Source organism: Telmatherina bonti (assembly GCF_933228915.1).
Source record: "Telmatherina bonti genome assembly, chromosome: 2".
Taxonomy (NCBI): Eukaryota; Metazoa; Chordata; class Actinopteri; order Atheriniformes; family Telmatherinidae; genus Telmatherina; species Telmatherina bonti.
This window is the reverse complement of record NC_136620.1, coordinates 10,796,297-10,867,215: the sequence shown is the minus strand read 5'-3', so window position 1 is coordinate 10,867,215 and position 70,919 is coordinate 10,796,297. Positions and strand designations below refer to the sequence as shown.

The window sequence follows — 70,919 nt, the reverse complement described above, 5'->3', positions numbered from 1 at the left end:
TGAGGCGGGCCAAAGCCTTCGTGAAGCGGCTGCTGCAGGTCAGCACCAAGCAGAGCGCCAGCTTCGTCTGTGGAGCTCTTTTCCTCGTGTCCGAGGTCATGAAGGCCAAACCAGGTCTCAAGACGCTGCTGCAGGAAGGAGGGGTGAGATTACGTCACTGGAGCATTATTTCTGCCATTGTTGCCAACTTGATATTACAATTATGATGCATTAATATCAAGATAAGGCAGGTTTATTTGTAGAGCACATTTAATGTACAAGACCATTCAAGGTGTTTTACATAAAAACATTAAAGGATTACAGCGAGGTGCAGAGAGTACTGACAACAAACAGAAACTGTTAAAAGATAGACATAAAATAAACAAACAGGGAAACAGCAGGGGTGTTTGAATAACTCTGTTACAGTACTTTTATCTAATAAAAAAGTTTTTAATACAGTTGAGTTTCAGCAGACCTGCAGTTTTCTGGGGGTTTGTTCCATATGTGAGGAGCATAAAAACCAAATGCTGACTCGGGGAACAGAAAGTAGACCTGTTCTTGATGACCTAAGAGATCTAATTGGTTCATAACAAACCAGAAGATCCTCAACGTAGTTTGGTCCGAAACCATTCAGTGCTTTATAAACTAACAGCCAGATTTGGAAGTCAGTTCTCTGACAGACAGGAAGCCAGTGTAAAGATCTGAGGACTGGCCTTTTGTGATCCACTTTCTTGGTCTCAGTGAATCCATCACTACACCGAGATTTCTGGTTCTTTCATTAGTTTTTAACGTAGCCGTCTGAAGCTGGTTGCTGACGTTTAGTCTTTTTGTTTTGGCTCAGAAGACTATTATTCCAGTTTTGTCTTCATTTAACTGAAGGAAGTTCTGGCACATCCGGTCTTTAATTCGATCGATGCATCTAAACAGGTTGGATCAGACTACAGTCTCCTGGTGAGATGGTTATGAAGATTTGTGTGTCATCTGTGTAACTATGGTAACATATTTAGTTGATTTTCGTAACTTGCTGTCGAACAGCAGCGGCCCCAGAATGGAGCTTGGGGCACGCCTCAGAATTGTAGTTACCTATAGACACAAAGTAGACCCTGACCTTTAGATAAGACACTGACCACTTGACTGCAGTGCCATCGAGTCCTACCCAGTCTCTCAGCCGGTCTAGTAAGACGTTATGGTTGTCTCTGTTGAATGCAGCACTGAGATCCGGTCGTATCAGGACTGAAGTGTTGCTGCTATCTGTGCTTAAGCAGATTGTCATTTTATAATTCCACTGTTTGTTATTTATCCTTTTCTTTTTAGCACATTATTTATTGTAAGTCCTTTTATATGTTGCTTGTGGTGATTGCTCTTGTTTGGGTGGCAGGGGCTCCAACACTGCAGCTTTACGGCTGTGGCGTGGATCCAGCCCTGCCTGCCTGCTTGGTGGTTGCGGTGGCGACGGTTCCTATGAATATGGAGGACTTGCTCCTGGTGTGGATGGATCCCTAAGATATTGTTTCCTCACATCAGTATCAAGTCAGATGTTTGTTAGGTAATTTTATAATCTGTCTTGTTTATTTGTTAGACCTACATTCAGTTAGACAGTAGTTAGGGAGTCATGTTATTAGGCGGGGGTTGCTGTCTTTCCTTGTGTGTGAAAGAACATGACTGTTTTCTTTTGTTTTTTTTATATGCTATGTTATCAATTTTTAATCTTCATATCTTGGTTTTTATCTTGTGAAGCTCTTTGTGTTGCCTCCAGCATAAAAAGTGCGTCATAAATAAAGTTTGATTTGATAAGACCTTAACTAGAGCAGTCTTGGTGCTGCCTGGTAGACATCAACATGGTTATTGTCAGAATGTTCTGCAACTGTAGAAAGACAACTTTTTCCATAATCTTACTGAGGAACAGGAGGCTGCTCATGAGGGACCAGTCTGTCCTTCTTTTTCAGCAGTGGCTTGATGAAGGCTGTTTTTAGGGCCTGAGGGATGACACCTGAAAGCAGAGACATGTTTACAGTCTGTAAAATGCTCTTAGGTTATACATCCTGAAAGATTCTTGAAAAGCCCTGTAGGCAGGGCATCAAGACAGCAAGTAGTGGTTTTCAGATGGCATTCAGTACAGCTGGTGTCAGTGTGCTAAGAGCATAATCTGTCCTGTTTCTGTTATCAGCAGGCTGAAGCTGATGACGAATGAACACAAGATTTGATACGTTTATTGAGTATTTTGGATGTATCTTGTTTCTGAGTATTTACAACCCTTTTATTGTTACATATTAAAACAGCAATAAAGGAAAGTACTCGCATATTGAGCCCCAAATTATCCTGGGAAGAGCCATGAGTACGGACATAGTTGTAGCCTGGACCCAGCTCATACCAGTTTGATGCTGTGTTGTTCAGGTTGTGGAGGGAGAGGGGGGTGGACGATGGGGCTGTGACAGTTGTGTCAGAGTACACTGAGGAATTGGTGGAGGGAGGCCAAATGGGATGTTTCTGTGGGATGCAGCTGCTTTTTGGGGGTAGGAAGGATTGAGAGGATGATTTGGAGGGAGTGTAATGAGTTAGGGTGGGGGGGCACCTAACTGGAAGCTTTTGGCGTTTCCAGTATCACATGGTCTTCAGACTGAGGTGGTGGTGTTTCAATATTTCAGCTTGTTTTAGTCTGATCCTTTTGTTTTGGTCTATCTTGTTTGTTGTCCTTGTCCAGGGGAACAGAATGTTCATACAGAAAATAAAACAGGTTTGAGGCGAGCAGGCTCATTCAATGCCTACGGTCCCAGAAGAAGGCCGACTTTTTGGACACCCCTGAATTGTCTTAAGCCTGTTCCATACTCCACGAGAACGAGAACTTTTTTTCTTGTTCTCAAGGCTCCGAGAAGAAAATGACGTCATTTTGTTCTTGCGGACGTGTTTGAGGACAGTTCTTGACACTCCGGGCTGGCAGAACTTTTTTCTTGCGGGGCTGCGAGAAGTATCGTGTGATTGGTCGGACATTGGAGGTGGGCGTCAACACAGAGAAAGCAAGAAGCGGAGTTGCTGCTTCCGTGTGTTTGCTGTTGCCGGCAAAATTGTTTTGATAAAACAGCTTATTGAGGTGGTGAGAAAGTACGAACATTTTTACATGTGGCATTAAAACACTCGGACCCAGCCGCGTGCACAACCCGCCCTGCCGCGGACGAAGCTGCTTGTTAAATATGAAACTAGAAACTCGGAGAGTGGAAACCTCCGCCAAGCACAATGTTTAAGAATCCTTTTAAAACATTCCTGGATCCAAACGGTGATCCTGATCACCACCAGAATTTAATCAGTTCTTCATTTTTACATTTGCAACAACTCTTGAATATTTATAAAATCCCTCCGTAACCTTTTAAGTTATCTTAAGCAAAAAGACGCCGGGGGAAAAAACCTCCTCGGCAGAGGTAACAACCGGGTTCATCGCGCATAAAAGCAGACATCTGCCCCCCGCAGTGATTCCTCCCCGCTGCAGACGTGCTTCTCGTGTAGTATGTATGAACCTGACGAACAAGACGTTTTTTCTTGTTCTTGCAGCCTCAAGAACAAGAACTCAGTTCTTGCGTCTCATGGAGTATGTAACAGGCTTTAGTGTTGTCCGCTGCAACTCAGACAACACTAAAACGCAAAATGTAACAAACTGTTGTGTAAATTTGTTTTCGTTGCTTGCGTGAGCTGCTTTAATCTGCTGACAGGGTTCAGATATTATCTAGATTGGTTAATCATGGTGTTGAATACTGCGACCGATTGTGAAATCAAGTGATCATGACTTTCCTGCTGTTTTACTTTTCCAGAAGGGTTTGCCTTTTTGAGATCCATAGTTGATCTTCCATCTACCATCCAGACATATATTTGGACAGAAACTAAACATGTTTTTATCCAAAATAAATCTGCTTACAGTTTCAGAGCCTTAGTGTAAGATTAAGTAAGGAAGTAAGGCCTGGGGATAAGTGTTGATGAGTGGGGAGGAAGAGTTTGCTGCTTAAATGGAGGGGAAAATGTTTGCTGGTGGAAAGAGGCATTACACGGGCAAAGACTCTGACTATTATTACTAATTTTGTCTGAAATAGTCACGAGTTTTGCACACGTTTCAAACTGTTGTCTGGAAAGTGTAACAAAAGTTAATTCTGCTTTAAACTGATGAAAAATTACCATGTAAACACTCGCTAATGCAAATTACTATTTGTAATTAAACTTAAACATTGTCAGCGTTACTTTGGCATGTAGCGCCCCCCCCGCCCCCGCTTTGATGCAAGGCAACGTCTCGCGTACATAAAGTGCAGTATTCACTTGAGCGCTAGAGACACTAATAACAAGAGCATGAAGACAAGATGAACACAATGCTGGAGAGTTTTGTTGGCAACTACCAGCGTTTTTACTTCTGTTCCTGTTGCACAGGGACAATCACTCGTACCTGGTTAGCAACAGATTTGTGGACTGTTGTTGACTTTAATGCCACAGAAGTACGACGGTGGATTGACCTTTTCACTAGTTTAGTCTTAGTGCTGATATACTGCCCCCTGGCTGTAACCTCCAGTATTGAATTTTTTGGCGACAGTTTACTTGTTTGCAGCAAGTGAATAAATCAAATCAAACTTTATTTCGATAGCACTTTTCATGTTTAAAAACAATACAAAGTGCTATACATAATAAACCCATTTACATTAAAATAGATAAAACACCCACACACACACACCCATAGTCCCCTTTCACCCACCCACAACCACCCTCACCCATGCCCTATTAGCCCTATAACTGTTAAAAGAAGATGAATGGCCAGATACGTTTGTACCAGATGTGCACCAGGTAAGGAAATGATATTCTCAGGGTGCATCTACACAAAGGGCTACCCCAACCACGACCACTCTGGCCATCACCGTGGGGGCCACCCGGGTCCGGGCAGACAGGACCCACAACACACAAACACAGCTGAACGCTGCCCCCTACAGAAGCATACGGAGCAAGTACTTTAAAACCTTTAAAAGGGCTCTATCACCAAACACTGATCTGAGTGGGTCATCCACTTGATCAGGGAGTGTAAACCCACCCGCCTGGCTAGTCACTTGGTTGCTCAGGCAACGATTGGAGCGGACCCACAGACTACAAAAACCAAAATGCACTGTAGGTTTTTTTGGTTTACCAATGTGTTTACCTGCTGTGTTCTCCCAGGTTGGGGAGGAGGAGGCGTTCAAAGACCTTGCTGAGGAGAATGAGGATGATGATGATGAAGAGCGTTTTGTGGATGCAGATAAAGTAGAGCAAGGAGTGCGTGCAGAGGAGGCCAAACCAACAGCATCATGGGTACATCATGAGAACCTGGAAGGTGTGGAGCTGCTCTGTTTGTCTTGTTTATTCCAGCTCAGCTACATGACTGAGGGAAAACAAAATGTTTTCATTTGGTAGATTTTAATATTTTAAACGGATTATTACACTTTTCTAAGATTTTTTTTTTTTCCCTGTTTATTACAGGAGGGAAGAGCTTGGAGACATACGACCCGCTGCACAGAAACCCGCTGTACTGCGGCGCTGATAACACAACTTTATGGGAGCTGCAGAAGGTGAAAAACCAAAAACAAACAACTAATAATAAAACATAAGTGTGTCTGCATCGATAAAGCTTTTTTATTTACATGTGATCTGGATTAGACAGTGTGGGCTGCTTATTAAGGTATAGAGTTGGTAACATTTTTCTTACAGAAAATCCAGATGCAGATAGAAGTTAGGTACTTTCTGAAGCCAGAATGAGGGAAAACCCAACGTGCTTCGTTAAACAAAAACAAATAAAATGCTAGAGTTAATTTAAAGAATGCAAATAGAAATTTGTTCTCTGAAACATTTTGGACTCATTTTCACTCGTGAGAAATGCTTTTCTCTGCAGCTTTCTCTGCACTATCATCCCTCTGTGTCACTCTTTGCAAAAACCATCCTGCAGGTAAAGTCCTCCACACACTCCGCCGGCTCTGTTCACATCGTGTCTCATTCGATTCCGTGGCAGATTACCAGCCTCTTAACTTTATGGTTTTGTCTCCACAGGGAGAGTCCATCCAGTACTCTGGTGACCCTCTGCAGGACTTCACCCTCATCAGGTTCTTGGATCGCTTCGTCTTCAGAAATCCCAAACAGCTGAAGGAAAAACGTAAGAAAGTACCACGGAGCATGTCTTTGTACTGGTTTTCAGTGTGAATACACAGCCCCTTCAAAATAAGAGTCACACTTTCTAATGTCTGGTTGGACCGCCTTTAGCTTTCATTACAGCTGCTTTGGTTTCAGTCAGCGTCTGCAGTGTCACAGCTCTTACATCCGTCCAGAGATGCATTCCTTTTTTCCCAAAGATCTTGTATTGATGCTGCTTATTGGAAATAATTTGACCCTTCTTATACAGGTTAACATCTTTTCTACAACATGATTTTTCTTTGGGCATGGTTAGAAGTTAGGATTAAATAACTTGTCAGCTGAAAATCTACAGTTATTTTCCTGCCGATTTGAAGAGGACTAAAGTCCTCTACAAGGAAAAATGTGCAGCACTGTGAGGCCGAACCTTTTAGTTTAAAAACTCTTTTAGGAAACCCAGAACTTGGTGAGTGTTAAAGGAAAAAATGAACTTTTAAAGCAGATTAAAAACATGATTGCTTCTTACATTCCAACATCATTAAGGCTGAGGTAGGTAATGTTGCTCATACATTTTCTTTTACTCCGGGTGAAGTGGTTCCTCATCCTGATAGTAGTCTATATATTATGTTATCATGAACAATAAGAAATATAGTTAGACCCCTCAGTTTACTGTAAATCTGTAAAAACTGACCAATCCAAATGTTCGGACCGAAAAGAAATGGTTCATTTCTAATATTTTGTAAGCTGCTTCGCCCTGCTCTCCTCCTCCCCCTCCAGCAGTGCATACCTGATAGCCACACCCTGCATATAAACAGCGTGTTAGGATGAAAATACAAAGTAGTGAAGAAGAAAGTCGGAAGGCAAACATGAGAAAATGCAGGAAGGATTTCCCGACCCGGCTCGGTTTATTTGCCTCCTCCTGCTAAACAGCCGAGAGAAAAAAATCGTTGGTGGAAAAAACTGCAAACTAGAAAAACCTCCTCCAAGGCCTTTAAAAAGTTCCTGGATCCAAAAGGTGATCCGGATCACCACCAAAATAAAATCAGTTTTTCCTTTTCACATTTCCAACAATTCCTGAAAATTTAATTGAAATCTGTCCATAACTTTTAGAGTTATCTTGAACACAAACAGGTGAACAGTTGTAAAAACATAACCTCCATGGCGGAGGCAAGAAAAAAGCCTCGGATCACGCAAGGAGCAAAACCAGAGGGGGAGGAGCCTCTTGGGCGCCACTTTCACATCTCCCCAACATTACCTACCCCAGCTTGAAGTTGTTTCAGCATTAAACTTTTTTCTTTTAATCAGAACACACAGACTCTGCAGCTATGAGACCAAGACAGAGGTTACCTGCCAACTCTTTACCAGGTGAGCTTTGGTTTAAAAAGAAAAAATCATGGTCCTGCTTTTCACTCGGTCATGAAACGAGACTTTTAACTGCATGTCGCTGTGTTCTGTCAGTGAACTGCGTGGAGTTTCTGTCCAAAGAGGAAAGTCAGATTCCAGTGGATGAAATCTTCTTCCACCGGTGAGTCAGAAACTGTAGTTCACACCTCACATGGTTCAGTTTCACATCTGCTGAGTTTCTTCTCAACACCGCTTTGCAGCTTTTTCAAGAAACGGCAGGAGGAGAAACAAAGTCGTCGGCCACGAGGAGACGGCGATGATGAGAGCGTGGAGGAAGTGGACGATGAAGAGTTTGAGAAAATTCTTGGTGAGTTCAGAAATATCAAAGCCAGACTGATAATTTAGCTTATTTTTTATCCAATACTTAATAAACTGTCCTGTAAACGTCACTAAAGCATAATTCATGGCTTAAATTAAAGATGGTAGCAGCGCTATTAAAATAATCATGTATGTACTGATGTTATTGTCTTCATGTTAAAAGAGAATTAGAGCTGCGAAGGCATACAGCATGAAGAAAGATGCTGTTAGATCCTGTCATTATGAAACAATGGCATTACAAATGTCATTTCATGTGTTTGTGTTGATCACGTCTGCATCGGGGGAGTTAGAGGGATAAAAACTGAAATTCTACTGCGGAGGGTAAGAATAGTAACTTAAGACAGACTACAGAGCTGTTGCCGTTTTCCTGTCACACACCCCCCTATCGATGGCTAATTCAGCATCCATCCTGCATCTTCCTACCTGACCTGTTGGCTCTCCACAGCCAGCACAAGATGATCTTACAATGGCTCTTGTTTTGTCTCTTTCTCTTTTAATCTTGTGCTTTTTTTTTTGCTGAATCAGCTTTGTGTGTTCAAAACAGCCAGTTCCTTATTGTAGGAGACATAGATGAGGAGGTGGTGCACGGTACATTAGTGTGTGTGTGGGGTGTGTGGCAGAGGTAGTTTGTGTGTGATTGGGCGTGTGCATGCATAGAGGTGTATAAAGGCGCATACTTACCTGGGAAGCAGATGAGAGTAAGGGTGGGGTAGTCGCCATAATTTTGTTGAACGATATCCACACATTCATTCATCATTTCTGTCAGTTTATCTCCCTGGTTAAAACAATCCATTTATCCATCTTGGTTGTTAGGACTGTGACAATATGCTTTTGTCCCGATTCGATTCTGATTTTTTTTTCTGGTGCCGATTCTATTTAAATTGCGATTCTCATAATTCTCCGATATTGGTGATTTTTGTAGATTAAAAACAAAAAGTGTGTGTGTGTGTGTGTGTGTGTGTGTGTGTAAAAAATTTTATTTTTTATTTTATTTTATTTTATTTTATTTTTTTTTTTTTTGCTTGTCATTTTTCATTTCTATTAGGGAAAAAAAACAACACAGTAGCCAGATCATCATTCTGCTGCTATATTGCTCAGGAAGACAAGTAAAAAAAAAAAAAAATCAATAAAAACAATTTTTTACAGTGCATTCATTTTATTTGTATTAAAAAAAAAAGATTTTAAAATTGTGAAGGAAAAAAATCCCGATTTCTGATTTTTTTAATTTTTTTTTATTCGATTTTCCCACCCATATTGGTTGTGCTGTTATAGCATGGGGAAATGGAATAAATGTATGTAAAACGCATCCCTGGATCTCAGCGTATCTTTCAGAGAACTTCCTCGCGCGTCACAATTAAGCTAACCTGAGGACCCGACCCAAACTCTCAGCGGCAAAGGTGGTTTAGAAGCCGCAATACTTATTATACCGTGAAGTGAGACGTCACGTAGCGTCCCGGATGTGTTTACTGTTGGTTTCTCAGCCCTGAGACGCTGCTGCCCAGGATGTAGGGCTCAGGACAGCCCTGTGTTGATGAAAGTAGCTTCTGATTTGTCTTTTTCAGAGACTTTCACCGCATCAGACTAGATCCTGCTGAAAAACTACAAAACTTAGTCTTGACTGAATTATAGTACAGAACTGTCATTCATTCATTGTCCAAACGGCTTAGTCCAATTCAGGGTGATAGAGAAGCACCCTGGACAGCTCACCGGTCCTTCACAGGGTCCCATAGAGACAAACAACCATTCACACTCTCACACACTCCTAGGCAGGGCCGGATTAAAAGTGGACAGGTCCCTGGGCCCAGACTGTCCCACAGGACCCCCTTCCCCAGAGCAACTTAGAAATGTTGTTTCAGTGTATCATTCACAATTTTCAAACATCTCTCAGTGCCCATAGAAACACACTAGACACTGTGGTGTTTCTATCTGGCTTTTGTAGAATTTTGTTTCATGTCCAAACTGCGGGTGTTTGGCCTATGTGGGCCCCACTAGTCTCCAAATGGGCCCCAAGTGGGCGTGGGCCCCTGGGTGGGAGGAAGCCGGAGAACCTGGAGAGAAGCCACACACACGGGGAGAACATGCAGACGCCACACAGAAAGACACCGTTTGAGCTGTTCTATCATGTTTATTCTATGGCTGACCGCGTTTGAGAAGTTGTAAACAAAAATAGAGGGGCTCCTCACCCATGTCTGCAGGGGGTAGATGGACATGCTTCCTACACTGCAGGACGTGGGACTGTTGCACATGTGTAAGATGATGATGCTGAAACGAGTTGTTGTGCAGCTCTAAAGGCCAACCTCCACACAAAAGGAAAAATGAGGATAAATTTTCTGAATGAATGCTGACTTTAGTCTAATTTTATGGTTACCAGATTCCTGTGAAGGAGACTCTTACTACACCAGCTTGGGCGTTGATGATCTGGACTTTGCAGGGTGAGTAAAGGATTGTTTATGATCACGTTAAATTGTCGACGTGGTCAGACGCCACTGTCCACTTCCTCCCTATGGGGGCTTAACTTAGTGCGTCCACTAGAGGGCAGTGCAGCGTTTACAGTACATCCAGCAGCTGCTCTGCTGACCTTCTGTCGTTTTGACCAGCCGAGGTAAAATCAGAGATGTTTGCAGACATTCACACAACGTCAAAGCTTTTCTGTCTTCTGCGCCTGATGGTTTCCGGTACTGCTCCGTTTGGCGTGTTTTTGTAGACAGAAAGCGTCTGTTAACGTATGCATGTATAGAGATCAGCCTCAAGCCTGTTTTTCTTACCTTTTACAGCCTGGTTGCTCGCTTTCTTTTTTATCATCAACTTGCCTGCAGTTTCACAAGCTTCTTTGCCTGTACACAACACTGAGTTCATCACAGCGAACGCAGATTATTCCCTTATCAAATTAAATACAGAAATTTTTCCACTTCTCTAAAAGGATTTGATTGAAATAATTTCCTCTGAGGCATAAGAGATGCAGATCCTTCCACCTGTCAGCAGGTTTAGTTGTTTCTTTTAATTCTTTCTCAGATTCAACGTCTGAATGAGCTTTTCTATGATGACCAGGTGAAAACTTTTATGTAGCTGTCATATAGACATCAGTTTGCCACAAAGTCTTCTGATAATGTTAAAGGAACAGCTAAAATAACTGATTTCATGTCTGTTATCAGCATTTCATCCTGCTATTTTTTAATCCGCTGCAAGTCGTTTATGTGACAAGCTGGTGTCAGAACGTGTCTGGGCCAACTTTGTGTTGGCTTGGTCCAACAGAACAATTAAAATAAAATAAATTCAGTTTAACGTAAACCAGGCAACCAGGCCACACTGAACACAATGACCAGCTGTCAAGTTCTGGATATTAAAATACGGGAAATTTTCTGGCAGCTGCCCAGAGGATCGTGGTTGAAGTAGGAGAGGCGTTGTTCCCGACACCTCTGACAGTTCTTTCTGTGTGGGGAAAGGAGGTTATAGCTGCTGTTTATTCTTCGCAGTGGCGGTGGGGTTTCTCTCCTCGTGTCGGTGTGTTTTCTCCCTATATGAAAATAAAAATACAGGACGACATCGGGAAACGGGTAAAATGCGGTGGTTTAGATATCCTTTATTTCAGACAAAATAACACAATTTAATCAACATGTTAAAAAAGTAGCAGTTATTATAGTCTGAAAAGGAGCAGGATGAAGTGATGCTTTTGTATTCTTGCAACTATAATCTTCCTTGTAGTTAAAATAATCCCTTAAATAATCAGTTTTCTTTTCTTTTTTTTTTAATGGAAAAGAAATAACTAAATGCAAAAAATGATAGACATTTACACATACATACTCGTGTGTGTGTGTGTGTGTGTGTGTGTGTGTGTGTGTGTGTGTGTGTGTGTGTGTACACACACACACATGTACATGGATGCACTCAGTTGCATCCCTGTTGCGTTTCAGCATTTGTCATCCAGCTCCAAATGTTGCAAAGAAAAGATCCCAGTTTTCACATCCAGCCTGCAGGTTCTTCTTCCTGCCTCGACACGTAGATACGCAGACGAACAGACAGTTCTTCTCCTGTGTTATTTTGTGTTCAAGGGGCTTAGCTATCCGTCGCCTGACACAGAAAACGGCGGTGCTGCTGGAAATGAGGGACAGAAAGACGACAAAGCAGAAGCTGCCTGATTTAAAAAAAAAAAAAATAAATAAAAAAATAAAAATCACCTGAAGAAGCAGAAGTTGAGAGCACTTTCTGGTTTTATTCTTCTTCTGGTGTTTTTGGACGGTTGTAAACAACTTTCTAGCGCTTCATTACCGCTACCAGCCGCTGTGAAAAAGTGAACTTTGAAATCTGCACAGCTAGCGGGTACGAGTAGAGGCAGCGTAAAATACTCATGGAAGTATAAAGGTGGTGACGTATGATGGCGTTTGAAACAAATTTATGTAGATAAGGGAGCATCAACGGGCCTTAAGAAGTTGCTTAAGTTTGCCTGAATCTCCTCCTCTTCATCGTTTTTTTTTATCTTTCATGCTTATCAGCAATGTGACGAGTAAAAAAGGTAAGAAAGCGGAGGGAGACTCTGACTCGGATGACTCGGATATGGACGACCTGGATGATGAGGTGTCTCTGGGTAGTATGGAGGAGGAAGACTTCGGAGATGAACTGGAAGAAGATGGAGGGACCTTCATGGATCCTGACAAAGGTGGAGAAGACGATGATGAAGGTAGGGACTGTCAGGAGAAACAGATGAATATTCACAGCTGGAGTCTGTCCTTGGTGCTGCTTTCAGATCATTTATAATTCTTTAAAATGCTGATTATTCTGTGTGTGTGTGTGTTGAGGGGCTGTTGGACGCGATGTGGAGGTCATTTTAAGTTATATGATTTATCTTCCTGTTTCTCTTTCAGTTCCAGAGCTGGAGGAGGAGGATGATGCTGCATTTGACGGTTAGCAAACATCTAAAACTCTTCACTGCAGTTTTAAAGTTACACTGGGGGTGTAGCTGTGTTTTTGTTTTTTTGTTTTTTTTTATAGTTTACCTGAAAGTCCTCAAAGTTTCCAGTGTGATGTGTAATTTACAGATATTCAGTTCAGGTTTTTTGCCTTTTGCAGTATTAAAGCAAACTGAGAAGCTGTAATAAGTAGATCAGTCGGAAGTGAACCGAACCTTTTTGTGTTCTTGTCAAGCTGTAAGAAACATTTTCACCTTTTCAGATTCAGATGATGATGGAATGGACATGCCTGACATAACTCCTCAGACCAAGAAGACGAAGAAGAGGAAAGCCATGGAGGAGCTGGATTTTTCTGGATCGCTAGGTTAGTTGTTTTCTTCTTCTTTGCTGCAGCTTTTTGGGAAATCGGGACGCAGCAGCTTCGTTAACTAGTGTCAAGGCAACAGTACTGAACTTTGAATGAAACAAAATTAAAAATACTTTATTAATCCCAAAGGGAAATTTATTATTATTAATAATAATAATAATCATCATCATCCTTTGGTGGATTTTCTAACGATGGCTACTTCATCCTGTTTGTGCCTGCGTGATGATCAGAGGCTTGCGTGTGATGCGCTCTAAAGCCAAACACGTGGCGCCTTCGGCTGGGAAACAAGTTGTGAAGTCCAGTTTTTTCAGCCTCTAGAATCTCCATGGTAACAAGCGCTCCAGGAACGTACATACTGTCGAGTACAGTGGGAAAGTGAGCGTTTTAGAGCCTGGAAGTTATGTAGTGTTGCTTTAATGCTGATGATTTTTTATAAGGTTCTAAAAAGGGGAAGATGAAGAAGAAGGGAAGGAAACCTGCATCTATGTTCGCCGCAGCAGAAGAGGTGAGTTTAAAGTTTGCATTTCTGCGTTCCAGCGTTTATCTGTGGTTTGGGAGCAACTCCGAACACCAGGGGGCGCTCCAGGCAAAGGCTTGAATTTAGCATAAATAAGTCCTTTTTTATTTTATTTTCTTTTGCTGAGGATGTGTAAATACTTTACCAGTTTCAACTGTGGAATTGGTTAAGATCTCAGACTTTTTACCAGTTTTAGACACCAGTTTAACCAGTAAATGACGAAATAATGCTTTGTGGAAGCACTGGGGAGCAGAAGTGTTTAAACATTCTGGAGAATATTAAACCTGCAAACAAAACATCGAGGAAATCTTTAAAGTTGTGTGAAGACTTAGTATGAGTTTTGTTTTTTCAGTTTGGCTCTCTGTTGGACGAGAACGCCGACTCCAAGCTTGACAGCATCGGGCTGAACGCCATGTCCAACACAGACAAAGCAGGTAAGAGAATAAACTTTGACTTATATTGCTGGTGGACGAAGCCTGAAGGAGACTTAACAGTTTGTCTCCGAACATCTTTTTAGTTTTGCTTCTCAACGTTAAAATAAACATGTACATGTGAGAAATTTAGGGAGAAGGTCTTTTAGTTACTAAAATAGCCAATAATTCTATTTTAATACATTCATAATTAACATTAATGTTGTCTTCAGGAAAGACAGATATTCCCATCTAACTGCTGATTTTATACATCCACATGATTGGACACACAGCGCCTGGAAAAATGAGGTTGCACGTTAAAACAACTCAGGAGGTACAGAAAGTGGAGTGTGTGAAGAAATAAAGAATTTCATCAGACTTTAGCTCTTTGGGAGCTATGATTATGCAAACCTCCAAAATATTTGAAAAATAAAAAAACTGCATTGAAACTTGGAGTAAATAAAAAAGGCAACAAGGTTTTTCTTGTGTTTGCTGGATACCAGCCTGATTTAATGACTTCTCCACACAGAGAAAACCACAACGGTCAGTCAGACTGCTACTTGCGTGTGTTCCAACCAAACCTGAACAGATGTAAAGGTTACGGGAACTTTGTTTGATCAAGCAGAGTTTAAGGCTCCCTTCTGGTTAGAAATTTCATATTTTACAGATGTAAAATAACTAGAGAATTATATTGTAGCCAGACAGCTTCCAGGTTGTATCAATAAATATCTAAACTGATCGTGTTTCTAGTCAAAGGAAAAGTTGGATAGTTTTTGGAGTTGTGTAGTTTGACCGCTCTACATCAACATTTAACACAGAGGCAGAAACGTTCAGTGCTGGTCTGATCATTATTTCTGGGGATAATTTGTGAAAAGGGGAAATAATTTAGTTTTGTTTTTTCCTGATTCAGCCAGACGTTTCGCTGAGTAGAAAAGCTCTTCCTCGATCTGAAGGAATTCCAGTCGGTTTGGAGTTATGATGCTCATTTAAACAAAGCTACACTTTAACTGGGCATCCAAACTACTTATCAGTAGGGTTGTGCAATAAGAACGATAATTGTTTAGTTTATGTGCACATCATTGTCAAACATATCAATCATGTGCCATTCTCTGAGAACAGCTCCTGTTGGTACATTTTTCTCCAGTGATATTGACTTTGCACAACCCCACTTATCAGTATTTTTGTGAAGATCTTGTATTCCAGCAATAAAAACTTTCACCGTAAGAACAAAAAGGCTTTATCAAACTGCCTGAAAGAGAAGAAGCCTACTTTCCATCATCTCATTGGCTGCCAGCATGGTCGTAGCGGAGAGCTCCGTACTGCCAGTGCTTCGGGCTCGTCTTTCAGAAACAGAATATTTAGTTCTGGGGGGTACAGATAGGGCGGGCCCATTTGGCCGGGTGCGTGTGTTGGGGCATCTTCGGGGGGGGATGCACTCTGAGCTTGTATTTGTAGTACATTTTGACACACACACCCCAGCCCAATTTTCCATATCTGAAAACCGCAGAAGACGTCTTTTGACATCTTTTCTTTGGCAGTGGACGATGAGTTAATGATCCATTTCCCACATGGTTTAAAGCCACTGATCTCCGCTTCCCTTTCTGTCTCCTGAAGCCGTGAAGCAGCTCAAGTGGGAGGCTCAGCGAGACGACTGGATCCACGGGCGCGACGCCAAAACCATGCGCAGGAAGAAGACCATGTTCAACAAGAAGTTTGGCCGCGGCAGGACATTCGGGAAGAAGAAGTAGAAGCTGCTGCTGAGTGTGTCCAACTTTAGACGGACACACTCAGTCCTGTTTTGCCGACCAGGCTTTGTTGTCTCCCTCTCGGATACCGTAGATCCCTGCCCACTCATTGGACTGGTAGTAAACTGGGAAGACAAAGCAGAACATGGTTCTCAGATGTATAATGACATATAAAATATTGATGGCATTGTTTTCATGGTGCCATGTTGGGATTGACCAACTACAATATCCAATAAATTTATATGATCAGCATCTTTGTTATGAAACTTACAAATAAAATTCCAGTTATTATTTTCTGATTTATTACTTTTTATTTTCCTTACAAATATTTGTGGTTTGTCTGACTTAAACATTTAAATATATATTTTCAGGTAACAGGATTGGTTGGTTCACTGACCTCCAATGCTATGGAATCAGATTTGTTTCAGTCACAAATCATTTTTGTGTCACTCAAAAACTCACCGGCCAATCAGAATGCACCCCTGAAAGAGCCCGCCCATGAAAGGTTTGTGTCAGAAATTAAACCAAACAATTGTGAATCAAAACCAAAGACTGTGAAGCGCAACCAAAATAGCAAAAAAAAGAGGAAGAGGAAAATGCTAACAAAACTAATCAATTTAACCGAATAAAAGCCCAATAGTTTTAATGATGATTTTTGATTTTGAGAATTTATTTTACTTAAATTTGAGAAAGTTTTGGTTTGAATTGTTTTTTGCTTGAGTTTTAAAAAGTTTTGCTTGGAGATTCTGAAACAAATCTGGTTCCATACAATGCAGGTTAAAGTTGCATCACACAAACATGTAAACATGATTACAGAAAGCAATGTAAAGCTCATTTAAACTGGAGTTTAAATCTGTTTTGTGGTCAGTCTAATAAACTCCTAAAATCATTAGGAAATGATGGACTCTGTTCTGCAGACTGAGATGAGGGACCATCTATCTTATTCCAAACCCTGCATCTGATAGTGTGGGGTTAAACTGGCGCCACCAGGACTGAAAGCTGTATACAAGTGCTACACCAGTATCTGCTCCCATTCAGACAGCCTCCTTGTCATGGGAGGCTTTGCATAGTTCAACAAGACTGCTAAACCATATATTGCATAACTATCCGACTGACGCTGGCTCTGCTCGTGTCTCTGTTGGGACACCTTGAGCCTCCGTCCCAAAAGCCCAGAGCTCCCCAAGCATCTGGCCCTGCTTCAAATCCCAGCTCGGGCCCCCGCTGCTGCACCTCATTCTGACTCCTTTCTCGTCATTAAAGGCCCAAATTCGTTGAAAGAACAACCAGCCATGTCACGGCATTCTCGTTTTATACAACCTACAGCAAACAGTGTCATCTTAACAAAGAGACAGATTTCAGTTTTTCTGCTTTGTTTTTGTTTGGCATCGCCAAAGGTGGCAATTCCTGGTCCAGAAAGTAGGAGTCCTGTCCGGCAGCTGTTCCGACCAGTTTCCTAACAAGCTGAATTTAATGAGCAGAGTTTATCTGCCAGTTAAATGAGCGTGTTAGTGAAAACACCTGTTCTAAATGTACAGGTAGATCCATAAACATGGCAGGACTTTTAGTTTCTGGACCAGGAATTGACACCTCTTGGCATCGCCTCAGCGAGTACAGCAGCGTGCAGGAGGAGGTCCTGAACTCAGTGACAAGCTGCTCCCTGGTACGCTGCTGCTGCTGGAGGTATACTGCCTTGGGATTCAGTGGGTCACCTACTCTGCTCCCCTGCAGGTTTTAGTGTTGCCCTGCTCCAACACACCTGCCTCATATCAATGACTCATTACCAGGCAGGTGCAGAAGATGACAAAAAGTGGTTGGAGAAGCTTTTCATTTGAAGTGTGTTGAACCAGGGAGACACTGAAACCTGCAGAGACCACAGTCTACATCGTGCTTTCTTTGGCTCTGAACTCTGTTTTTAGCAGCATGGGTGCTACACGTCAACCATGCGTCATGTTTGGGATTGACGAGAGATTAACAGGTTTATTTATTTAAAACACTATCATTAAGTTCTGCAAGGCCACATTATTTTTCCACTCATGTAACCCCTGGAGTGTCCCAGCATACCTACATTCAAGATGGGTATAAATTTAAAGCCACAACGTTATAACATTTTATCTTGAATGGTTGTTTACCTTCCAGAATGGATGGAAACTTCTTGTTCATGGTGCTCCTGAAGTCTGTAGATGGAGGGAATAAACATGTTTTATTTAGATACACTGCACTGATCCAAACAACACACCGGTCTGCTGAATGTTTCACACCTTGACTATTATTCATCTTGTGAAACAGTGCGTACGCGCCGAAGACCCCCAGCAGCTCCAGAGCAACTACTCCCTTCAATAGTTTCTTGGCCAGAGGCTCCAGAGGTTTGGGAGGCATCTGAAGGAGAGAAATAAGGACAGAAACTGCATCATAAACTGTAGGTTTCTCTCTATAAGGCAGGGGTGGGAAACTCCGGTTGTCGAGAGCCACAGTCCTGCAAGTGTTAGGAGTTTCCCTGCTGCAACACACATCAGACTTAATTAGCAGACTTGTGCAGAGCTTGACATCGAACCACTCTGCTAATTAATGGGCGGGGGGGAGGCTTAGCTGTGGATCCCCTGCCCATCTTTTCACACTTTTTCCCCATCTCTTCCCTCCCTCTCTCTTTTGGTTCCTGAGTGTCCATCAGCATCACATCCTCGCATTTTGTCGCTATGTATTTCACATGTACAGGTTTTGAGCATCGTGTGGGGTTACGAGAGTGGTTTGTGTGTGTGTGTGTGTGTGTGTGTGTGTTTGTATGGATGGATGATTTATGATGACTATTACATGTATTACATATGTTATTTATTTTTATTTTGTTCTTTTGTTATTTATCTATTTACTTCCTTTGTTTCTTCCTGTTTGTAAATTTCCTTTTTTTTTTGTAGACGCTGCTGCTCTTGTTTTGTGTTACTTTTATTTAGAGGACCCCCTTGAAAACGACATGGTGCATCTCAAGGGGTTATTCCTCTGTCAATAAATAAATGTTAAATAATTAGAGTAAAATATGTTGCACCAGGGAAACCCTTAACACTTGCAGGACTGCAGCCCTCGAGGACCAGAGTTGTCCACCTCTGCTAAAGGGACATTCAAGAGTCTCACCTGAAAACATAAAGAAAAATTTCAGTTTAGAGCTAAAAAAGTAAGGAAATGTGTGTGTGATCAATTATTTCTTCATTGCTTCTTTATTCCACATTAAGGATGTTTGCAGCTTAATCAACTCTGCTGCTCATCATAGAAATGCATTTTCCTTCAAATGTGGCAATTTTTAAAAAGGAAATAAACAGGTTTTTAGGTGGTATAAGATTTATAACCAAGAAGCATTTTTACAACAAAGAAATAATCCAAACATTTTTCTTTTTGTGCATAAATTAATTATCGGTAAAACAAAGTGTCCGTTTTCCATTTAACCTCCATTTTCACTAACATAAACTCTCAAACACCGATATAAAATTATCTGGACGTGTAAAAGACACATTTTATCCTAATTTTGTTGGCATGAGGTTTTCCATGGGTTTTCCACACACGATTTCCCAGAATGCACCTCTGCATGACCTGATAAACATGTTACACACATGTAACATTACGTTTATCCTCCACTTTACGTCCTCTCATTTCAATTAACTTACATTTAAATTCGCACTTCAGCAAACAAAGTGTCTCCTGAAACAAAATTTCAAGCTGTAAAGGTTGAAGGTTTAAATGACGAGAGACAACCAGAAGCTGGACAAACGGCTAACAGACGTCGCTTCCTGATAAGCAACGCGCATGCGCAATTTTTTTTCCTTTTTTTTTATAACAAAACTTTATTGGCAATTGGCCATTACAAGATATGAATGCAGTACAGACTGAACAGGGTTAATGATAGGGGGCCAGAGAGTATGGAGTACAAAAGAATACATGCTTTTCAGTAGATGTTGAATAGCAGACATAAATAAGTGGTTTTAACAGCTTTCTTATTTTTAAAATGTTTTTTTGTTGTGAGGTATTGTTTGAGATTAAAAAAGGGTGTTTTTTTTTAGAATTTGCATTTATGGATATGGGATTTTGCCAGCAATAAAATTAGATTGATTATAAAAAAGGGATCTGATTTGGCAGGGTTAAAGCAAAAAAAGCCAAACAATACATCTTCATATACAAGAGTGAAGTCAAAATCAGTTTTTTGGGAAATAAATACATTTTGCCAGAATACATAGGATAAGTTACAGGACCAGAATAGATGATGCATGTCTTCATTAGAGTGATCACAAAATGAGCAGGTGACTACAATATCCTTTCTGTATCTGCGCAAAAACAGTTTACAAGGATAAAAACGATTAATGATTTTCATTGAGATTTCCTTGACTTTGTTCACAATAAAATACTTAGAAGGAAGACGCCAGATAATTTTCCAGGTGAGATTTGGAGCCAGGTTATTCCAGTAAGACACAACATTTGGAACAGAGATTTTATCTGTCTGGAATAAATTGCATATGTCATGATTGTTATTTTTCTTTTTAGAGGAAAAACAAATTTGACCTGTATTGGTGTTGATAGGATCCCAGTTGGTGGCAGTGGTTACAGCAGCGGCAGAACTTCTGAGAAGCATGGCACCAGATGGGATGTCATGAAAGACAAGAGCATATTCTCTTGGTGGTATTGGGATGCTGTAGGTGTCTAAAAGTTCTGGGTATGACATCAGAACACCACTGGGATTGACTAGCTGTTTAACTAACAGGATTCCATGCTTAAACCAGTTTTCCATGAATAATGATTTGTGTTTATACAAGATGTCTTTATTGTTCCAAATGAAGTCTTGATGGGGGGAGAAGTTGTCTCTATACGGCAGTGTTTCTCAATTCCGGTCCTCAGGCCCCCGTGCCCTGCATGTTTTAGACATGATCCTCCTCCAAAGCAACTGAGTCATATTATTGAACTTCCTTATCAAGTTCTTTGCAGCCTGTTAACGAGCCCTTTGTTTCATTAAGGTGTGTTGAAATAGCGTTGCCTATAAAACATGGGGGGCAGGGTGCCCTGAGGACCGGAATTGAGAAACACTGCTGTACGGTGAGTGTAGATGTATAATACCTAGATTCTGGTCATCCTTTGGTATAATTTGATTGGTATCAACATAGACATCATATATACGTAGACGTCTCATTTAGCGCTGGAGAGTGAAGCATCCTCGTCGCCATATTGAATGGGTCTCCGCTTTCAAGTCAATATAGTTTCCCCACATACCTGTTTTCTATGGAACAACGCGTATATATTTCACACAAAACACTTTTCTACATAAATGGTTGCTAAATAATGTTAACACAGTGAATAATCTACTAAATGTAAATGATAAATTTTACTGCTATGAGGTGTTTATGGATAAATATGATATTGATGTTTCACAAGGAGAGTTTTACATGGTTTACATTACCGTCGCCAAGGAGGTTATGTTTTTACCAGCTTTATCTGTTTGTGTTTAAGATAACTAAAGTTATGAACAGATTTTCATGAAGTTTTCAGGAATTGTTGGAAATGCGAAAAGGAAGAACTCATTTAATTTTGGTGGTGATCTGGATCACCGTTTGGATCCAGGAACCTTTTGAAGGCTTTGGCGGAGGTTTGCGCTCTTCAAGTGTTTTTCTGGGTAACTTTTGAATTGCAGTTTTGATACAATACTTTATTTTCAGACTTTGTACAACTGTATCTCTATATTGATAAATTAATAAATGTAAATAAAAGAGTCAACTGGGCATTTCTTTCAGGCTGATGGATTCTGCCTGAACAGGTCAGGAGTGAGACTGTTTGCCTCAAATCTGTTTTTATTTTCTGAATGAACATTTTGTTCCCTTGGACAAGGATAACAGACAGGAAAGACCAAAACAACAGGATCAGCCCCCACCCCCCTTCCAAACTGGAAGTACTCTTCTTTGGAAGACCAGAGAGCAGAACAGTATCTCTGAATGGGCAAGAGAGAGAAAAGGACGGACTCTGGCGATGTTTTTAAGATGATCCAGCTTTGTGACATTTCTGATGTGTGGAATAAAATTCAGCTCAGAGTCAAATAAAACACCTAGATTTCTCACACACTGAGAGGGATGGAAACCTCGCAGTCTGTGTGAATTGATCTCTCTCTTGTCTTCAGGACTGATAATTAAAACCTCAGTTTTGTCCTGGTTGAGCTGTAAGAAATTCTCTGCCATCCATGACTTAATATCTAAAATACAATTTAAAAGGTTGTTAATCGGGAGACATGGCGATGTAAAGCTGCATATCATCAGCATAGCTGTGAAAAGCAACAACGTGTCTCCTGATGTCGTCCCCAAGGGGCAACAGGTTCAGGTTAAAAAGTATTGGGCCTAAAATTGATCCTTGGGGAACCCCATCCTGGATTTTGTAGGTTCCTGAGGAGCATGTATCCAAACTTACCAAAAATCTTTGATCTGTGAGATAGGAGTCAAACCATTTAAAAGCAGTTCCTGAGATGCCCACCAGACTTCTGAGTCTGGTTAATAAGATCTGGTGGTCTACTGTGTCGAAGGCGGCACTAAGATCCAGCAGAACCAGGACAAAAAGTTTCTGTGAGTCCAAAGTACATCTTATGTCATTAACTATTTTTAAAAGAGCAGTCTCGGTGCTGTGGTTCATCCTAAAACCAGACTGATATTTTTCTAAAATACTGTTTATTTAAAAACTCATTTAATTGGGTAAAAACAACTTTTTCTATAACTTTACTTAAAAATAGCAAGTTGGATACAGGTCTGTAGTTATCAACAAGGTTTGAATCTAAATTATTCTTCAGAAGGGGCCTCACCACTGCAGTCTTAAAGGCAGATAGTAAGACCCCCGTCTGAAGAGAGCAGTTTACCATATTTAAAAGCTCCGGCTCAAAGAAACCATAAAATGTAGCGATGTAGGAATTGGGTCGAAAACACCGGTTGTTGGGTTTAGCTGGGCGAAAACTCGACCAAGCATCTTTACATCAACCAGGACTAAATTCTCCACTGTTTCTTCAGGTAAAAACAGTGCTTCAGACCTGTCAAAATCCACAGATAGCACTGATTTTATCTCTGAAGTGGTCTGCCAAGTCCTCTCTTTATGCTCTTCGCACACTGACACCATCTATACTGAATGTCCAATCCTTGACAGGGAAAGCATTTCTAATCACAGATTTTATCACAAAGCAAAAAACTTCATTTCTTGTTTTTAACAGAAACCTGGTTAGAGAGAAAAAATGATTCAGTTGTTCTTATTGAAGCACCTCCTCCAAACTTCACCTCTGTGAGTTTAAGCTAGATTAAATTTAAAAAAAAAAAAAAGAAGAAGGTGGAGTGGCTGTTTTGTTCAATGATTCCTTCCAATGCAAGCACATGTCTAATAGAAAAATTTGCTTCTTTTGAACATGTCTCTGGATGAATTCCCCTTCTAGTTGTTTGTGAACATATACAGATAACCTTTATCAATGACTTTGCTGAATTGCTGTCCATAATCTGTGTTGACCATGACTGTGTAGTTATTGTTGGTGATTTTAACATTCATGTTGACAATCACCAGGACAGAAGGAACAAAAAACTGTGTTGTTTTCTTGACAACTTTGGTCTAATTCAGCATGTGAAAGAAAAAACACACAACAGAGGTCACTGTCTAGATCTAGTTATCTCTAAAGGTCTGAATATTTCCAAGGTTGTAGTGATGGCTGTTGCGCTGTCTGATCATTCCTGTGTTTTCTTTAAGAGTGCTGTAATTATCAATACAAATGCCCAATCAGAGGTTGTCAAATGAATGAAAATACCACTGAAATGTTCATGCAAACGTTATCTCCATCACCCCCCTCCCTTGGCTTTCAGTTGATGAGCTTCTTAATCATTTCACTGGTAAAATTACAAGTATTATTGGTGCTGTTGTTCCTATCAAGGTGAAAGTGATCGCTGCTAAAAAGGCCGCTTCATGGAAAAATGTCACACTGGTCAGAGCTGAAAAAGGAGAATGTCAGAAAGCTAAAGAAAGGTGGTGGAAAACTGTTACAGGTTTACTAAGAGATCTATGAAGAGAGGTTAAGGATTTATAATCTGGAGTTTAGAAATGCAAGACAATTTTTCTCTTCTTACATCGTCGCTAAAAACAGCAATAACGCTCAAGCCTTGTTACTTTGGTTAATCCTCCTGTGTCAGTATCTCCAGAACTTCTATCCAACCAGGCTTGTAATGAGTTCGCTTCTTTCTTTACCGTCTACGTTCGGTTTCCATGGCGATGGAAACCATAGGTTTTAGGGAGTTTTTTTCTACTTCAGAATGCTGCTGCAAGGCTACTTACTAAATTATCAAAAGTCCCTCCGGTCACACCGCTGCTGATCCAGCTGCACTGGCTTCCCATCAATTACACAGTGCATTTCAATAATCTGGTTTTAACTTATAGATCCCTACATGACCAATCAGCTAGTTATATTCGGGACCTTTTGTGCCCAGCAGGTCTCTGAGATCTGCTGATCAGTGTCTGCTGGCTGTTACACAAACATGGCTTAAAACAAAAGGTGACAGAGCCCTTTGCAGCAGTGGCTCCTTCATGTGGAACTCCTTTCCTCTACGATCAGCGGAGTCTAAAAAAGTAGCTAAAAACACACCTTTTTAACCTTGCTTTTACTTTTATTTGTTCTTTTAGTTTTTTTTTGTTTTTTTTTTAAGTTTTATGTTGTTTTAAGTTTTTTTGTTTTATTGTAAAGCACTTTGTGATGTTTTATCTTGACAGTTGCTATTTAAATAAAGATTTACTTACTTTACTTACTTACTTAGCCTCGTCCTTTATGAGCAGCTACAGGGCGATATCTAACTTCCTCTGTCCCTGTAAGATTTTAGAAAAAGTTGTCTTTCAACAGTTGCAACTTCCTCACACTAAATAACTGTTTTGATGTCTTCCAGTCAGGTTTTCGGCCACACCACAGCACTGAGACTGCTATAGTTAAGGTCCCAAATGACAATTGCTTAAGCACAGATAGCGGCAACATTTCAGTCCTTGTACTACTGGATCTCATGCTGCATTTGACATAGTTGATCATCAAATTTTACTAGACTGGCTGAAAGACTCTATGGCATTGCAATTAAGTGGTTTGAGTCATATTCAAAGGACAGGGACTACTTCGCGTCTATAGGTAACTACAATTCTGTGTAAAATAAATTAACCTGTGGCGTTGCCCAAGGCTCCATTCTGGGGTCGCTGCTGTTCAGCTTCGACATGCTCCCACTCGCTGAAGTTATAAAAGACAACAAATTATGTTACTATAGTTATGCTGATCAGATGCATAAATCAAATTAAAGGCTGGATGCGCCAGAACTTCCTTCAGTTAAATGAAGACAAAACTGGAATAATAGTCTTCAGACCCAAAGAAGAAAGACACAAAGTCAGCAACCAGCTTCAGATGGCTACGTTAAAAAAACTAATAGCAAAGCCAGAAGTCTTGGTGTAGTGAAGGACTCAGACCTGAACTGTAGCAGTCACAGTAAGACAGATGTGAAGTCGCCTTTTATCACTTAAAGAACATGGAAGATTTAGAAAAACTTGTCTGTGCATTTATCTTTAGTAGACTACACAACTGTAACACTGTCCTTACAGGTCTCCCTAAAAAGTCCACCAGACATCTGCAGTTAGTCCAGAATGCTGCTGATTCAGTCCTCACTAAGACCAGAAAGTGGAAAGGCCAGTCCTCAGATCTTTACACTGGCTTCCTGTCTGTCAGAGAACTGACTTCCAAATCCAGCTGTTAGTTTATGAAGCACTGAATGGTTTCGGACCAAAACACGTTCAGGATCTTCTCGTTTGTTATGAACCAATCAGATCACTTAGGTCATCAAGAACAGGTCTACTTTCTGTTCCCAGAGTAAAAACCAAACATGGAGAGGCAACATTCAGCTTTTCTGCTCCTCGTGTGTGAAACAAACCCCCAGAAAACTGCAGGTCTGCTGAAAACCTCAGCTGTTTTAAATCAAGATTAAAGGTTTATTTGCTGCCTTTGATCAAAGTAACTGTTAATTCCTCACACTGTCATTTTATTTCATCACTTTCATTTCTTTTACTTGATTCTTTGTGTTTGTTTTCAATGCTCTCTACACCTCGCTATAATGCTTTAATGTTTTTATGTAAAGCACTTTGAAATGTCTTGTACATGAACTTTTCTTAGAAATAAACCTGCATTTCCTTAATACTAACATGCATTCACAGTGTTGTCATGGTAACATGACACAAATCCTAAACTTTTTATTTTGAGTTGGCTTAGCCCTTTTTTTTTTAAATTTATTTTGATCACCCACTTAAGAAAGAAATGTTGAAAGGACAAATTAGAGGTTTGGGTTTTTCCAGTGTACACATGTTTACCTACCCCATCCTCATTTCAAAGTAAAACAACTGGATGGCATTATCTACGGCATTAACTAAGAACAAAACACAGGTATGAAACCTTTTTTTTTTTTTTTTTTTTTTTTAAAATAATGTTTTTGTGTACAGTTTTAGTATGTACTCTTTATATTTCCATTTAAATTGAGAAGGATTTGAACAACTTTTAAAATAGCTTTTAAGTGCCTTCCATTGTTTTGCACCAACCACTGAAACACACATTTGTTTAGGTGTAGTTCTTGCAAAAAGTTGTTTAAAATCACAATTTCGTCTACTTGTTTCATAATTTAAAATTTAAAAATTTTCCTGTCTTCTCTTTATGCTTTTGATGTTTTTATGTGAAGCACTTTGAATTGTTATATACATAAAACACGCAAGACAAATAAACCTACCTTGCCTTTCTCAATATTGATGTGTAGCTAACAAATCTGCAGCAACTGTGTGATGCTGTTATGTGAATATGGAACACCTTGTTGAGTCTTTGCTGCCAAGAATAAAGGCAGTTCTGAAGGTAAAATGGGGTCCAACCTGGTGCCAGGTGCTGGTCGGTAACTTTATGCATATTAAACACTCGCTGCAGTACATAAATTGGATTTCAATAACGGTTTGAGTTCAGCCCGTCTCTTGTTTCCTTTATCTCTATACCAGAAGCCGCATCAGACTGACGAGCTGTCTTACTGTCTGTCGTCATTTCCCATCAGCAATCAGTAACATTGTGTCGATGGACAATATGTCAAGCACCTGTGGATCCCAATCTTCAGCATGGTCACCTTACACTATGCAGCAACCACCACTCTCCTCACATCAGCATGCTCTGACGCTCTCCTCCAGGTTTTTATCACTAACACTGCCTTTTGTTGTGTTTTATCACCGTCCCCTTCTTTTGTAATAATATCTGAACTTTTCCTCTAATCTTCCCTCTGAACTCTCTCACCTCCACGCTTGTTCCTGTTTTTCTCAGAATTACAGCTGCTTCTATATTTATCCTGCACAACAAAGAAGTCCTCAATAATAGAGCATGTAGATGTCTGTGTAACCTGAATCAGTGTATGTGTGTGTTGAGAGTGACCTCACTGCGGTGATGCCAGATGTGGGTGGAGTTATTTGGTGTTTTCTGCAGAATGATTGGTCGATTGTGGGACCTAGCCATCTCAGATTGTATAAAAAGGAATCAAGTCACCTGCTGCTTCAGATTTTTCCTCCTGTTTGCCAGAGCCTCAGCAGTCATCCATGGCTACCGTTGTTCCTGTGAGTATTTATATGCATGTGTGTGTTAATGCTGTTAATGAATCTCAAACCTTGCAAAGTACCTTGTTTCATCCATGCAAGGCATAAAATGCAAATTAAAGGTGTGTAAGAAGTGTTTCCATCCCTCCTGAAGGAGATTTTCTTGTTTAAATGTGTCACAAATTGAAATTTATCAATTGCTGTTATTGATCCTGGCACTGTGCGTGCATAGTGGACGACTTACAGTCAAATTAATGCGATCAAGTATCGGTGCTGTAAATCAATCTGCACAACTGCATTGCCTTTGTGAGATGGATATGCATGTTCGTGTCTGCGTGCGTTGTGGGTTTCTGATGGAGAGGATAACAGGAAGCCTAATTAAACAGGACTGTATGAGCTGTGGCATCAGAAGATTGACAAGGGGCACACAAATGGCCTCGGTCTGAGCCACTGCCTCAGCTGCTACGCTTTCATGCTCCAGTTAATTAAAAGTCAGGGAGAAAAATACCAGCAGCCTAAATATAAACAGCTGTCACTTCTTCCCATAATGCGCACCAGTATCTGCTGTGCCGGTCCTACATCTTCATATTTGCAGTTCCAAGGAGGCACAGTGAGTTTACTGTTGCTTTAAGAACGGGTAAAGGAAGAAATTAAAAGTAGCACCATCATACTTCTGTAGTTAAACTTTATGTCACACTGAAACAACATGACAGGTTGCTTGAGCTGATGAAACTATTAAAATAAAGTCTTGACTGATATTTTGGCCATCAACATTAAAGTTTGGTGCGTGGAGACAATGGCTCGGTGCCATCAAGATTGCTCTTGATATGACACCAACACTTTTTTCCCCCTTAAAATAAAATCACTCAGTCGGGCAGTGTCCATTAATATCTTTATTTAAAGATAAATATTAAATATAAACAAAACTTATAAACATGAATACTTGAAATAAATGTTGATATTATGATAAAATATATTATTGAGAAAATTAAATAAAAATAATGAATAATAATCTTTCTAAAATAAAAGTTTAACCTTCAAATTAATATGAAATTGCTTGGATTTCTTAAATTGAACTGAATAAAATATATAATATTAGTATCATAATAATTGTGATGAATTATAATCTCCAAGCCAAACCTGAATTAAAATAGTATAATATTAAAACACAACATCATCATTATAAACACTAAAAGCATCTTCATGACATGTGATTGGCTCCAATAATCATGACGGGGGTGATACAGAGGGAATATACTGCATTATTTTATGGCATAAAACTGTCAGAAGTCTAAACAAACTGCATGTTTAGAGCTGGGACAGTGATAAAGTATCAAATATTCTGTCTGGCAGGTATTGAAGAATCTGCTCCAGAGTATTGATCTATCACTTGCTGCCTCTAACAAGTTCTTTTCTCTCTCTCTCAGTTTGCATCCTGTTATGCAGGCGTTGATCTGTTCAGGAGAGACTCTGGATGTGAAAACTGCCTGTCGCTCTTCACATATCGGGGTCCTCGCTGTGCCCCGCGGCCCCGTCTGGTTTGTCAAGCACCAAGAATGACCCTGCGACAGATCTGTCGCATGTTGAAAGTGATGAAGCAGGTCAAGAAAAGAGAAGCTGCAGCTGCAAGGTGAGCATCACCTCCCCAATGACACCAAATGCACCACATATAGGAGTTCTGTGAAAAAGTCTTGAAACACTCCCGATTTCTTTATGTTTTACACGTAAACTGGTGCAGAGCTCGCTAGAAATGTGTACAAACCATAGACTGCATATAAAAAGATGGACGTAGCCTCCATGACGTCACCCATAGGTTTCTGAAGAGCTGAATGGAACCTCGCTAGGCGGTTCCTACCATCACCATCTTGGCAGGGAATGCATGTCGTCTCACCCGGAAAATACAAATATGGGCAAAGAGGTGGAGCTGAGAGGGGAGGCTGTGAGCGTCATGGTGGAGGATTGACATCAAGCGAACTCCGAGCTTTCTGTAGCTAAGAGCTAACCGAGCTAACCTGGAAATAACAGGAGCTAACCAGCTAACGGAGGTAAGCAGGCTAAAGCCAAGTCACGTTGTTAACCGGCTAAAAAACTGCGCTTGTTCTAGGTCTTCTGACTTGAAGCCAGAGATTGGTACCTGTCAATCAAAAGGACACGCCCCTAAATATGCCGAACTTTGAGATTAAATTACTTTTAAATGAGCGAGTTAGAAAAAAATTCACTCCCCCCACAGTTGTCATGAAGGTAAACCTGACCTATTAAACTGAAAATAGATTTTTGTACCAGGCTGTAAACATGTTTATTTCTGCTGTGAAGTTGGTCTTTTTAACATAGGAGTCTATGGGGATTTGCTCTTGTTTACAGCCCCTAGTGGATGAAGGGTGAACTGCAGTTTTATGCACTTCCGCATAGGCTTCACTTTTTCACGCTTGGTATCAACTCAATTAATCACAATTTTTACATTTGATCTGAAAATAAACTATAAAGATGCTCAGAGTACTTCAGTATCCAGGTAACTATAGCACTGACTACGCCAGAGCTGGATGATCTACTTTGATTTAAGCAGGAGACTAGCAAGGCTACTAGTTGCTTTTAAAGTAGCATGAAAATGTGGAGAAACATATCGTGTAGCCAGTGTCATTTGTAAAGGCAGAAATAAGCACGACGAAAAAGAGAGATATTTAAAACCAGGAAGCACACAGATCAGACAAACCAGTATCAGCCGTTCTGGCAGCTTCCTGCTGGGGGGGGGGGGATCACCAGTGTGATCACAATACCATATGTCGATTTTAATGGATTGCATTTCAGTGTCTGCAGATATCTCGAACCCAGTCACAATTTGACTTAATTTAGGATCCACTGACTGAACACTATTTCCACTGATGTGAAAATCACACAAAGCAACTAGAATATCATGTAACATTTTTATTTCCAGGTTTCAGCAGCTGAATTAATCCATTTAAAATGAAAAAAACAGAACAAATGCCATGACTTTATTTTGTCAAATAAAATAAAACTGAATTTGATTATTGGTTACTGTATCGATATTTGAACTCTTTAATGTGACCATGTGTGTTAGGGAGAGGAACACAACTATTTCCTTTTCTTTCTTACACCCCACCCCACCACAATAAAGACTGAGCTAACTTTGGGCCCCCATGGATGAAAGTCTGGCTCCGCCACTGTCTATGACAGAAATGTAATGAGTGAGACTGTCTAAAGTTTAGACAGTCTCACTCATTACATTTCTGTCTTATAACCTTTGGAAGGGATCATTTTTTTCCCCCTAAAGGTCTGTCAAAGTCTTTAGACTCTAAAGACTTTGACAGACCTTTAGGGGGGGAAAAAAATGATCCCTTCCAAAGGTTATAAGACAGAAATGTAAATATGAGAAAGTTGGATGTTGTTGGAATTATAAGTCATGAAAAACACAAAGTTCCTAATTTATAAAGATGTTTTTAAATAGATTAGAAGCTGTTGTTGACTAATGGTTTTAAAACTGGTTTATTATTTAATGATGCTTTGACTGGTTTATACGTTTCTAAATAAAGTTTATAATAAATGCTTAGAATAATTTATTTATTGGCTATTGAACCCATACAACCAGCTTCTTCTGTTTAAAAACTCCAGTGAATGACTGGGCTTCTTATCAGATGGACTGGATTTCACTGAAGTCCTGCATGCAAGGCTGAAAACCAGTTAAAACTGCAACCATGCAATCGGATATTTTAGTTGTTTGTAATTATGAGTCAGGTAACATAATCATTGGTTATTCATGGAGAAAGGCTTTGAGAGTCCAGATCTGCAGTTATGTGAGCAGAGAACAATAAGAGTCGTGTTTGTGCCGGTCCTGTCCGCTCTAAACTGGACTGCGATCACTCAGGTGTTTCTACCAGCCACAGGAGTCTGCTGTCAATTATTCAGCATGTCGTGTCCCTGCTAGAACAAACACTCAATCTCACTTCCTCCTCTTATTTCTCTGCCTCTGTGTCCGGTTTCTCTCTGGATTCTCCACAGGAAACAGGTGTCCGCATCTCCAGCACCGCCGTCTCCTGGTGCCAAGTCGGAGAAGAAATGCATCCCAAGCTGTCTCAGGCACAAACGCAGCATAAAACGTGTTGGCTGACCCAGAAGACCTGGCTGACCGCAAGCAATGCTTTAACCCAGCGGAAACCAGTTTACCACCCAGTTTTATCTGTCGCAGTGATGTGGGAGATCACCATCAGTCCCAGTCCCAGCTGTGTGACCCAGGGTGTTGTTAAGCACTTGATTTGTGGTCCGTCAGAAGAGGATGGCGTGAAAGTGGACTGCCTCTAAAACTGTTGAAAGATAAAAAAAATAATCTAAGCTATCTATGTTTTAAACTATGTATATATGAATTTGATTTGTTTTTATTTATTGTCCAAATTCATGACCACGGTTAAGGTCTTCCATGATGCTACAACACCACCCATCTCTTCTGTAGAACTGATTCATCAATGTGATTTGTTTGTTGTGTTTTATAGACTATTAATCAGTCTGACAAACCCGTTTGTTTGCTTGTTTAAGACAAAAATATACCATTAAAGATATGATGAAACATCCATGTTTGAGATATAACATCATTTTGGCTGAAATGAAAAGTTAATCAGGGAAACAGCTGATCTTTGTTTGCAGTGTCTCGTTTGTGCAATAAAGTTTCACGAACTGAGACCGTCCATCGGATATTTTTGTCTGCATGAAAGCTACAGAAAACAAAAATGACATCAAATGAACATTTTGAAATTCATTTAGTAGCAACTACATGACCGTGCATCAGTCTGTTAAATATTTTCACAAGAAGGTCACTGGTTTGATCCTCCGCTGCATGGATGCTCAAACAGACTTTTCTGTGTGGAGTGTGCACGTTCTCTCCATGTATGCGTGGGTTCCCTCCGGGGACTCCGGCTCCTCCCACCGTCCAAAGACATATATCTTAGATTCATTGGTTACTCCAGTGGTTTCCAAACTTTTTCTGCAGGGCCCCCTTTTCATCGACGACAATGTTGAGCCCCCCCTCCCGTCACATGAACCACAGAAACATACTAAGAAATGCGTCTTTAGTTTTAGTGGATGTATTGTCGGTAACTATAATAAAAACCGTGTCAGTATTATGATCGATTCCTCTGCTTCAGTGTGAAACATTTTAAACCAGGAATCTCTGCAACCTGCTTCAGGTGAGTTTTCTATGAGACGGTGCTGCTTTAGTAAAAACAACTTTGCTATATGTGATGGTTGGATAGTTTATTTCTAAAGTAACCTGCAGGTTTTTCTTTGTGTTCAGGATGAAAAGTCTCCAAGTTGGGGTGTAACTTGTTTGGCTTCATACTTCATCATATTAGATGATAATATTTTGGTACATGCAAAAGTCTGTGCTCTCATTATTACCCACCAGTGGTTATTACTGGTCAAGCTGGGACAGAAATGCTCCATCATAGTTTGTTCTTCTTTTTTATTACTTGAAGTCTCTCTTGTTGATTTATCATCATTTCCCATGAGTACTTTTACTAATTTATCCAGTGCAAAAACTCCTAAGTTTTATTTAGCCTTGTCGTGCCCCCCTGTGATAACTCTGGGCCCCCCTGGGGGTCCCGCCCCCCAGTTTGGGAACCACTGGGTTACTCTAAGTTGTCCATAAGAGTAAGTGTGAGAGTGAAATGCTGTTTGTCTCTCTATATTGGCCTGGGAGGGACTGGCAACCTGTCCAGGGTGTTCCCTGCCTCTCGACTAATGATTGTGGGGACATGCTCCAGCTTTCCTGCGACCCTTAAACGGACTAAGCGATTCGGAAAATGAATGAATGATTTGTGTTTTGAATCAAAAACAAACCCAGTGTGGGGAGTTCAAGGCAGATGTGTTGGTCCACAGAACAAAACATTACAGTTTAACAATTAAAGGTTAAAAAAAAAACAACAAACTATAGTTCTTTCCTACAAACTTACAATAAGCTTACAGTTTACATGATCCAAGCTAAAAGATGGAAATGGGATTAATTGTCAAGGCTAAAAAACACAACTTTTTCCTTTGCAAAATACAACATAGTTGTAGAAAAACTGTTACAAAAGTCAGATTTAATGCACTTGTTACTTGCACTGGCTTGGACCCTTTTTTCTTGAGAACTGCCTTCATGCTTGGTGGCATAGATTCAACAAGGTGTTGCAAACATTCCTCAGAGATTTTGCTACATGTTGACATGAAGCATCACACAGTCCATCATGATGAGAATCTCCCGTTCCACTGTGTCCCAAAGCTGCTCTGCTGGACGGAGATCTGGTGACTGTGGAGGCCGTTGGAGGACCGTGAACTCATCGTCATGGTGGAGATGATGTGAGCTTTGTGACATGGTGCATCATCCTGCTGGAAGTTTCCATCAGAAGATGCTACACTGTGCTCAGAAAGGGATGGACATGGTCAGCAGCAGGACTCAGGGTGGTTAAACCATGACATGTTGGTACTGAGCGACCCAGAGTATGTAAAGGACATATCCCCAATACTATACAATACTACACCAGCAGCCTGAAGCATTGGTACAATGCAGGATTGATCCATGCTTTTGTGTTGTTTCCATTCAATTCTGATCCTACCTTCTGAATGTGGAGCTGAAATGGAGCCTCATCAGACGAGTGAATCTGTGTGAATTGTAGCCTGGGATGGCGCAGTCACACTGATTCTTTTCAATCAGTTTAAACTCTGGTCCTTTTTCATGGATAGTACGATTTAGTTGGAGTCGTGTAAATGCGCACGTGAAACAAGGGGTCTTGCTTCACTTGTGGGTGAGCAATGTGTTTACAGCGTGAAGCAAACAAACCAGTGGGTGTCCAGTCCAGTCCATGAGATCCACCATCCTGCTACTTTTACATGCATCCCTTCTGAATCAAACGATTAGCTCAGGCCTCTGGGGGCTTATCGACCGAGATGGTTCCAGAGCCAGACTTATCACCGGTTCTTTGGCTTTTGACTGCCTAAGAAAACAGCTTCTGTTTCTCAAAACCGGTTCTATCCTGGCACCAACTCTCTGCTGGGCCAGAGTTTGGAACCGCTTATCACTGTGTGGGTTAGCAGCTGGTTGTGGGGTTACCTGGCCAAAATATGAGTGCTGAATTTTTTTTTTTTTTTTTTTTTGTTTGTTTGGTTTGAAAAGTTATTTGAACATAATCACAAATCTGAGGAAAAAAAGGAGAAAAAAAACAACATATGACAAATCGTTGAAAAGGAGTGGGTAGAAGCATAAGCTTATATATAATCCCACCTCAGTGATGAAGTGATATAATATCAATAACAACAATAGTAATCCTTCAACAATAAAACAACAGGAACAACCCAGTATATTTGTGATAGATGTGCAACAATATTATCCTTAATATGTCATAGTTTAATCAGGTACAGTGATGGAGTAATGCAGTAATGATAACAAAAGTAATATTACAATAAATGAGTTTGACAAATTTTACAGAAGATTTCTTGGGACCAGAAAAAGGAGCTGCAACGCAGCAGCATCGGACGACCCAAAAGAAACTAGATCCAGATCCTGATTTCTGTTGTTGGTGACAGGCGATGACGAAGCTAGCACCGAAGCTGAACCACCTAAGCACTGGCTCTAGCACCAGCGCTGGTTCTTCTTTGGTCGAAAAGCCCTATGTGGAGCTGGATGACATGCATTGGAGGGTTGCATCTAAAAGTTACAGGATGGTAGATCTCAAGGACTGGATTTGGACACTCCCGAAATAAACCTGATGTAGGACACATCCTAGACCAACATATTGGATATCTTGCTGCCTCTCCTGCCGCTCATACCAAACAGACCTCTGGTGAAAACTACTGCATCGTGTTTAAACTCTAGATTGAAAGCAGTTCTTAGCTGACCGGAGCCAACTGGTGTGGTCTTCTGCTGCTGCAGACCAGCTGGACGTGTTGTGTGATCAGACATTATATTCTGCATATCTTGGTAGGTACCAGTGCTTCTGCCCATTCTCCTCTGACCACTTTCATCAGTGTTGGTCCAGACAATTGCTGCTCACTGGATATTTCTCTGTAAACTACAGATGGTTGTGTGTGAAAATCCCAGCAGATCAGAAGTGTCTGAAATAGTTCAGACCAACAATCATGTCACATTCAAAGATCCTCTTTCTGCCCCATTCTGATGCTCAGTCACAGCTTCCGAAATATTTTTGATGCAACTTTTGCAATCTGTGTTGGAACTGTTAATGACATTAATTTGTAAACAACAAAAAAAGAGTTTTTCCTGTTGTTTCAGTGTACATGTCCACATATGCAAATGTTCCTGTTTATCCCTCCTCTGGATCAGCTTCTTGTATCTTTTCCTCATCTTTAATCCAAACCTGGTTATGAGTAACATCTGGTTTACAGAATGTTACAGTTTGTCTATCCCAAACGACATGTTATTTATCTGAAAACCATGAACTTTTTTATCATTTTTGTAACATTACAAGAAAAGAATGACCAGAAACTGGTGACAAGGCATGCAGACGAGGTGGACTCACATGAATCAAAGGAAAGAGAGAAATGAAAGAGTTTCTGTATACAGAGACCTTCACAGGTTTATTTACATCTCAGAATAATTCATTTGCTGACAAAACTGTGTGGAAACTGTAGCTCACCTTTACAGTTGAACTTTCAGAATAAAGCTCAGCAGTGTGTGTGTGTGTGTGTGTGTGTGTGTGTGCGTGTGTGTGTGCAGACAGAGACCGGACAGTAGCCACTGCTGAATGGACAAGTCTGCTGCTGAATGTTTCATGCAGGATGCTGTATGTGCCTGTTTCAGAGTGCACCTGCACATGAGAGAGGAGTCAGGTTGTCGAACAGGAAGCCAAAGCTCTGGTTTCTGCTGGAGGAGGAAGATGATACTTCAGAGCCGCACACAACAAGACCAGCAGCTAATGGTGGTGACCTGTACAGGACGCTGCTTTTCAGTGATAACTTAAAAAGATTCAGCAGCACAGATAAAACACAGAGGTCCGCGGCACAAACAGACCTCCAAAACCATGTTTTATTGAGTCATGGCTTTGCGTTTCCATGGTAACAGAGTTTGGGGTTGAGTGCATAAAGAATTTATTTTATCTCTGATAGTAAAATATGCTTCTCATGCAATGTGTATGGTGTTAGCGAAGACACATCAGTAACATGCAGCAGATAATCAGTACACCTCCATGATAGAGATGTGACGTCAATAAACAAATCAGTTCTTTGAACAGCTCTTTTTAATCACTTTTTAATTAGTGAGAACTAAGTCACAATTGCAAGACTTTTTGTTGTTCATTTTTCATATACACGTTCTCCATGACTAGGCTGTTATTTATTTTTGTTTTATCAATTTCTTTTTTTTTTAATGTTTTCACTGCTTTTATCAACCCTTTAAGGCTCGACCCATGAAAAAAATGCAATTAAAGTTATTTTTTTAGGTCTTTATTTGGCCCTTTACATAAATATACAAACAACTTTTCTTTTTTTTTTTTTTTTTTAAGGAGAAATTTGCCTTTTATTACCATGTAATATGTCAAAATTAATACAGTGTAATCCTACTCCTTCCTGGTATCTATTAAAAAGCTGAACACAAGTATCGGGTTGAGTTCAAAGGGATTATGAGCAATATTTTCATTATAAAGTGATACAAAATGCCCCAATAACTGTATAAAAATGTGACACTGTTTTTTACATGGTTAAAATAATAAGTTTAGCTGTTTTTAAGCTCATTAAGTGACTTTATGCTTCTTTCTTCATTTTGGTCGACGGTGGTTGTGAATGTGCCACAGAGACTAACTTTGATGGACAGATGTCTTCACTCAGAGACACTGCTTCAACACACCTGACTCAGGCTGACTGCTGAGAAGCTAACAGTAAACTGTTCAGGTTATTTTTCTTTCCTTTTAATCACTGTATCGGAGCAGGGAAACATGTAAAACCTGCAAATCAGTGCCCTTGATGACTGACGTCTCTGTTTTAACCAGTCTTTTATAAATGTTTTGTTGTCTTGAATACCAGCATTCCCACAGCTTTTGTGCAGACCTTCCATCTGGTAAATCAGATGAGCAAACTGCAAACACCTGGATTTCTTCTTACCATCATACCATTTTTCCAGTTGAGGTCAGAAAAGATGTTGATCACTAATTTAAAATGCTTTGAAGAGGGATTTCATGATTTTAGTTGACTGCTTGTGGCCTCTCGAAGTATTTTTTGATGATACCATTTATTGCGCTATTAGAAAGGTTTCCTCTTCACATGTGTGTAAAGAGAAAAGAGACAATGTAGACAATCAAGCCTTTTAATGCAGCAAAATCCTAATTTCACCCCTCATCCCGTTATAGGCTTTAGCTACTTTTAGCTTGAATGTCCTCACAACAATCTCCAACTTTCCATGTCTTTATGTTGGAATATAAGAGACTGATAAATATACAACTGCAAGAATGGTAAGAAGGGCATTGGAAACAGTTTTAGTATCATATTATGACATTTAAAACCATTCACTTATAACTTTACTGATCCTGAGTAGCCACTGGAGATCTAAGGTGATAACAGTGCAAGGTGATAACAGCCTAATTTAATCAGCAAACGACATGTTATTTATCTGAAAACCATGAACTTTTTTATCATTTTTGTAACATTACAAGAAAAGAATGACCAGAAACTGGTGACAAGGCATGCAGACGAGGTGGACTCACATGAATCAAAGGAAAGAGAGAAATGAAAGAGTTTCTGTATACAGAGACCTTCACAGGTTTATTTACATCTCAGAATAATTCATTTGCTGACAAAACTGTGTGGAAACTGTAGCTCACCTTTACAGTTGAACTTTCAGAATAAAGCTCAGCAGTGTGTGTGTGTGTGTGTGTGTGTGTGTGTGTGTGTGTGTGTGTGTGTGTGTGTGTGTGTGTGCGTGTGTGTGTGCAGACAGAGACCGGACAGAGACCGGACAGTAGCCACTGCTGTCTATTTCTTCACTTGTGTTTTTGTTTCGTATGGTCACAGTGGGTGGCAGTAAAGAGGCACACCAGGTTTATTAAATGGCAGCCACAGGTGTTGCAGGTTTTCTTAGTTAGCTTGGGTGTGGGAGGATGACAGTTTTTACCATTCTGACCTTTTTTTTGTTATTTGCACCCTTTTGATTTTGGTCAAATGTAATCAGTCAAGTTATTATCAGCAGCATGGAAAATGAATGGGAATCTCACCCAACATGGACAGCGACTCTGGACTTTTTTTAGAAGCACGTTGAAAACTAAATCTTTCCCCCCACCCAGCTGAGTGACTTAACGCTCTAGTCACTACACCGTAGATCAAACGTATTCAAGATGGAGCCAAACATTAACGATATGGATGCTCAAAGACTTCCTCAGTATCCAAGTTACTTAGCACTGACTAGAGCTACAGGATCCAGTTTAATTTAAACATGAGGCTGGCAAGCCTGTTAATTCAGGGGTGTCTCGGTTCAGTCTTCGAAGACCGATGTCCTGCCAGTTTTCCATGTATCCATGTTCCAACAGACCTGACTCAAATAAAAACTTAATTGGCTGTTCGATCCATTTAATGTCAGCCAGGTGTGTTGGAACAGCAATACATTGAAAACCTGCAGGACAGCGTCCCTCAAGGATCGACTTTGTGTTAATTGAATTTAAAGATCCAACATTAAAATGGGGATAACTAAATCTTGTAACTAGCCTTTTTTTTTTTGTATACAAAGATAGGAAAAAGCAGAAAGTCAGATATTTCTTATGATTAGACCGAGATACACCACAGTCCCGCTGCCAGCTGCCCAGCTTGGAGCTAGCCATGAAAGTCATTGTGGTCAGACAAGGATCAGTCTGCCACCACCAGACTGTAAGCCAGAACTGCAATGGGGAGAAGTCATTGAACTACTACTACATCAAGGGTCACAAACTGCACTCTAAAACAACCAGTTGACCTTTCTAAGCCTATTATTTTAACTTATTGCAAATATTTCTACTTGGTCATCCAAATTACTAATGTCAAAATGTTTTATTTCTAATGTCTCTCTGATGTCACTGTGTGCGCATCAGAGAGGAACATCATTTCTTTTCTTAGCATTTTGCCCTTTAGATCAAAGTTTTTCCCACCCTCTGTGTAGAAGTCAAGCTCCATCACTAATTTGATTTGGGTAATTATGTGTATGCCAGCTTTTAAATATAAAGTTTTCTTTTTTAATCAGAGTGTTTTTAGAAAGGAGCGTTGTTTTGTTTACCTTTGACATGTTTCAACTCACTTTAGGCTTCCTAAGAGGCATCATCTGACGTCCGTCGCGACATGTCCTTATCAGCTGGTGGTGGAACCCTGGTAGATTTCTGGTGACGTGGCCCACTGGGCAAACTGGCCCCATTCTCCATGCTGCAGCATGGAGAATGGGGCGGGGCTGGATATTGGGCGGAGTTGGATGCAAATGGGCGTGGTTGATTGGCAAGTGGGCGGGGCTATACGAGCAATGGGTGTGGTTATTTAGACGTCAATAGATAGCAAACATCACCACCTTCTGGGCAAATGGAAAAACTACAATAGATTTAGCATCCCAGGAAAAAAAAAAAGAAGTGATCAGTAGGGTCAGGGTTAATCTAATCAAAATGTTGAGATCCAGACCTATCCAGACCTGCTTCATCTGCAGCCAAGACCCTCTCAACTGGTGAGATTGCCAGACTGACTCCTTCAACCGGGTTGTCTTTGCAGGAGGTGGTCCCATGTGTGGGACAGCATGAATGCCCCTTTACAGTGATTGTCGTGTCCTGAAACCAGTGCTTGACTAAAGGGAACTGCTTGTATGTACTGGGTTTATTAATCCAGATCATTGTATCCAAGACAAGTGAAGTTAACTAATTTGGTTTATTTTCTTAAATACATTTTATTCTCATCAAGGATAGCATCTTCTGATGGAAAAAGCAGGAAATTTCACATGGGTAGTCTGAAACATTGATGTTTTTAAGTCCAAGCTCCGTGTAATAGCTACAAGGATCATGTTTATGGACATGATCTCTCAGTCCACCTCTGTTGAGAAAAGGCTTCGCTGCTTTGCTATACATGGGCTCTTTGACTTCCTACTCAGATAACTTGTCTGTTGAAAATTTTAACATTGTTGTCTTCAAACATGCATCTGTTATCACAAAGATGCAGAAAAAAAACAGCTGAATCCTGGCCTAATGAGTTGTCTCTCCTGTGCTGAGTCATCCATTTACTGAGTGGCTGTTTAGTTTTCCCCGATAGTTCATTGCAGTCTTATCTGTACTAAACTGGAAACACCAGGTTACTTGTGAGAGTGCTGAGTCCACTTTGGAATAATCAGTTTCTAATGGCTTGCCTGGGTTTGACAAAAAGAAACAGGTATTAGGTGTTTTTGAGGATCTTTCATTAATTTCTCAGATGTTCTAGCCAAATGAGACAATGTTGTCCCTTATCTTTTCTCCATGTTAGCAGTGATCCTGTTTGTTTTTTTTTTTGTTACACATCTAAAAGAGGTCTAGTGCAGGTAGCCATAATCCCCAAAAGGTTTTCAAAAGGTAGCCCTGATGGCGGCTCTCGTCAGCGTTTCTTCTCTTCAGAACTCACATTTTCTGCATCTGAATGATAAAAACACAATATAAAATTTTTCAAGAAACCAAACCAGGTCTAGCTTATTTTACGCAACTTGGCCTGGATCTGTAAAGTTCTGTACCAAGACCAGTTGAGTCGGATGTGTTGAAGCAGAGAAACACCTCCAACCTTCAGGACAGCGGCCATAGACGATCAAAGTTTAACATCCCTTTAGTGGACATCCCCTTTATACCAGGGGTCCCAAAAGTTGGTCCTCAAGGGCCACTACCCTGCAGGTTTTCCATGTATGCCTGTTCCAACACACTTGTCTTCCATAAAATGGATCAAACAGCCAATGAAGTTCTGCAAATGATTAGTTTGAGTCAGGTGAGTTGAAGCAGGGATACATGGAAAACCTGCAGGATTGTGGCCCTCAAGAAACAGATGGACGCCCCTGTTTTATACCCAATTGTGACGCCCTTACCTGGCAAGAGCTGCTGGTATCTGCAAAACAGCAGCATTGTATATCCCTTTTTCCTTTGCCAACTCTTTTAGAGCATGTCGCTGTCTCAAACTAACAGCTTTAACAAAGTTTACCAGTAAATACACTGAAAATAATTCTTTTGTTGTACAACTTTAAAAAAATGTTCAAACTAATCAACAAATTCCAGGTTTATGTTTTTATTGCATTTTAAAAAACTTCCAACTTTTCCGAAAATGAGGTTTTCATAACATTAATTACTTTATATATACTACTTAATAACCTTTAGATAAACACTTAAATCCATATTTTCTTCGGGTAAACTTTAATCCTTTAAGCGTGGCTGATTTGCTTTAAAATATACTGGAGGCTAAATCATCCAAAATATAAAGGCAAAATAAAAACCAGTATAATATGCAATAAATCCACTTACAACACAGGCGCTTCATCTAAATAAAAATCATTTATTTGTCATTAATATTATAATTATCATCATTCTATCTAGAGTCCACCATGCCACTTTCAGATCTGGAGTAGTGTTAAGACACCTGTCATCTGCTGGAGAGGAGGATGAGGAGGGAAAGGGGGGAAGATGAATGGTCAGTCAGACCTGAACCGGGGAGGCGGGGTTGGGACTCGTACAAGCTCACACTCCAGTTCATTCTCCATGCTGATGCAATCGTAGAAGAGGGTGATATAAAGGAGGAGGGACTGAGTTGTCTTTAAGAATAGTTTGTCTCTGTTGACATAGATGAGACTGAGTTGGGGGGGGGGTGTTAGAGACCAGTCGAGAAGGACGATGGGGGAGCAGCTTCAAGCTCACTGGTCGGGCTGTCGGACAGGGAACCAGAACAAGCCAATCACAGACTGACACAGAGGAGGAGGGTGTTTGTGTGTGTGTGTGTGTGCATTTATTGTGTTTGCAGAAGTGTGCTTGCATTGATGTGTGTATCCGTATGCACATGTCTGAGAATGTAACTGGTCAGTTACTTTGATCCATTGTCACTGTACACTTGTTAAAGTTACTGTCACAACCGGGTACAAAGTTGAGGTAACAAACGTCCTTCTTCCTCCACTCCTGTGAAAAGAGAGAAAAGAACAGGTGTGAGGAAGAAAACAGCAACAAGTGCATCTTAAATCCTTCATGCTGAAGCTGAAGTCTGTTCAGTTCATGAATATATCTACTTAGTTTGAGAGAGGAGGAACCGGTTTACCCCTAAACTGGAGGAAATGCTGCTGTTAACATGAAGGAGGACTTTTTTCCCAGGCTTAAATAGATCTAAAAGAAACAAAACAACAACTAAAAGGCTGAATTTCAACACTGTTCATGTATAAAGGAGTGCTCATGCTGGTATTCATTTCTACTTATAAGCACAACAAACTAGCAAAATATTCACTTGCACATCAGCTGAGACTTTACCTGCTTTTATTCAGATTTTATACCTTTTATTCTATTTTATTCCTCTTTCAGTCGTATGATCTGTATCTTTGTTTATCATTATTAGAAATATTGTTGCACAGCGTTGTTTTTCTTACTGCTCTGTTCTTCTGGAGCTGCTAAGGTGTCTGAATTTTCCTACTACGGCACAAATAAAGCCTAATGTTATCTTTATGTCTAGTTGGAGAAGGTTGGAAACGGGGTGCTGAAACTCCAGTCTCCAGTCCTGCTCACGTCACACCTCAGGTTGTCTCTGAGGAGCCCTGGCTCCAAGAGGGTTCCCTGTTTTCCTGGTCTTTGTTCATGGAGGTCTTCGGGTGTATTCTCCCCGGCGCTGTTTGGTCTTTAAACAAACCATGTTTTGCATCCACTGGTTTTACGCTTTGTTTGGAGTAATGTGAAAGCTCAGCCATCCAGTCACAGAGAGAGGAAGTGACGTAGAGCGACATGTCGCTGGCTCTCCTGCGGTCCATACTGGACGGATTCTGGTAAAAACTGTGTTAGGTTTGAGCACCAAGGTGAAAACAGAAACCCAAAGACCCCATAAAAATCTTGCTCCATTGTTTACTAGACGTCAACCAGGTAGCTGAAGGGGAAAGTCGTCCGTTTCAGTCCTGGACAACTGGTCTGATTCTTCTCTCTTGGTCGGAGGTCGTTTCAGGCAGTACCTCCACCATGTCTAACCTAATCCAGGGCTCCTGCCTCGCGGCCGTTTCCAGCCGGCAGCCTGTGGATGGAACTGGAAAAGGGCTCTTGACGGGTGGTCAGAGGGAAGGTGGAGTACATGACCAAACCAGCAGGTACAACGTTGCGCGGCCAGGCAAGATGCTCTGCCTGGCACGTACGAGCTCTGAACACCTCATTGGTGACCTTCTGGGACCATCTGATGTTTTCTACGGTTCTGCTGTCGAAGACATCTATTCTGGGAGCCAGGGTTTTTGTTTCCGAGCCGAAGAGCCAGACTGGAAGTACGGCAGAGTTGTAAATCCGGAGCTTCGTCTTGCCTGAGATGGTCCGGTTTCCAGAGCAACGGCAGAGCTGATGCTGCCAGGGATCGTCTGTGGATAATGTCTGGTGTTCGGGCCCCGTTGGCTGTCACTATGGACCCTCGGTACGTGAAGTTTTTGACAGGCTCTACCAAGCGAGCGAGTTACATCTACGTTGTTCAGGTGGTTTGATTTTTTATAAATGCAGAGTGAAACCAAACTTAGGTGTGAAATAATTTTGTAGATTCTTCCAGATAATTTCCAGGTTAAAATAGAGCAACAGTGGGTTTTTTTATTATCATGAAAATGTGATGAATAAAGGTGTCATCATGGATCGCTGTGGATTTACCATCAAGTCTCTGAATGAATCCCACATTTTGTGGCTGGATTGCAAACCTGGATGTGATGTAAATGTCAGGAAAACTTGTTTAGTTTATGTAAGAGACAAGCTATCCATCTCAGTTTAGCCTGCAGAGTTACACACCAGCGTCCTCAGGAAACAGCAGAAGCGAAAACACTGAATCTGAACGAGAGTCTAAGAAGAAAAATGTGGGTTTTTTTGTAGAAAGAGGAGGTGTAGTGATGGCGGCATTAGTTTGAATGACTTCCTGATGGATTAACGGCATCTCAGACCATCACCTTTCATCGCGCTGTAGTGTTGCCACTGGAAACCATGTTGTTGTCAGAGTTCGACAGAGACTGTTCCTTTACTACGGGGTCTGCAGGACAGAACAGGTGAAAAATATCATTCTTTCTAGTAGTTTTTTGGAGGCCAAGACCATGCAAACGTTTTGACTTCCTGTATGCGGCTTACAGAAGTAGGGATGCTCCATGGCTTCTGTGGCCGTCAGTCTCTGTTGGTGGTCGTAGCGTAGCAGCTTGTCCAGCAGGTCCAAGGCTTCAGGACTTACTAAGTGCTGGTTCTCTGTCTGCACAAACTGTTCCCAGCGCTTCCTGCTCTGCCTGCAGAGGTAAAACAGTTTCACATCACTGCCACCCATAAAGAGTCTGTCTGCTGCAGACGGACTGCAGGAACCATCAAATCTGCTGTTGGGTCATACAGCCTCAGAAATACAAAGTTAAACAGTCATACTGGTTCAGCTGCTGGGGCTTTAATGCAGATTTCTGCACCCTGGAAGGAGCTGCATATATGAAAAGCATACATTGTGTAAGCTATGAGGAGAAATTAGCAGATGTTCCTAGAATTAGATACGCATTAAAGGGACAGTTCTCCATCAATATCCAGCAACTCCTCAGCTGCTCCGATCATTTTCCTTTCTGTAGAACAGCGGAGAGATCTCAACTCTCCACCAGCAACAATGCTGCTTTAACTCCAGCTTATAACTCATTTCAGCTGATATGAATGGCTCTGTTCCTGTGTTCTGGTTGGTGCTCACCAGAGGTGGCAGTTCCTGGTCCAGAAAGTAAAAGTCCTGCTGTGTTTTTTGGATCTACCTGTACATTTAGAACAGATGTTTTCACTAAGAGGCTCGTTTATCTGGCAGATAAACTCTGCTCATTAAATTCAGCTGGTTTGGTGACTGGTCGGAACAGCTGCCGGACTGGACTTTTACTTTCCGGATCAGGAATTGCCACCTCTGGTGCCGACAGAAGCTGTCTTCAGTCAGAACTCCAGGAGCAAAGAAAAGAAAGGAGTTGTTTTACAGTGAACCAACATTAGAGCTTAATTAATAAAGAAATCATGTTCTTTCTGCTATTTATAGTAATTCATAGAGGTGATGACCAAGTAAAGACTTTTCTTTGCACACATGAATGTGTTTTATTGTTGGGACAGAATCAAAGCTGCCAGTCTGGAGAGGGGAGATGTTGAGGCAGGCACAGGCTGAGACGGGTCAGAGGTGTGATTTGGACTGCGTTAGTCATAAGTTATCCTGAACTGTTCATCTGACCTTCACAAAGTATAGTACAGATAAAAAAAATTACCTTTTTTGGTGCAGGTTCCTGAAAAAAAGAAACTCTCGTATTCCAGAGGCCTCAATGAGACACTTTCATGTCTCTATCAATGTCAAAACCAAAGCTGCGCCCTTGGAGGTGGCCGCGTCTGCAGCGAGACCTCGTTCCAGAGCTGGTTAGTTCAGACAGCTCACAGACCCAACTACAAATCGTTCTCTGGAAACGTAAGCGCCTGTGTGAAAACAGCTCAACGATGACTGTAGCCCGCCATGAGAAACACCTGTTAGTGCCAGATGTGGGACGTTTGACACTGAACTAGTGCAGGAAGGAGCTCCAGAACGAGGGAAGATTTAGCGCTGATGCTTTGGCTTCTGCACAACCCCCATCCTACATGAGCCAGTGTGGACTTACTGTCCAAGCAGGTCTTTGAAACGCGGGTCCAGCTCGATGTGGTATTTCCGCAGGTAGCCGAAGAGCTCGTCTGTCCCCAGGACTTTGGCAATTCGCACAAGCTGGAAAAACAACAAACGGCTTCAGTGGATTAGGGTGTCATCATTACTTGATTTCAAAATTAACCATAGTGTTAAATGTCCTGATCAATTAATCATAAAGATCCCTAAATATATAATCCCTTTCTAAATCTGATTATGTCTGAAACATAGGGGCAGATCAACACATTCAGGAAAAGACAATGTAATACAGGACTGAAATGAGATGTTGTCATGTTGTGATTGTTCAGGACTCGGGTTGAGCTTTCAGCACAATGTGACGACTTCAGCAGCATTATCTGAACATTGTGTTATACAGATGATAAGATCTGGAGAATTATGCTTCTTTCTTTATTTCCACAGTCACATTATTATTTACTTTAGCTATTCTGATAAAGAGCAGCTGGAAGTCAAAGCTAGCTAGACGTTTTATTGTGCGTTTCTACAGTCGGGTTCAGAAGAAACGCTAAAAAACTTCTTTATAATGTACAGTTGGGCTCATATCTATTGATACTCTTTCATTAAAGAAAAGGCTGAATTTACAACAGTCTCTCAAATAACTTGAGACTTAAAAAAGGAACAATAACTAAAAATTTGCAAAAATATAATTTTGCAATATAAGACAGTTTTTTCATTTAACTGAGTGAAAGAAAAAATGTTCTTTTAATTTTTAAATTATTTAAAAAAATATTTCTATTGGACCAGAATTAGAAAATAACGTAATGATTTTCATAAAATTTTTATTTATTATTACTTTAGTTAATTTCAGCTTATTTTACAGGCAGCTGTTTTTTTTTTCTTCTTTCATGAAAGGGTATGAATAAATATGAGCACAACTGTAGCTTCCAGAAGGAAGTCCAGGTAGAGGTCCTGCAGCCTTTTCCATCCGATTTCTCTGAGAGAAATTCTGATTAACTCTGTAATATTTATTACTTGTTTAGAGAGCAGAAGGGAATTTAGTTGGAATGAGACTTTTTTGTTACTTTATTCTGTTTCTATATTATTTTGTTACGTTCACTTTAAAAGGGTTAGGACCCTAGAAAATAAATAAAACTTTAAGGTAACGTGTGTGAGGGTTTTGAGATCAGCTACGTTGCATCTAGAGGGACTTTAACTGCAAAGCATGTAGGTACCGTCCTCCTTTTGGGACATTCAAGGTGTTATTTATCCCAACCCATCTTCAAACACAGAGATAACAAACACCAGGGCAAGAATCCTATAGGTTTATATGTGTGTGTGTGTGTGTGTGTGTGTGTGTGTGTGTGTGTATATATATATATATATATATATATATATATATATATATATATATATATATATATTTATTTTTTTATTTTTTTTTAATATTTATATTTGTGTGTACAGTGCACTTTATATATACTACTATAATATAATTTATCATATAATTTCTTCATCTGCCTTGTTTGACATAAGGAGCTGCTTGTGTGCCACAGGTACCTGGTCGTAGTTGTCTTGTCCGTGGAAGAAAGGCTCCTTCTGAAAGATCATACTGGCCAGCATGCAGCCCAAACTCCACATGTCCAGACTGTAATCATACATCTGCAACACAAAGTCATCAAACAGCGCTGCCGATGATGAGAACAGAGACGCCATAATTATCCACATGTCACAACAGCAGCAGCTGAATGACTTGTCTGCTTTCAGGTGTGTGTAGGTGTGTGTGTGTGTGTGTTTTACCTGGTAGTCCACCAGCAGCTCAGGGCCTTTGAAGTATCTTGAGGCCACTCGGACGTTGTATTCCTGGGACGGGTGGTAGAATTCTGCCAAACCCCAGTCTATAAGGCGTAGCTGTGAAAAAACACACACATTTCTTCTTTCATCTTCAAAGCTGCTTTAACTTCTTCTTCCTGGGTTATTTCATTAATGTGGTCTAACGCTGCCCCCTGTTGGACAAAACAGATTGTTTTTCTTTCAGACATTTTCCGGCTTTTCTTCATCCAGAAATCAGTGGATTTCTCTTCTGATTTTCTTTCACAGTTTTCACATCTAAGTTAGACTTTTTTTTTTACAACTGAAAAGAAAGAAAGGAATCAGGGTTTAGTGTAAAAACATAACTAATGATTTTTTTAAAAAAAAAGGCTAAGGCTTCTTAAACAGCTCAGTTTTTCTTTCTATAGGAACATGTACCCAATTGAAGTGGATGCTCAATGTATTAAAGTTTTGGGTTTTTTTTTTTTTTACTCCATGCTTATAACTAAAATACCCAAAATAATTTATTATTTCTCTGCAAATAAAACCTTATGAAAACCACCTTGGTGTCAAAATACTACTTAAAGATTCCATCACTGCAGATACTACTGTGTTTAAATAACAGAAGATGGAACTTTTTATTACATAAAGAATTTACCTAGAATAAAGACTGATGGCTCAATCAATCAGTCCATCCATCCATCCATCCATCCATTCATCCATTTTCTTAACCACTTAGTCCGATGAAGGGTCGTAGGGAAACTGGAGTCTATCCCAGCAATCATTGGTCGAGAGGCAGATACAACCTGGACAAGTCACCAGTCCATCGCAGGTAAAGGAAGTATTTTCTTTCTTTCTTTTTTTTATAACCAATCAACAAACTGAAATGTGTCAAGCTCCTTCCTTTCAGGTCAGATCAGTTAGATTGATACCCCAATGAAAGGGCAACAAAAAAGTAGGACACGTTGGGTTGGATATTAGGGTATCTGTTCCAATTTTCGCACGTGGAAACACACAAAATAAAAAAGAGCTGCGGCCCAACTAGACCCTGTCAGTGAAAAGGGGGCTTAAGACAACTGCAGCTAATCCAGATGCTGCTGCTTGTGTCCTCACAAGGACCAGAACAAGTAAACATGAGACAGCAGTTCTCACATCGCTACACTGGCTTCCTGTTCGCCAGAGAATGACGTTAAAATGTTTCTGGATCACGAGGCTCTGAATGGTTCCGGTCAAGAATATAGATCTGATCAGCAGACCTCATACGAGCCACAAGACTTCTCAGAGCATCTGGGTCGGCTCTTCCTTCCACCCTGAGTATAAACAGATCCTCACTGTATGTATTCTGTTGTCTGTTTCTTTCTATATTTTAGTTACGTTTCTATTTTTTTAAATTCTCCTTCTAATCCTTCGATGTGATGCTTTTAATGATTTATGTAAAACACAGTTGTCTTGCACATGAAATGTACAAATAAAGCAGCCTTGCTTTGCTTTTTAAATGTACTGCAGAGGACAAAAAAAACTCAATAAAGCCAAGAATGAACATGTGGACATGATCGGAACAGGAATCTGGGACACAAAACCTTGTCCCACTTTGTCGTTAAGATCATCTCTAAGACTTCTAACGTAGGTGAACGTTTCTTTTGGGGTGTCATTTTATACGAAAGTAGCAAAAAGCTGATGAAATCAACACAAACCGGTGGATCTATGCATCCTGCTTATGTATGCATAAACATAGAAATGTACTTCTGTAAGACTGGTCAGCTTCGTAACTCCGACTTCGGCTGGATGATTTTCATGATTGACCCTTGTTTTATTTGTAGGATACAGCAGAATGATGCTGATGTCACCCGGTTTACATCCATCTCACGATCATTAATAGTAAGGAGGGAAATACCAGCGACACGGCATGACTGGCACCCGTCTTCGTCCGATCAAGGCCATGTAACCGAGCAGAAAATTAATGATAAACACTGGAAAATGGGATTTTTCCATAAATACAGTTAAAGTTTTGGAGCCAAAACAAAGTCGGGACAGTCCATGATGTTTTTTTTTTCAAAGTGAAGCATAACTTTGGCTTGTTTCGCTTCCGACTCCGTCTGATGAAAGCTACAGATTTGTGATCTGAGGTGTGTGCTGTTGGTGGAGATGTCGTTCGTCTCTGCTGTTTGGGCTGCGTAACATCTAGACAAAGTACCCGAACCAACAGCCTCACAGTGAGTACATGCAGCAAATGCCACCCGATCTAACCCTGTGTTAGGCCACGAGAAGCAGAGCCATCAACACACAACACCAGATCAGAGTTAGGAAGCCGCATGTCCAGGATTTCAGGCTTGTTGGTGCATTTTGCTCCAGAGCAGCACCAACAATGGAGTTCCCCGTCATCCTTAAGAAAGAGCAAAGTATCATGATTTTTAGGTTGTGCATCTCTTACTAGTGCTATCTGGCATGTCCAAAGCACAGGACAGGAGTTGATACAGAGACGACTTTAATCAGCATTTAGCTGAGATTCTGTGCTTTCAGTGGATACCACACACACACACCTAACAGACCTGATTTTACACCCTGTTAAGCTAGTTTATTCAGAATGGTCATAAAAGCTACAAAAGTCAAAGAAATCATCTTTAATTAGTAACTTATTGGGTGTTTTAGTGTCAAACTACATTATAAAATGAACACACTACTGTTGAAAACATCCAGTGATTTAGAGGTATTTTATTGGCCCTTTTTCAAACTTCAGAAGCTTATTTTATTTGTTGTTTGTTGTACGCAATATTTGTTCTTTTAAAAGTCCTTTTTTTTTTAGTTCGAAAAAAATAAATAAATAAAAAAAAGACACCAAGTTCATAGCAGCGATACAAAGGTTTAAACTGGTCCACCCAGTCACCAGGTATTAACATAAATCCAACTAATCTGGTGCACTTTGGAGCAGCAAGAAAGAAACAGTTTCCCCTCCAACCCTCTTCTCTGAAAGCCGAAACCAGTCCTGAATAATGGATTAAAATTCTCCAAGCCTCTGTCAAAACCCGTATAACTGTGATTTAACGTAGTAAAGATGCTCCTGCTGCCTGAGAAGAGGAAACTGAGGATTACATCGTTGTGCAGAAGTCCCACCACATCCCGCATTTCTTTACACATTTTGTTGTGTCCTCTGCAAAGACAATCCTCTGTAACGTTTAGGTCCCAGTTCTGAAGAGTATTAATCCCACTATCGGAACTGTTGCCTGAGTTTTAGTCCAGTTTGTGTGTCACTTGGCAGAACGCGGCCTTTACTCCCCGTTTTCCTTCCTTAACCCTTTAAGGTCCTGGTCTACCATTTAGCAGGGGTAAATTTGCATGGACTTTGATGAATTTCTTTTTTTTAAAATTGTGGAAATAAACCAGTTAGAGCATCTCTACCAGCTGGTTTGGGTATTTAAAACCCAAACTAAGTGTTTGTAATAACACTACTGTTTCATATTTCAACCCTTTTGCTGTCGTTATATTAATATTGAATTCTTCTTTTTAACATGTCAAAACATTACTAAAAAAAATATTCATTCTGTTAATTCTTGTCCAAAACACACAGAAAAACACAGAAATGTCTTGCTCTGCTCTTTTTGTTACTGTGAATGTTAAGGGGTTAAAGCAACACTTTAAACTGCTTCTGACTCATTTTTATAGCACACTGACATTCATTATCCACATTCCTGGAACAGTCGGTGACCAGCAGTGTCCCGAGGCAGAAAACAAAAACAACTTTACGACTGTTTTCCCAGCCTGGAACTGGGTTTTTATTCCGGTTAACACATTGGCTGGTTTGAAGTGCCAACTTTAAAACTGCTTGTTTACTAAAAACATCTTGTTGTAAACACAACACAGGCTCATCCCTTGAGTTAGGAGCCAATCAGGTACAAAGACTGGACTAAAAAACTTAAAATACCTTTAAAAAGCTGTAGAACTGTCGCTCAAAACCACTTCCAGAGACTGCAAGCTAGTCTGGCTGTTTGGAAGTAAAATATCAAGAAATAAGGGATGGATTAAGACCAACAACAAATTGTATTGTATGATAAAATTCCGATAAAACAATGAAAACAGTTGTGTATCGTATTACTAGAGGTGATCGTCCCAAATGTCATCCCACAGGACAGTAAAAGGCATTACAGGCCTAACCAAGAAGCTCAGACTAGGCCTGTCACGGTAACAAAGTTTACCATGCGATTAATTGTCTCAGAAATTATTGCGATAAACGATAATATTGCGCTAAGCGACTATTGTTGTCATTTCGAGACCATTTTCAACTAAAATAACAATAAAGCCATAATAATGTAAGTATACGCTTTCAAAGATCAACATTAATTTCTACAGAACATTTAGCTCGATGTGCAGACTAGACTCATCCAGTTCCCAGTCAGATAAAACAGGTCAGGGTTTTTCCTGGAACATATGGTCTCTAAACACCATGTAACATGGTTACATAGTCTATGGTAAAGCTCATATAAGGGGACATGTTGGGACCTGACCAGAGGTGGAATGGTAAAATGTCATTTTTCATGTCATTAAGTTGTGGAAAAGCCATTTGTAACACGTATGTTCGTCCAGGCGATTCATACTGGCTGTGAAATGTTTGCAACATTTTTCCAAACCGTCACCTATTTAATAATATTAAAGGGCAGCATGGCTTTACCAACCACACTGTCTGAGTGCAACTCATGTTGCACCGTCCTGTTAGTATTTATCTGTTGGTTAAACACACAGTGATCATGGACTGTCGGGAAGATGGAGCTAGCTTGTTTGTTAAGGTCTTTTTGCCCCAAAGTGCTGGGAAAAGTGCAGATGGAAGCTTGTTGTATTGCTGTGTTTAGTTAATATTGCCTTAGAAACCAATGTGGCACTCGAGAAAAGAAAAACTAATGAAAATGATTGCATCCAGCAAACTTATTACGCACATTTTTTCTTATTGTGAGATTAATTGACTTATTGCTTATTGCGACAGGCCTAGCTCGGACTGATATTTCAGGAACCTTTAATGTCCAGTCTTATACATTTGAAGGAAGAGACGGATGGTCTCATTCACCAACTTCTTCTTACGAATCTTCTTGAATTTGCTCTTAACTCATAAGCTGCTAAAGATGTCTTTTGCGATTTCTGTATATGGAAAGTAGATAGGGCCGGGCGCGAGTCTAAACGCCTCTAAACACATTCCACAGTCCTGACAGATGAGCCGAAATGCTCCTAAACGCACGGGGCTCTCTGCTACAACAAGGCCTGACTTCCTGTAAGTCACCCTGGACCGCCGTCAGATTTGTGAACGTTCGTATCTTTCTTCTTAGACTGGTGAACACCAATCTCTCCTAAGTTGAAAGGCCGGACCAGCTGGCTCAACTTTGCATCGCAAACGGCCAGAAAATGCCCATAAAAGGTCATGAGACATGCGTGTCCAAACACACACAGACTGATAACAGATGACTGATAAGCATCATGACAAAAATGTGAATGAAAAAATAATAAAGATGTGCACTGAAACCTTTTTTGAGAGTTAAATTAGTTATAAATAACCACATGATGAGCTTCAAATAAAAAAAAAAAAACAACTTAATGCATAAACTAGTCGTTAATTCCTCCCGAACACGGACAGCGGGGTGCAGTCTGGTCCCAGGAGCGCGTCGGGACACGCGTCCTTGTGCCGTTGTGGTTAAAGAGGAACGTGGTACACCGTAAAATAAACAATTATATCACTGTTCCTCCTACAGTTGATAAAGCAAACTTCCACCTACTGAGGCATCATTTTAAGATGCGGTTCACTGCATCGGATGAACCCTCCAGGTGGGTCTGATGAGTCTTATTAACCAGGCGGCCACAACAAAACCTGCATTTCTGAGTGAAACGTGTCATCATATTAAAAAGACACTGCTGTGATCCATTTTAATTATTAAACAGGACATTTTGGAGGTGGATCTGGAAGTTAAAGGACATTCACAGAGTGATGCTACAGTTGATGTTTGTGGTGAATGTGAACATGGTGGACGAGGACCTTTGTGCCCACCGTGTCTCAACGACAGTTACTCTCTGGATGATGAGATATGGGACAGCTGGCGCAGCTCAGGAGACACAAAACACCAAAACGTTGCATCGTAAGTCTAGAGGTCATTTACGTTTTTGTTCTTTTATGAGAAATGGCTGTTTTGTAAGTTAAATTATTTTTGGTATTATATTTTAGTATATTAGGTTATATTACACAGATAGATTTTTATTTAAAGTCTGTTATTTAGCTTTTTGATGAGCGTAAGAACGGTGAGGGAAGACAGGTCATTTATGTCACGTCGGGGGGGCGGTGTTCTTTTTTTCAAGAAAAATAAATTATTTGTAATTTTCTAAATCCTTTCCCTTTTTTTTTTTTAAATCATATTTGGGGTTTTGAAAGTGCGTCAAAAAATCTGACAGTCCACTCTGCCACCACCTTTAAAAGTGACATGGAAAAGGCTGGTACAGTAGATGCATAAATTTAAAAGATCAGCTCTTTAAACCTTTAAAGAAAACACATTTTAAGGGTTTGAGACCGGCAGAATAAAGACAATGAGGACTTTCATGATCTGGCTTATTAGCAGGAGGCTCGTTTATTCCGGTGGAAATGACATGTTGTGTTATTTTCAGAAGCTCACGCCTAACGCAGTCACACCAGAGCCGCGTGTGGAAAAAAGCCTACGCTAATGCAAACCCAGCTCCTTTTCAAAACAGGAAAATATATAACAAAAGCCAGAGAAAATAAGCAGTGAGAGACAGAAAGCGGGAGGCGAGGTGGGGGGTGCGAGATAATGTTCATAGTGTGGGAGTGAGAGATGAAAAAATAAAAAAAGATGACTATATAAGGAACCACCTACCTTTCTTAACTGATGGTCGATCATCACATTGTGAGGTTTGACGTCACGGTGCATGATTCCCATACTGTGACAGTAGTCCAGAGCCTGACACACACACACACACACACACACACACACACACATCAGAAGAGACAATCAGAATGATGAATTATGAACTCTTAACACACCAACAGGGCATCCTGATGAAACAAGTCTCACCTTCAGTAGTTCGAACATGTAGAAACGGATGTCATAATCTGTCAACTTCTGGTACAACTCCTGCCGAGACCAAACACAGCTGCATCAGGACTCACCTTCCCTCACACTTCCTGCATCTTACAAGGCAAAGAGGAATCAAACACGCAGAGAGATGCGACTGTACCTTGAAGTCTGTGTTGTTGATGCATTCGAAGACGAGCGCGGGAGTTCTGGACTGCACGGGGAGACAGAGGAGGAAGAAAACATGTGGCTTGTTAGAGATTCAGCCAGCGGACAGACAGCCCCGCTCGTCTTGATGAGACCCCCCAGTACAGGGAACAGCAGGAGATGCGTGCAGTGCAGAAGATCTCTTATCAGGAAGCACCAATCCTAACGTGTAACGTACCAAAATCACCCAGCTGAAAGACTCTACGGAGAATTGAATCCAAGTAACATAAAGTTCCAACTGCAGGCGATTACATGGGAGTGTCTGGACAACATGAAGAGAGCCGTGTTGGACCTGCTCATTTCTCCACTTCAAGCAAACCGCAGAGGCAAGGTGACAGCTGACTACCAACATGACTGTCTCATCACTGTGGGAGCGAGCAGCCAATCAGAAGTCATGTTCTGTGTGAAAAGTTTTCTTCCAGCTCTAAAAAAAAAAAAAAACTGCGGATGTGTCTCCACCACTCTGCCTCCGTCTGAAATGAACCGTGAAGGTCCTGCTCGTCTCCATGGAGATGAAGGAGGTTTAATAGTCAAGTATTCTCTCTTCCTATCGTAGACCATCTTGGGTTTTACGTCTTTCTGGACCCTCATGGTGTTTCTAAGATGAATGTGGGGTCTTCCCCCAGATTCTCTGACTATTGATAGAGGCGTCCGTCATCAACATTTGCGGCCGTGTAACACTTCTATTTAAACATGAGAAAAACTGTTCAGGATCCCTTTTTTTTTTTAGCTTCTACTGTGGTCCAGTTCCTCGTCACACATGACGTCACTCATTCCTAGATTAACTTATTTGTTGTCTGTTTTTCACTGAAAGTAAAGACATTTACAACAAAGACGTTTACTATTTCTACTGTCTTCCAGGTAGTGTTAAAAAAAAAAAAAAAAAAAAAAAAAGATATTAACTTGGGGTGGAAAAACGGAATATCGGGATTTTTTGCTTCACAATTTTTTTGTTAAAAATGTTGATTTTTTTTTTAAAAATAAATAAAAATAATCCATGATGTAATTTTTGTCATTTTTATTGATCTTTTTACTTGTCTTATTGGGCATTATAGCAGCAGAATGATGGTCTGGCTACTCACTTGCTTTTTCCTGATTGTATTTTTTTGGGGTTTTTTTTTTTAGTCTACAAAAAAAAATAAATAAATAAAAATAAAAAAATCGGCAATATCGAGGAATTATGAGAATTGCAATTTAAATCAAATCGGCACCCAAAAAAATCAGAATCAAATCTAATCGGGACTGAAGCATTTCGTCACAGCCCTAATATTTAAATACTAAATAATACCAGAATGTAGTATCTAGCTGAGATATTAATAAAAACGGGTATTGATACCTAAACGCTGCTTTTAGAACGGCTTCCTCTCACCATTTTGAACTGGCACTGCAGCGGGCAGCCCCTCTCTCTACAGCAACTACCTGGTGGACCCATTGTTTACACTGGAGACGCACTTTCAACGTGGCAGCGGTCAAAACCAGCTTGTAGCGGTAAAAATACTGGAAAGTAAAACTTCTGTTTGGGCTTTGAAGCAATGCTTCACCACGTTTCACGTTGACACGACTCCAAACAGAACCGCATTATCCATGGATCCATGGGTGTTTCAGGAGGTGAGCAAGTTGTTAACCAGTTCACTAAACGAACACAGTGTACTTGTTAACAACGGTTGAAGTTTCTTTTAGTTTTGGATTTTTTACTCTCCAGCAGGGGAGTTAAACTCCAGTCCTGGAGGGTCGGCATCCAGGTTTTTAATGTTTCCCTCCTCCAACACAGCTGACTAAAATCAAATGGATCCAGCAGCTTCTTGTCAACCTGTTTATTCATATCAGTCAGGTATGTTGTAGCAGGGAGACAACAAAACCCTGCAGGATACCGGCTGGAATTTGACACCTGTTGTCTACAGTGAGCAGTTTGAGGAGAACATATCTGCACGAGTTCACAGAGCTTTCAAGTAATGCAATTATTCCACACCGTTAACATCTTTTCTTGTATTAATTTAGACTTTCCTCCTATAAGTTGTGATTATTTGCGCTGTTCTGACTTTATTTTTTTTTAAAAAGGTATTTTTCCCTCTGTGTTGTAGTAGCAAAAATAGTATCAAGCATCATCGTAGCGTCGAGACAACCCCAGTTCCAGGTGAAGTTCCGGTGACACGTATATAAATCCCAACTCTTGTGCAGTGACCTGACATGTCTCAGCTTTATCTTAGACCAAAGTGATACACACAGCTCTTGTAATTATGAAGATATACTTCATTTACTTTAGATGTGTCATTTTGGACATAAAGCAGAAAAGAAAAGGTCTTTTTAAGTCGACGTTGGCCTTTGACTTGACTCGCAGTGGAACCTTCTGCACGGAGCTCGACAAGTCAAGCGCATTTCTGCAGCTGCATTTCAATCAAACTGTCTAAAACAAAAGCAAAAAAACTGTGACTGTGATGGGAGTTTTCTGACCCCCTGTTGTTTACAGGAACAAACACACACAAAGAGACCCTGCAGGGTCTCCACCACGGCGCTGAAGCACAGCCTGGCTGAGTCACAATGCCTCCACAGCCTAAAAATATCCTGCCTTTCTGGTTTGTTGGGGTTTATCAGCTCTGAAAAGTTTTTGTGGCGAGACATCTGGTGTGGTTTTTAAAAAACATGGTGGTTCCTTTGCAGAAGAGAAAGATCTCAAATATTTCAGAGGCAGCAGGAGCCCAAAGCCTCCCGCAGTAACACGGTTGCTGGTTGGACTGTTTCAGACACAGCTGACCTACTGGGATTTTCACACTCAACCATCTCCAGTTTGCAGAGAAAATCTCCAGTCAGCACCAGTTCTCTGGACCAACATGTCTGGTTGATGTCAAAGGAGAACGGACAGACTGGTTGGAGATGACAGAAAGGCAACAAGAAGTCCAACAAGCATTGGTTTTAACCAGTATATCCAGAACATCATGTCAGATCCCGCAACCCGTCCAGCCTGGAAACAGATGGATCTCCCGCAGCAGAAGACCCTCCTGTCAGTAAGAACAGGAAACTGAGGCTACAATTCACACAGACTCACCAGAACTGGACAATAGAAGATGGAGAAACGTTGCTGGTCTGATGAGTCTCCAGTTCAGCTCCACATTCACATGGTAGGATCAGAATCTGTTGGAAACATCATGACAACATGGATCCATCCTGCCGTCAGGAGCAACGCTTCAGGCTGCTGCTGGTGTGATGGTTTAACCAGCACAGCCTACCAGAGTCCTGCTGCTGACCATGTCCATCCCTTTCTGAGCACAGTGTAGCATCTTCTTATGGAAACTTCCAGCAGGATGATGCACCATGTCACAAAGCTCACATCATCTCCACCATGACGATGAGTTCACTGTCCTCCAACGGCCTCCAAAGTCATCAGATCTACATCAAATAGAGCAGCTGCTGGGCCACCGTATGATGCTTCATGTCAATATGGAGAGAAATCTCTCAACAATGTTTCCAACATCACATTTAATCTACAACACCAACAATGAAGGCAGGTCTGAAGGAAAAGGGGTGTTTAACCCACAGCGAGCACGGTGCACCTGATAAAGTAGCCGGAGTGTGTGTTATCCTGCTGCTTTCCTGCAGAACAATATCAAGAAGACACACTCAGATAAGAGAGGGCAGCCACTCCCCTTTGAGGTCCCTCATCATCTCATCAATGAAAGTTTCCCCTAGATTACTGCAGATGCCTCAACAATCCATCTTTCCAGGCCAAATCCCGGGATTCTTCCACCAACTCCCCCCACCACCCCAAACAGAGAAATACACCCACAAAATCAGTCATGTACATCTTGGTTTGCTAATATCTGCTCAACAAACCAAACAAACAGGAAAGAAATGACTAAGCCCGGAGAAGAGGAGCGCGCCTACCACTGGGTCTTTGACTGTGTCTACCAGGCGGATTATGTTGGTTCCTCCTCGCAGGTTCTCCAGAATCTTGATCTCTCGCTTGATCTTCTTCTTTTTGACCGGCTGACTCGTCCAAAAGAAAAAGAAACAACACAAGCACAGACAGATTTAGCAAAAGTTTCAGATTAGAGCAAAAGGAAGAAACAAACATTAAGATGCAAAGCGGCGAGGCCGACATGTGTCCGTTTCCTCTCCTGAGCCTGAATCTGCTGATTCTGCTGCCCTCACCCCACTGCTGCTCTCCTCAGCATCCCTCAGAGTTCGAGGTTTACATTTAAATGAAAGACAACTGATCCTCATCCGTCAGCTGTGACACCTCCTTTCATTTCTAGGCTGGGTTGTAATCTCTGCGGCCGGACAGATGCTGGTGCTGCAGGAAAGTGGCGTTAGAGGTCAGCTTTCCCTGCAGACCGGCGGAACAGGATTCCTTCCAGTTGCTCTGATATGCATTTTCTCATCGTTTATTAAAGCAGCTGGATGAGGAAAAAACAGGCAAGAAGTCTGAAATCCATGAAAAAGCCTGAGCTTCCTCCTGCTGCCGGCTTGCATCACAATTATTCAGTTTGTGAAGTTTGACTGCTTTTCTTCCCACATTTTTCTTTTTCCTTGTGTGTTTCATGGTGAAATATCTGCATCATGAGATGGATTGTTACCAGGCAACAGAAGCTGACTCACCAAAAGTAGCAAATCATAAAAATCCAGACAATCTTCAACACTGATGCTCCAAAATTTTAGGAATATCGGCACAAGATTTAGGTGCAGCATTAAAAAAATAGACTGGAAGCTAAAATTTCACCTTTTTTTTTATTTTTCCCGCATTTTTGAAGATGTTGGGAAGCTAAAAGCCAACAAAACCTAAACTTCAAACTGCTTTAAAAATAAAAAAAATAGACAATTATTCTTAATTTACGAGGTCTTCTGGTCAGACATCAGGGGCTCCAGAGACAAAGAGGGGCCTTAGCAGCGTCCCTTCAACTGATCCCATGCAATATCCTGAGCTGGAGTCTGCATGTACAGGGCCCAAGTGTCCAGGTTATGCTGTTAGAGTTAGGCGTAGTCTAGCCCAGTGTTTTCCAACCACTGTGCCGTGGCACACTATCAGGTGTGCCCTGAGAAATTACCCAATTTCACCTAATTGGTCTAAAAAGCAGCTCTGTGTTCATCCAAACGGGCCCCAATGAAAGATAATAAAATTCTTGAACTTCTTGTGTTTATTGGATTTCTGTTCAAGAGGCTTTGACAAGATGGACTTTATAATAATATGGACTTTTTTTTAAACAAAACAAACAAAAAACATTTTGGTTTGTGGTGTGTCTTGTGATTTTTCAGTGAAAAAAGTGTGCCTTGGCTCAAAAAAGGCTGAAAAACACTGGTCTAGCCATCCTTTAGTTATGCAGACATGGGGGTGAGCATCTCCTGAGTTGGAGTCTGCATGTACGGGACCCAACTGTCCAGGTTATGCTCTTTGCTCTTATAGTTATGGGTAGTCTAGCCAACCATTACTTATGTAGCAATGTACCTTACTCCATTTCTCTCATGTATTAATGTATAAATATATGCCAATACTGCCGTCTCTAACTTATTTCTCCTTTTTTCCGCAGGTCTTCCTGAATAAATGCAGTTGTACATGTTGATCTGTCTTTCCTGTCGTCTCCACTCCAACCAGTCGAGGCAGATGGCTGCCCTCCCTGAGCCGGGTTCTGCCGGAGGTTTTCTTCCTGTTAAAGGGGAGTTTTTTCCTTCCCACTGTCGCCTCGTGCAGCTCAGGATGGGGGATTGGATTGAAGTCATGTCTCAATGCAATCAGTTGGTTTCTATTATAGGATATGAATGAATTGGATTGAAACGATGTGCATGTAAAGCGCCCTGCGACAACATTGTTGTTGAGTGGCGCTATACAAATAAAGCTGAATTAAATTGAACACAAACTGTTCATTAACCCTTAAAACTCCAAAGCTTTTCCTCCATTTCTAGTCTGCTTCTCTAATTTTACAACAGCTGTAGAAGCTGAACCCTTTTAATCCAAGTTAACATCCAAATATTTTTTTTTCAGAACAGCTTCAGCTGCCAGATTATGAAGCTAAAATGATTTGAATGAAAGTATCAATAGACACAGCAGCATAAAGAGCGACCCAAACGTTAAAACAGAATTTACAATCAGACCTTTGTAGAAATAGGCACTCCGATTGATCAAGGGTTTGACAGGAAGAGGCTCCATCATCGTTTTCAGATTTAAATAGACGTCTTAGCAATATAATAATGATATTTTATTTTGATGGCAAATATGTGATAAATAATGTTATCATGGATCCCTCACTGTGGATTTGCAGCTGGACCGTAAAGCTCCTGGACTGCATAGAAACATCTGGAAAACTTCCATAAATCGCTTGAAGGCTAAGCGGATGACACAGTTGACAATTAAAGTGATAGCACGTGGAAGTGCGGGCGATCTATCGTGACTTTTAAGGGTTAGGAGGAGCTAAAATACATCTTCTGTACTGACCCAATATAATGAAGCTAAGAGACACATGAACAGAAGCGAAGGATCTCAGTTCTGACCAATCACACTTCACAGAGCATGCCCGGCCGACTCTACTAACATACAACGTAATGAATAAATGTATGTTTGTGGAAATATTGTATTATTAATTTTCTTTCTGATCTCCTAACTTATCTCACAGGTCACTGCTCAGGCAGCAATTCTTTTACCCTTCCAGTGATTTCTAAAAGCAATTAATGTGCTTGCTGGTTTAACAAGCAGGACTGCGATTAGGGCCAGACGTACATCTATACTGAAGCGTCGCTCATTTACATCTGGCGGAAAGGTCAGATATGCGATTGTTGCTGGTTCCCACATGTGAGAATTTTCTGTATTTTGTATTTTATTATGTACATTGGCATGACCAAGCAGGAGAGGCCTTTCTTAAATGTAAGAAAATGTAGAAAAATTCTTTAAAAAAAAAAAATCTAATTATTTCAAATCATCTTCCGAATGTTGTTCTCCTTAACCACTAAACTGATATAATTAAATCACATCATCAGTTTAATCAAAAGATTTTGCTTATTATCTAAATGTCTATTACTTTAACTGAACTGTGCTGACATCTCATTACAGAGGTTTACATGAAGTTTAACACAAAACATTTTTAGCCAAACTTTTAGTCAGACTCCCATGTTTTCATCCAGATGATAAATTAGGGCTGAAACTAATGATTATTTTCAATATTGATTTAAATATTGATTATTTTCACCATGTGGGTCCCCAGGCTGTGGAAATCACAGCCTAAGGCATTGCCCCCTTTTCCATCTTGTCTTATTTCACCATGGTTTGTCAAAAGTAAATACATATCAACTTCCAGACTTTTAATATGGTTTTGCTGTAATATGCAGAACTTTGTGACAAACATTCTATAAATGAAGCCTTTGCTGTTTTAATTTTCCTGATTAAAATGACAAACAATTTCACTTTATTGTGTAAACAGAACAAAACTTGGCGGAAATCAGTCAAAAGGCTTTGGACTGCTTGCTTTAGTTGTTTAGTTTACATGTAAATTATCACAGAACAAAAAGAGGAAAATCATCCTCCTCCTTCACCGACAGGCTAATTATGTCAACTATGACCAGGAATGCCACAACTAGGGAATGGTTTCCACATTTTTTCAGTGTTTAAGCAGTCTTTCCTACATCCATGTGGTTGGAAACATCTGCCTGGCTTAGTTAGAAATATTCCCAGAAGCCCTCAGCAGCTCACCTTCAAGATTTTGACCACCACTTTCTCATTATTGGTGATGTTGATTGCCTCAAAGACTTCGCTGTACTTCCCTCTGCCCAGCTTCCGAACCAGCTGGTAGTCCTCCTGGTTGCTATGGAGACAGACAGAAAAACAAGATGCTTGACTGTTCTTCCTGAGATGGATTCATCCTCAGAGAGAGGAGAGGGGTGAACAGGGGGACAAATATGAAGCTGACAAGAGGGAAGTGTCAGACAGCAGAGCAGCAGGCTGTACTACCAGTCATCACACCCTCAAAGCTACACGGATAATAACAGACACTAGGGGTGGGAAAATCAAATCAAAAATCTGGATTTTTTTTTTTTTTTTTTGCTTCACAATTTTAAAAATGGATTTTTTTTTAAATAAATAAAAATAATCCATGATAAAAAAAATTTATTGATCATTTTTATTGTTTTTATTTATCTTTTTACTTGTCTTCTAAGGCATTAAAGAAGCAGAATGATGGTCTGGCTACTGGGTTTTTTCCTCATTGAAATAAAGAAAAATAAAAAAGTTATATTCATTTATTTTGTTTTTAAATCTTCAAAAATTAGCAATATCAAAGAATTGTGAGAATCGCAATTTAAATCGAATCGGCACCCAAAAAAATCGGAATCGAATCGAAGCGTATCGTCACAGCCCTAAATTGCCTCGCGCTCTCTCTGCCTCCTCAAGATGCAGAAAACATCTACAAGCATGCATGTTAAGTAACCTGAAATATCCTCACTTCCAGTTGGGAACGTGGGCCTCGTAATCCCAGTACTCTCGACTCTTCAGCGTGTTGACGTCTGTGTACACACGGGACTTGCTACCGGCCACCGGACCCGGCATGGCTCGGACACCGCGGGGCGGGTGTCACGGAGATCCGCTGGGATGTGGACAGCCGGGGGAAAAAGCTGGACGGGGTGATGAGGAGGGTGGGGGGGGGGTAATGAGGAAGCTGCTCTCTCCGTGTGTGTGGGTGGGTGTGAAGTGAAACAGGCCAGCCAGCTGGCTTGTGGAGGGAAGGAACCGGAATGAGAACCAGAGATGTCCGAACCCGCAGAGCAGCGATCCTCGACGGGATGAGGTAGAGGAGCTCCAGGGGAGCGAGAAGAGTCAGGAATGGTGATTAAACAGAAGGAAAGGGAGCCATCGGGTTGCTGAGGTAGTAAAGATGAACCCCTGCCAGGCAACAGAGGAATCTAAATGTCACGGGTTAGGCTGACTTTACTCTCTTTTTGGGGCCCAAATCCTCGTAGAAGCGGGTAAAATTCTTGAACTAGTTTGCGGACGATGGATGGGGGTGGGATGCCTTCGGTGGTCCGGCGCTAGTTATCAATCAGCTGTGGATGTGATGGATCTGTGGTGGGGTTGACCGGAGGCAGAGGGGGGGGTGGAGCAGCACAGGGATCGATGTTGTTAGCTAGCGTTAGCTGGCGATGCTGCTTCAGCGCGGAGATGTCGCACCGACGGGGAGCGCTCGGCTCTGGGCGCCACCATCCGCGGAGCCTGCGTCATGTGCTGCCGGCTGGGCGGGGAAGCAGCTTCTTGGTGGCCCGGTGCCAGACGCCGACAAAGGGCCCGGGATTCCGGAGTTTGTTCTGCTGCCGCGGACCTCCCCGGTCAAGAGCGCAGGGAAGGGAGGCGGATTGCGTTGGATGAGGAGCAGGAGAGCCGCCCGGATGTGAAAGCCGCTGGCTACCGGGGTGAAGATGGAAGCAGCGACCCCCTGGAAGTCAGCGGGGCTACAGCGCCCTCTAGTGGCCAGGATGCGGGGGCTTTCTCAAGCCTTGTCAAACTCATATAGACCGTATAAGAAAGATGGACGGAGCCTCCGGCCGTTAAAAGTGAAGCCTCTGCGAAGTGCATAAAACTGCAGTACCTCCTTCATCCACTAGGCTCCAAAACAGAGCAAATCTCCATAGACTCCCATATTAAAAAGACCAACTTCACAGCAGAAATAAACATGTTTAAAGCCTGGTACAAAAATCCATTTTCGGTTTAATAGGTCAGGTTTACCTTCATGACAACTGTGTGGGGAGTGAATTTTTTTTCTAACTCGCCCATTTAAAAGTAATTTAATCTCGAAGTTTGATATATTTAGGGGTGTGTCCTTTTTGACTGACATGTACCCGAACTCCTGCTTCAAGTTAGAAGAATGTAGAACAACCGTGGTTTTTAGCTGGTTAACAACGTGACTTAGCGTTAACCCACTTACCTCCGTTAGCTGGTTAGCTCCTGTTATCTCAGGGTTAGCTCGGTTAGTTCTTAGCTACAGAAAGCTCGGAGTTTGCTCGATGTCAATCATCCACCATGACACTCACAGCCTCCCCTCTTTGCCCATATATGTATTTTCCTGACGAAACGACACGCATGCCTCTGCCAAGATGGCCATGGTAGGAACCGCCCACCGAGCTTCAATTCAGCTTTTCAGAAAACTATGGGTGACGTCACGGAGGTTACGTCCATCTTTTTATATACAGTCTATGGCCAAACTCCAGTCCTTGAGGGCCGGTGTCCGGCAGGTTTATGTTGTTTCCCTGCACCAACCCAGCTGTTTCAAATCAAACAGATTCAGCAGCGTCTTGTCAACCTATTTATGAATGTCGGTCAGGTGTGTTGGAGCATGGAGACAACTAAAATCTGAAGGATGCTGGCCCTCGAGGGCTGGAGTCTGACACCTGTGTTTTAAAACCTGTCAGAAAAAATAATTGTCTGAAAATAGAATTGTTTAAATCTGAAGTCTTTATTTGGTCCTTTAATAAAATGTATTAGAATAAAATACTAATAACTAGCATACATGTACCGTTGATTACTATATGTTAAAAATTACTTTGATGCGAGAAATATCCACAGCGGACAAAAAACAAGAATCAGATCATATACAATAAGGTTTTGAGCAAAGATTTTACCATAAAATGATGGCAAAGGTCTTAGAAACAGTATGTTTTGATATGATACACATAGCATTAAAGCTTGGGTAGTTCATTTTCCTCAGAGACATTTTTTTTTTTACTCTGGATAAAGTGGTTCCTTGTCCTGAAAGTCTGTACATTTTGTAATCATGAACAATAAAAAATATACACTGCACAAAAAAAATAAAGGGGACACTAAAGTAACACGTTGATCTGAGTGAATGAAATATTTTTATTAAATACTTCATTCTTTCTATAGTTTAATGTGCTGAAAACAAAATCACACAAAAATTATCAATGAAAATCAAACATATCAACCCATGGAGGTCTGGATTTGGAGTTATACTCAAAACTAAAGTGGAAAAACACACTAAAGGCTGATCCAACTTTGATGTAATGTCCTTTAAACAAGTCAAAATGAGGTTCAGTAGTGTGTGGCCTCCGCGTGTCTGTATGACCTCCCTACAATGCCTGTGCATGCTTCTGATGAAGCGGCAGATGTTTTCCTGAGGGATTGCTTCCCAGACCTGGACCAAAGCATCCGCCAAGTCCTGGACAGTCTGTGGTGCAACTTGGCGTTGGTGGACGGAGCGAGACATGATGTCCCAGATGTGCTCAGCTGGATTCAGGTCTGGGGAACGGGCGGGCCAGTCCATAACCAATGCCTTCGTGTGTCAGGAACTGCTGACACACTCCAGCCACATGAGGTCTAGCGTTGTCTTGCATTAGGAGGAACCCAGGGCCAACCGGACCAGCATATGGTCCCACAAGGGGTCTGAGGATCTCATCTCGGTACCTAATGGCAGTCAGGCTACCTCTGGCGAGCACATGGAGGGCTGTGCGGCCCTCCAAAGAAATGCCATCCCACACCATTACTGACCCACTGCCAAACTGGTCATGCTGGAGGATGTTGCAGGCAGCTGAATGTTCTCCACGGCGTCTCCAGACTCTGTCACGTCTGCCACATGTGCTCAGTGTGGACCTGCTTCCATCTGTGAAGAGCACAGGGCGCCAGCGGTGAATTTGCCAATCTTGGTGTTCTCTGGCAAATGCCAAACGTCCTGCACGGTGTTGGGCTGTAAGCACAACCCCCACCTGTGGACGTCTGGCCCTCATACCACCCTCATGGAGTCTGTTTCTGACTGTTTGAGCAGACACATGCACATTTGTGTCCTGCTGGAGCTCATTTTGCAGGACTCTGGCAGTGCTCCTCCTGTTCCTCCTTGCACAAAGAAGGAGGTAGCGGTCCTGCTGCTGGGTTGTTGCCCTCCTACAGCCTCCTCCATGTGTCCTGATGTACTGGCCTGTCTCCTGGTAGAGCCTCCATGCTCTGGACACTTCGCTGACAGACACAGCAAACCTTCTTGCCACAGCTCGCATTGATGTGCCATCCTGGATGAGCTGCACTACCTGAGCCAGTTGTGTGGGTTGTAGACTCCGTCTCATGTTACCACTAGAGTGAAAGCACCGCCAGCATTCAAAAAAGACCAAACCATCAGCCAGAAAGCACCGGAACTGAGAAGTGGTCTGTGGTCACCACCTGCAGAACCACTCCTTTATTGGGTGTGTCTTGCCAGTTGTCTATAATTTCCACCTGTTGTCTGTTCCATTTGCACAACAGCATGTGGAACTGATTGTCAGTCAGTGTTGCTTCCTAAGTGGACAGTTCCATTTCACAGAAGTGTGATTGACTTGGAGTTACATTGTGTTGTTTAGGTGTTCCCTTTATTTTTTTTAGCAGTGTATAAGTGCAGGATGGGTAAGAACTACTTCTGCCTGACAGAAGTGCAAAACCTGAAGCAGGATCGTGTTGCAGCACTGCTTCACTCACTGCTGGGTGATCAGTCTGACACACAGAAAAGATGGAGATATTTCAGCTCTACGATCAGCAAAGATGCACAGTTTGATGTGTGTGTAAAAACCACAAACTCCCTTAAACGTCTGAGAATTGATCATAACACTAAAGCACCAACTGCAAGGGACGGGTCTTTCATAAAGGGAGGTATGAAAGCATGGAAACTAATTTCTTTAGTAATCTGGTAAATTAATACAGGAGATCAGACTTTTATTTTTACAGATAAAACTGCAGGATTGTAAGTATGTTTGATTTACCAGTTTATTCCACATCATAAAGAGGGGGGCTGGTCTTGAATATAAAACTCCAGGGCTGAAAACTGGTTCCTCCAGCCCTGGTGAGCAAATAAAGAATTGTTCCTTTAGGCTCCTCACACAGCTTGTTGCACAACTTCTTTAGCTAAATCTATGAACAAATAATCAGACAAAAAAGTTAAAGAGTCTGACTTTAAGATTTTCAGAGCTTTTCGCTGAAAACTTGACATATCTCAGCCCTGTGCGCAATGTGCCCTTAACCCTTTATGGGGCAAGAGACTATTTTTGATCACTTCGTTTTCTTTCATATTCAACATGAAACTATTTTTTTTGTTTATGTAACAATAGAATGGAGGTCCTGACACATACCAGGACAATTTTAGGCTAAAATTTCTAATTTTAAGGAATTTCATTGAGTCCCCTATGAATGGTTAAGAGGTTTGGGGAAACTGGGAAAGTGAATGGCAAAAGAAGTGTAAACATCCCCTGAAGAAAAAAAAAAAAAAAAAAAAAAAAAAAAAGCTATACAACCGAAGAAAAGGAACTGAGAGTGATTTTCTGAGGAAGAACAAATCCAGCCAGACCTGGAACTACCTGCGACATGCATCTGGACTTGATCATGACGCCTTTGCAGACTTGGGAAATGTGGCGATGGGAAGTCGTTCTTTAGAAAGGGAAGTAGGGAGAAAAAGGCTAAAATGCGCCATATAACACAAAACCAGGCCTTAAAATCTGAGGCTACCAGAGGGACAAATCCCCACAGCTTCCAGACCTCAACATGACTGAAGCAGCGTTGGATAATCTGGACAGTGAACACAACAAAAGGCAAAGAGGAGCTTTGGAAAGTTCTTCAAGAAGCCTGGAGAAGACGACTTAAAGGAATGACGATGAACCTCTCCAATAGGAGAATTTTAAGCTGCTGTGGTGAAGAATAAAGCTGCACAGACTAAATATTCTCAGTGTTTTAGAACTATAACTGTTTCAATAAATAGCTGCACCTATAAAGGTGTTAAATAAAGAACTGAGGTGGAGCTTCTGTCATCAGTAACTATTCCCGTGTAGGATATCAGATTTTAAATGATCATGTTTATTCCTTCATTGTCTGTGTTAACGGGTAACACATGAGACAGCAAGATGTTTACCGGTCCATAGAAGGAGAAGTCTGTCCTGTCATCCTCTGCAAAAACAGGCAAAGATGCAGATATTTGGTACATAAACAGTAAACATGATATAAAATACACATCAACTGCATGAAAGAGCCGTTTGTCTCCTGAGTCTTATTTTTTCTTCTTGGTTGTAATTTTATTTGTGGCTGATTGTAAAACAGGGATTTTAATTAAAAATCACACTTTTGTTTCATGAACGTACTGGTGAAAAATATACAGATCCTGGAATGACTGGACTAAATGGGGAAAGGGAAGAAAAGGGAAAACGTTATGGCGCACACATGAACAATGAATCAACGAAAAGATGTTTTCTTGAACTGGAATCTGCTCTTCCACTGGTTGGGTGTGAATAAACGAACCTTTTATGGACTGTTTAGTCTCTCTTTAGTATCCTCTCTTTGGGAACTGTGTACATTAATTGTTGGCAGCATTTTTTTCTTCAAGATAAGTAAAAACAGTAAAAAGAAAAAAAAAAAAAGGGGGGGGATTTTAAAGGTAATATGACAAAGAACTAAAATGCAAAAGAAAAATCATAAAAACACACTAAAAATTAAAAAACAGAAAGCACACACAGCAGCTGAATTTCCTGCATGAATAAATTAAGAGTCATGAATGTTTTTAAATGAAAAAGTTTTATTTGTTAGTGCTGTGTGTAATCGAATGCTACATACATACAGATCATCTTAGCATGAATGTACATGTACTGTACGTCGGCACTTTTTTTTCTTTTCACTTTTGTTTTCAACATCTTTCACATGAACTACAGTACAATTTAGGAAATAAAATAAAATACAGGGAGGGGAGGACAGTGCTGTGAGGAGGGAGAGCAACAGTTCCTGAGACAGAGATACAGGAAGTAACACAGCAAGCATGCAGAGAGCAGCAGACATCACGGTTTGACCGGGGAGGTTAAATCTTCTCCAGCGCAGCCACAAATTAAAAATAGGCGGGTGAAGTGAATCATTTGTGCTTATTATCTCTCTTTCATCGTTTACATTCCAGCTGTTTTACAGATGTGGGATCTTTTATCAACCAGAAACAGATGAATTGACAAATGCAGGATTCTCTAACTTTACTCGCAGGGACCGATAGGAACTCCTGCACCTACACCGCCGGGTTAGAGCGGAGTTGTGCAGTTATTCTTTGGTTTATTTAGTTACTTTACAAACACACTTTATTACAGGTATGTGAAGTCCTTTTGCAGCTGGAACATCAATTCTGTTGCATTTCATCATATGAACTAATTTTTAATGACTCCTGATGTGGCTGCGTCGTAGTTTTTACCGTTTATGTCGCTGCTCTACAGAACTGAACACAGAGAAAGCTTTTTTTTTTTTTCTTTTTCTTTTAAAGATTTTCTATTAAAAAAAATTAAAAAAAAAAAAAAAAAAATCACCAACAGATAATTTAAGACATTTATACTATATAACCTGCCCCAAGACCCTGTGCTCTCCCCCCAGTGACACACATTTATATCCATTTAAAGAATTATGGTTAAAAAAACAACAACATAAAAATATAAAACCATAAAAAAGCAAAACTTTTAAGTCCAAATTGCTCTCAAGAGTCCTGTAAATGCCTGATTCATTAATAATAATAATAATAATAATAATAATAATAATAATAATAAACAGCTGATAAGGCCAACCATCTGATCTGGTGACAATGAAGGAGGCAGAAAGACAAACGCTTTAAGGCTAAAAAAAAACAAAAACAAATTTAACTACCTCTGTTGTGTAGAATATATTTTTTAATACTGCACTCAAACTTTAACTCAATGCTGAAACAGAAGGGCCAAAAAACAACAAGGAAGTGGTGGCATTTCGAGGCCATGTGTAAACAAAGAAGCTTTAGAAGCACAACGAGAATCTTGT

The 70,919-nt window shown here is 40.9% G+C and overlaps 3 protein-coding genes across 5 annotated transcripts in view; 1 reads left to right on the top strand and 2 right to left on the bottom strand.

The window, feature by feature from the left end:
* cebpz (CCAAT enhancer binding protein zeta) overlaps positions 1-15,764 on the top strand; it is a gene marked incomplete at its 3' end in the record, with an annotated part of 18,524 nt that extends 2,760 nt beyond the window's left edge. Inside the window, exons 3-17 of the mRNA XM_079260146.1 lie at positions 1-143; positions 5,155-5,308; positions 5,455-5,543; positions 5,864-5,917; positions 6,019-6,121; positions 7,402-7,461; positions 7,555-7,621; positions 7,701-7,807; positions 10,190-10,250; positions 12,309-12,493; positions 12,678-12,716; positions 12,985-13,086; positions 13,527-13,594; positions 13,959-14,040; positions 15,631-15,764. The exon at positions 1-143 is cut by the window's left edge and continues 89 nt beyond it. Of these exons, the coding sequence (XP_079116272.1) occupies positions 1-143; positions 5,155-5,308; positions 5,455-5,543; positions 5,864-5,917; positions 6,019-6,121; positions 7,402-7,461; positions 7,555-7,621; positions 7,701-7,807; positions 10,190-10,250; positions 12,309-12,493; positions 12,678-12,716; positions 12,985-13,086; positions 13,527-13,594; positions 13,959-14,040; positions 15,631-15,764 (1,448 nt within the window). The remainder of the gene's footprint in view (positions 144-5,154; positions 5,309-5,454; positions 5,544-5,863; positions 5,918-6,018; positions 6,122-7,401; positions 7,462-7,554; positions 7,622-7,700; positions 7,808-10,189; positions 10,251-12,308; positions 12,494-12,677; positions 12,717-12,984; positions 13,087-13,526; positions 13,595-13,958; positions 14,041-15,630) is intronic.
* On the bottom strand, positions 15,750-19,531 carry LOC306771098 (protein CEBPZOS-like). Its single transcript, XM_079260158.1, has 4 exons — positions 19,412-19,531; positions 18,020-18,137; positions 17,891-17,935; positions 15,750-15,886 (listed from the first exon to the last, which is right to left on the bottom strand). Exons 2-4 carry the CDS (start codon positions 18,135-18,137, stop codon positions 15,804-15,806), a joined length of 246 nt encoding a protein of 81 aa, XP_079116284.1. The 5' UTR covers positions 19,412-19,531; the 3' UTR covers positions 15,750-15,803.
* A 22,176-nt stretch (positions 19,532-41,707) lies between these two features.
* Positions 41,708-64,504, bottom strand: csnk2a2b (casein kinase 2, alpha prime polypeptide b). Of its 3 annotated transcripts, XR_013771578.1 has the most exons (13): positions 63,601-64,504; positions 62,853-62,964; positions 59,063-59,164; positions 55,140-55,190; positions 54,977-55,036; positions 54,779-54,862; positions 47,910-48,020; positions 47,670-47,771; positions 46,135-46,235; positions 44,624-44,772; positions 44,449-44,528; positions 42,600-42,664; positions 41,708-42,463 (listed from the first exon to the last, which is right to left on the bottom strand). XR_013771578.1 is itself a non-coding variant. In XM_079253260.1 (12 exons), the coding sequence occupies exons 1-11, from the start codon at positions 63,702-63,704 to the stop codon at positions 44,452-44,454; spliced, it is 1,053 nt and encodes a 350-aa protein (XP_079109386.1). In that variant the 5' UTR covers positions 63,705-64,504; the 3' UTR covers positions 41,708-42,664; positions 44,449-44,451. The 3 variants fall into 3 exon arrangements, 2 of the variants coding, with proteins under 2 accessions (XP_079109386.1, XP_079109385.1); XM_079253260.1 differs by having other exon boundaries at positions 41,708-42,664; XM_079253259.1 differs by lacking the exon at positions 42,600-42,664.
* Between the last annotated feature and the right edge of the window lie 6,415 nt (positions 64,505-70,919).

Excerpts from the sequence above, each read along its gene's own strand:
- LOC306771098 (XM_079260158.1), bottom strand. The coding sequence starts at position 18,137 with ATGCCTCCCAAACCTCTGGAGCCTCTGGCCAAGAAACTATTGAAGGGA. Across the intron at positions 17,936-18,019 it reads CAAGATGAATAATAGTCAAG|ACTTCAGGAGCACCATGAAC; the intron begins GTGTGAAACATT and ends CTCCATCTACAG. Across the intron at positions 15,887-17,890 it reads GTTTCCATCCATTCTGGAAG|TTTACTACCAGTCCAATGAG; the intron begins GTAAACAACCAT and ends TTGTCTTCCCAG.
- csnk2a2b (XM_079253260.1), bottom strand. The coding sequence starts at position 63,704 with ATGCCGGGTCCGGTGGCCGGTAGCAAGTCCCGTGTGTACACAGACGTC. Across the intron at positions 46,236-47,669 it reads GACAAGACAACTACGACCAG|CTTGTGCGAATTGCCAAAGT; the intron begins GTACCTGTGGCA and ends TTGTTTTTCCAG. Across the intron at positions 44,773-46,134 it reads TTCAAAGACCTGCTTGGACA|GCAGAGCAGGAAGCGCTGGG; the intron begins GTAAGTCCACAC and ends TTACCTCTGCAG.